Below are 72,089 nucleotides of genomic sequence, written 5' to 3'. Positions count from 1 at the left end.
TGAGGTTTGGAGTTGATGATGTTGGATGACCATAAACTTCAAGATCTCCATAGCCAACATCATCAGCAAAAAGAATGACTATGTTCGGAAGAGATGCCATGTCCTTCCCATGACAAACCGCAAGGACCGAGAAAATAATTGGTATTGCTAACAGTATTGAGAGCATCCTTTCAATCATGTTGTCCCAGTACAGATGTCCTCTTGGGGTAAAAAAAAGAAGAAAACAGTGATGTTAGAAATGGAGAATACAATATCCCAGTGTAAGGGAAGGGGGTATGATGATCCTCAGAGATCACATACCACTAGATCTAAATTTTGTTTCAATTAGACCTAGCAAACATAGCAAGAGATTGAAATTACCGACCGGCCTTGTTATTATAATACAGAATGCTGGCATTTAGCCCGTAAACAAAACAAGTGGAATGCCTCTGGCCGTCTCACCTGCATCACGCGATTCAACATAGCAGCAGTGCTGACTTTGAAAACTACTATAACTCGCACAAGATGTTCAGTGATACTTGGTTACTCTTATTCCACGTTTTATGAACTAGACCAACATACTTTCAAAGTTATGATGGTAATTCAACAAATACCCCCAATTTGGCCAAAGTTCATTGACCCTAAATGACCTTTGACCTTGATCATGTGACCTGAAACTTGCGCAGGATGTTCAGTGATACTTGATTACTATTATGTCCAAGTTTCATGAATCAGATCCATGAACTTTCAAAGTTATGATGGTAATTCAACAGATACCCCCAAATCGGCCAAAGTTCATTGACCCTAAATGACCTTTGACCTTGGTCATGTGACATGAAACTCATGCAGGATGTTTGGTGATACTTAATTCACCTTATGTTTAAGTTTCGTGAACTAGGTCCATATATTTTCTAAGTTATGATGACATTTCAAAAACTTAACCTCAGGTTAAGATTTTGATGTTGATTCCCCCAACATGGTCTAAGTTCATTGACCCTAAATGACCTTTGACCTTGGTCATGTGACATGAAACTCAGGTAGGATGTTTAGTAATACTTGAATGACCTTATAGCCAAGTTTCATGAACTAGGTCCATATACTTTCTAAGTTATGATGTCATTTCAAAAACTTTATCTCAGGTTAAGATTTGATGTTGACGCCGCCGCCGTCGGAAAAGCGGCGCCTATAGTCTCACTCTGCTATGCAGGTGAGACAGAAACTGATCTCAGCAAAATAATTTACATCTGGACTATATATTTTTTGTAGGAATGATGGAAGTTTGATGAATTTTATGAAAATATTGCAATAAATATAATTGACTTTATGAAGTGTTTAATGGCACGTCCATGGGATCTAGTCTTGACCTAATACGAGGAGTAGATAGCAAATTGTCACTCGAAGTTAAAAAAAAATTGAAATCGCCGTCGGCGCAGCTACAGCTCGGTGTACGAATGTGCCAGCCAATCCGCTTGCGCATCTGTACACTCAGCTTTAGCTGAGGGTGATTGAGCAATCGAAGAAGAACCTGGCTGATCCTGATCTCTTGGTCATCCAAATTCGCTATTTTTCAGCATATTTTTTTGAAAGGTGATTAGCTGATTGCATTTAATATAAATTTATCTTTATTATTTCTTCCTTTTTCCATCAAAAAGCAAAATTTAGGAGTAATCAAGGAGGGTGCGCCAGTGCACCCTTTTCTCCATAGACGCTGTAGTTAAGTGCCAGCAGCGGTCAAAGCTCCACCATTACGAGCCCAATGGCTGACATCCGTCTGTGTACTATGTGTAGGAGGGAGACAAAAAATCTGAGAATATTGAAAGCTCCTCCACAACAGCAGATTTCACTCTAGGCGCTGGTCAGAAAATTGGGATTGTCCCAGTTTACAGGGACTGTCTCAGTTTTCAAAGATTTCTCCACACAAGAAATCAAGGAAAGTTCATTCACCTGTCAAGTGGTGACATCCATTGAGTGCGCTAAACTTAGCGCTAGTCAATGGAAACATAATAAGGACAATCTCAATTTATCAAGACATGATTTGTCCTGGTTTGGAATTAGATATTCTTGTTTTCTCGGACAATCCCAATTTTGGGACCAGCGCCTCTACTGTAGGCTGATGGAGCCACCCTACTAAAAAAAAGACTTAGGATAGATGGTGGGATCCAAGACGGTTATTCCTTTCTAGCCTTTGCCTAGCAGAGAAAGGGCCGATACAGACCCGGGTACAGACCCAAGGCTCCTGCCCGGGCAGAGCTCCCATTGGCGCGTTGTTAGCCAGAAGACTCTAGGCTCGTATTCTGAACTCAGGTTTAAATTAAACCCTGGTTTAAAGTTGTGGGTTAAGTATGGAGAGCCGATTGGGGCACAAATCCTTAACAGTACACATCCAATTTATTAACTCATTTGACACTCAATTTGTTCATAATTGTCTGTAAATGATAACTAAAGGATTTTTCTTCATTATGGAAGAAAAGGGAAACAAAATAGTACACATAAGAAATATAAAATAAAAACAGAATTGTTTTGGCTCCCCATGATTTTACCAGTGTTAGACCGTGATTTAAGTTAAACCCGACTTCAGAATACAGGACCTAAAGGTTAAAGTCATTCCACTGACGAGCTTAATCTCCATGGAGCCAGGGACGGGCATGCCATTGTACTACATGCACCATCATTTTTCCCATGATTAAAGTTCCTCAAAATCACACATTTTCTTTAGGGTTTTGAGCCCAAACTTATGTAAATGGGCTACAATATCCTTTTAACCCTTTTGGCCCAAAATTGTCTTTTTTTTTAAATTACACGTTAAATAAATGAAAAAATTAAAAGTAGAGGAGCATTCACAGTTGTTATTGTCCCCATCTTGCCGTCTAACTTTGTTATCATAGCCTAGCTACAATACAGGTATAGAGGGCAACAACATCATGAGCTGTGCTAGATAAAAAAAATACTTGCATTGGCCGATAAATATGAATTTCACCTCGATGCTAAAATATCTCGCATGCTTTACCAGTTAAAGCAGGATTTAGCAATGAGGCAAGATTCATATTTATCAACCGATGCAAGTATTTTTTTATCGAGCACTGCTCATGCATGATGTTGTTGCCCTCTATACACTTTTTGTGGCTAGGCTACGATAACAAATGGCAAGATGGCGACAATAACAACTGTGAATGCTCCTCTATTTTATTATATTATTTTCTACGCATTATTTTATTTTTTTAAAGATGATGTTTGGCCTGAAGTAAACTATGAATGGGGATGTGTACTTTGTGTGTTAATGTGATGTGTGATGGTACGAGACAGACGATGGGTGAGTGGTTAATTATGACAAGACGAACGGAATAACAACTTTTAGATAGACAATCACAATAATAAAAGAAACAAATCACAATATCTTGCAGATGTTGAAATGGCCCAATTACTACAGGCCAACTTAGTAAGGGTTAATTGTAGTCCATTTACAATACTTTTGGCTCAAAACCGTGATTTTGAGGAACTTTAATCATGGGAAAATGCCAATGGCATGTCGTCCCTGGCTCTGTGGAGATAAACACGTCAGTGGAATGATCTTAAGGAGCCTCATAGAGCCGATTGCACGAAAGGGTCTTTGCAAGAACCGTCTTTCATGACGCCACTATATTATGATGCGCCATGAGAAACGCATCTTGAATAAATTACCTGCAAACATTCATCCATTATACTAAAATAGTAAACAAAATCTCCCGGGGGGGCCACTTCCATTCACGAGTGGATACCATGCGCGACCATGAGGTCTCGAAAAGCACCCTAAACACGTAATTTCCATATTCTGAAAATGCACCCCTTAACAAGTATTGGCGTGTGAAACCCTACCCTTAACAAGTATTGGAAACAAAACGATACTCTTGGCAAATATTCCCTGAAATGAACCCCTAAACAAGTACAGGAATGTTTTATTGTTACGGGTCCTTCTGTCGTAGGCTTTACCTTATTTGGTTTAGTACGACATTACCTTCTACACCTCGCGCAAATCGGACTCTAAACACGAAGTGTTGGGGCAAAAAAGACATCCTCTTTAAAACATTTTAATTTGTTTTATCATCCCCGCAAATTCGACCCTAAACACGTAATTTTCCTTGCGAAATAGATACCCTTTTTTCACTTTTTTTTGTGTTGTTGACACCCTTTTCACATTACGTACGTAACGTGCCCTATCGTGAAAAAGACATCCTTTTTACATGTTTTTTTTGGTCGCGCATGGTATCCACTCCTCAAATAAAGTGGCCCCCCCCCGGGCAAAATCTTTATCATGTTGTATGATGGGGTGTCCAAACTTCGCGCACTTTTCAAAAATATTCATCAGGCTTAATTTTGTCCACAAATTATTCATAATTTATACAAAACCAATTCAAGAAACAGTAACCACATTGACGGCAAGATCGTAAACTATAAAATCATGGACGAAAATGTAAAGTAGGTCACGGGGTTTCGCCGGTATCGCGATCTCAAAATTCTATTCCGATCGGCGAATGCGGGCTGTGCTGGAAAACCGTTCAGAAAAAATGTGACCTAACTTCGCGCACCAAAGCTTTTGTGGAGATTTAAACAAAGACTCAAGCTCAAAAAGTGAAATATTTATATCAGATTGATGGCAAAATGCTATGGAATCGGTTAGTACCACATTTAACTCACATTTTTTATGATTTCTGCTTGTAAAATGGTGATATCGTGATACTTGTTGGTTTCTTCAAAACGGGCGCTGACGGTGACAAATTTGCCGATCTTTTGCCAATATTTTCATGAATACTGGACTAATCCTAAAGAAACTTTCAGCGAAGGGTAATTTTAGGTCGCTTTTCACATTGATGATGTCAGATTTTAAGGACATTGGCAAGTTTTGGAGATAATGACCGTCCGCGAAGTTTGGACTCACTGCCATATCCCGGTATACATATCATAAAATTGTATACAAATTTATTCAAATGCTAGCTAACGAATTGTATATCATACATTTCAGAAATATATAGCACATCATAAAGATGGGCGACACGGAAGACGGTTCTTGGAAAGACCCATTCGAATTCGTGCAATCGGCCCCTGGCCCTACATACTAACCTCGTACAATGTGTGAGTGCCCCCCGGGGGGGGCACTCAGTATATAATGCATAGTGGGTATGTGCCGCGGAGGGGACCCCCATTTTCACACTCAAATTTCCGTTCCAAGGCATAGCATTTTTGTCTTATTGAGAAAAAGAACAGAGAAAGCCGCTCCAAGGCATAGCATTTTCTTCTTATCGTGAAAAGCGAAGAAAGAAATCCGCTCCAAAGCTTCGCATATTTTCCGTTACGCCGTTCCGGTCGCATTGATCTGCTACAATGAGCCGAAATTTTGGTGAAAGGCGGCCGCTGAGCGAGGTCCGACCATTCCCTCTGTGCTAGCGCACCCGGCGCCCGTGCCGCCGGGCTAGCTGTATGCACGTATGCCCGTTCCATGGGGATGCATATGCGCACTCACAAGCAGGCGACTCGTTCCAAGGACCCCCGTTTTCACAAACATTTGTAGTTCCGAAGCCCGTTCCGAGGACCCTCCTTTTTACAATTAGCCCGCTCCGAGGCCCCCGTTTTTTGTCTCGCCCGCGGCACACCCCCACCACTTTTTTGGTCGAGTGCCCCCCCCGGGGAGTCCCCCTGGCCTGGCTACCCGTGGTCGAGGCCGAACCGAAGCGGAGTAAGCTGGCATAGGCTACGGCTATGCACGGCGGCCACGCCACGACGAGTCGAGCGCGAGCCGAGTGCAAGTCGATTATTTTATACTTTTCTGTCAAAATGGCGAACGCTTAACCATCAATGAATTCTGATTTAAATCAGGGTTTCAATTAACATTTTATAAAAAAGTATCTTTTTAAAAGGGATTTTCAAACCATAGATGACTTACCAAGTCCAAGGCAAGGCAACTCTGTATTTCTTGGACTTTACTGTAGTTCGACAGCTAACAGGTCACATGACATAGAAAAGTCATGTGATTGTATAAGGTGGGCGTGGCTCATGAGAAGAAGGAAAAAAACACTAATACAGCTAGTGTACAACTTTTGTGTCTGCATAAATTTTACTGAAATAAAGGTAAGGCAGAGGAGTCGGGTGGTTTCAGTGCGTTTTAGGGCTCCTCAGTTTTCAGGTCCTATTAAAACAATCTTCGTGAAAACAGAATGGTTTTTTTTTTCTTTTGCTTATTTTTTTTACTGATACATCATTTGCTCCTCAAAATAATGATTTGACAACTTCAGATCAAAATCATACAATATTGTGTACATTATGACTTTTGTATATATATAATAATATTATTATATTATAAAACAAACAAGCAAAATAAAAAAAGTATAAACTGCGTCGATATCATTATCAGCATAAACTGTTAAAATCAGAATGTTCTCAAATCAATGTAATTCATTTTCTATACTAAAAAAAATAACAAGAAATAACTTATATAATCTCTCATGACTTTTTTTTGCTCTCCAATGAAACACTTTATCAATAATTATGATCATCAAAACAAGTGTAAAAGAGGAAGGTACTCTAGCACCCACGCAAACAAGAGGATACATCCTAAACTGACGGAGGAAACATAAATACGTAGAAATAGAAATATTTTTGTGACGGAAAGGGAAAGAATATGTATTAGGCCCTCTAAAAGGTTTGGATACGTTGTGGAGATTCGGAAAGCTTGGCTTAAAGTCAGCTTCCCCTTACGCCGGAGAAGCTGCCTAAAAATTGCATTAATTGGAAATTATGTAGATATGGCAACACATTTTATTCTAAAGTACACTGTAGAAACTTCGGAATCTATATGTCCACACCAGAGCAGTGTTAAACGACACCCGTTTGGTTTTGGTCTTACACCAGATATAGGTGTTTATATAACACCAGTACCAAAACACAAGGCATCGGTTTGATTCCAACTGAAACTGGTGTTTTTTCAATATTTCTCTGGTGTGGACATCATAGATTCCGGGCTGCATAGTGTTAAATCAACACAGGAGTTTGGGCAGAAGTAAAAACAAATACAGAACTAAATGCTGATTATGTTCATTAATCTCTTTGCTTCTCATCTATTAGATTTGTTTGCTTTCCCTGTATCTCCAATAAAAAAGTATGGGTTTAAGTGTTGTCACATTAGCATGAAAGCTTTGACTAAAAAATACATTTTTGATCGCCTATTCTACCGAATATAAATTGTTGCCTTTGTATGTGTCGCTCACTACAATTAAATACACTCTAAGTGTAACATTCATAATAATAATGAAAACAATAACAATAATACAAATGATGACAATATTATAATAATAATGATAATAATAATAATAATAACAATATTAATAATAATAATGATAATAATAATAACAAGAAGAAGAAGAAGATTTTTTTGGGAGGAGGGTGGGGCCCGGGGGCGCGTTTCCGTTTTACACCCTGGCGAAGGCATTTTCCGGAAAAGTAGCCAAAAAGCGACTAGTGAAGAGTCTACGTCTACGTTTGTTTACATTATCAGCTGGGCGCGCGATCCAAAGTCCGCACCGAAGTTATCCGCAGAACATACCGTACTTGCAAATGCAGCTGAGCTTATACTTTCCAGGTTCAATACGAATGTTTGCCTTGATCATTTGCCTTGCCGATTTGCTGATGTCTGTCTTTCTCTCTATCTGTCTATATATCTATCTCTCAAATTCTATCTCTATCTATCTATCTATGTAACTGCAGTATCTATCTATCTAATAATCTTCTCTGTCTCTCTCATTCTTTATCTAACATCTATCTATCTCAAATTCTCTATCTCTCTCTATCTATCCATCCATCTGTCTGTCTTTCTCTATTTCTCTCTCTCTACCTACCTATGTAACTACAGTATCTATCTGTTAATTTGTCGCTCTTCTCTCTCATTCTTGATCTATCTGACATCTATCTCTCAAATTCTCTATCTCTCTCCTTCTCTAGCATCTGTCTGTCTTTTTTCTCTCTTCCTCTTTGTCCGTCCATATTTCTCTCTCTCTATCTATATCTATCTATCCTTCTCTCTCTCTCTCTCTCCCCCTCTCCCTCTATATATCGACCTCTCCCTCTCTCCCCCTCTCTCTATTTATCTATCTATCCATCCATCTCTCCCTCTCTCTATTTCTATCTATCTATCTATATCTTGTCTCTAACTATTTATCAGTCTTCTATCTATCTTTCGGCAGCTTCTAAGTGTATCAATCCATCAAACTTCAATTTGTCTTTCCATTATAAGTATATGTTTATTTTGATTTTGTCTGTCATTCTATTCATTTAGTTAATAATTTATTTTTAGAAAAAAAAACTATCATAAACAAAGCGACTGCAAAAGCATGTTCGGATTTCACTCCTGACTGCCGCTCTCTCTGTACATGAAGTGCCGAGGAACTCTGTGCTCTGATCAGTAACTGTGCAAATTGCATGCGGTGGTGGACTCGCCTGTGTCGCACGCTGCATGCAACCAGCGACGTGTGTAGACTCTTCACTAGTCGCTTTTTGGCTACTTTTCCGGAAAATGCCTTCGCCAGGGTGTAAAACGGAAACGCGCGGCCCGGGGATGGGGTAGTAGGGTAGGAGTAGGCAAATTGATAGTGATTTTTTTTTTTCTTTTCTCTCCGTTTTCTTTCTTTTTTTCTACCTTTTCTTTTCCTTCTTCCTTCATTTTCCTCTTTTGTCTCTTCTTTTCTGTTCTCATTTTCCGCTCCCCATGACTCTCTTTTTACTTGGTCCCCATGGAAGGTCAGCTGCACATATTATTGGTGCAGCTGAATATGGGTTATCCAACCGTCTCTTGTCTTAAGTTTGATCTTTTAACTTTTTTTAACATGTTTCAATCAATTATTTTTTTTTAAATCTTTTTTAATCAATATTTAGAATTTACTTCATTATGTATGTATATGTTACTCCTTGTATCTCTTGTATATACGGTATATTGTTATGTATTTTTTATGACGGAAATAAAACAAACAAGAAGAAGAAGTAGAAGAAGATGAAGAAGAAACTACTTGATAATGTTGATAAAATTTACTTGCTGCACTTAACTTTGTGAATTTGTTTTCCTTTTTTCGAAAAAATCTTCAATTTGTAATAAGTGTTATCATTCTTTCTTTTTTGTGGGGGAGGGGAGGGGGGTACGTCCCCAGCCACGCCCCTTCCGCGACTATACGAGCACTATATACGATTAACGGGATACTATTATCATTTTGTCAGTAATGATCTGACATGACTTGTGGACAATATTATAGAGGTATTACACTTTTTCGCCAATGCGCCCCAAGGGAAAGACGTCACCGCGGCCAAACTACATAAAATCGGTAATAATAATTAGACGCGGACCGTGACCCGGAGGAGACAGCAATGGAGGGGCACTGTATTGTTTGTGAACAATGCTGTACCCCTCCAATGCTTTGTTTCCTCCGGGCCATGGCCCGCCACTGATTAGATGGTAATTTAATGAACGTGGATTATGAAAAAAAAATAATATAGGCCATATTAGTCCTTGGCATTATACCAGCAGAAGCGAAATCAATAATGCCTCAGGGAAATAATTAGTGACACCTCATTCTAGAATGAATTCATTAAGCAGACGTTAATGAGCGTGGCAAATAGATCTTTAAGACATTGAAGAAGCGACATTGCCTCTCCTGATGAGAGGAGTTTGGTCCTTGAGAATGTGTGATCATAATATCATTATTAACAATGCATGCATGAACACAATCATTGAACTACAAATTGCCGTACTTTGTCAAAAGGAAGCAAGTTACAAAAGTATAATTTGTTGTAAATGAGCAATGTGTGTTCGTCATTTACATACGCGTCAATTCAATTTAACAGCATAATAATTTCTTTTCATAGGCCTATAGAACGATAATTTCTTCCCGAAATTTTGCCTGAACGTGCAACATACAAAGGGTGTTTCAGAAACAACTATAACTCAAATTTTACTAATGTGTCACTTGCTTCCTTTGCCAAAGTTGGGCAGCAATATTTATAATGCAAGAGCTGAAAGAAAGCGAGAAGAGAAAGAAGAAGAAAGAGAAGAAGACTACTATTAACTTCAGAGATTATGCACCAGTGGAACGACCCAGGGCTGCAGAACCGGGGGCTGTGGGCCCACTTTCGGCTCACCCCCCCTTTAATACCGTTCCGCTTCAAGCCCATCTGCCTTAAATCACATTTTATCTGTATTTTTAAATACACAAAACCGTTTTCATTTTTACTACATGTATTATGTTGTGGAAGAGGTTCATCGTGGTGAAGGATTGAGTAGAAGAAATAACCAGTTGTCTCACGATGTAGCAAACGTAGTAGGAAAGCGACGTTTCGTCTGCAAGCTGCTAGACTTCGTCAGGCAATGAGCAAAGACGTTGTTGTTGTTGTTATTTTGAATAGGCAAACTAGTCAGTTTTGACTATTGTTGCCTTATAAATATGCTTTTCTTTTTTTCCAAAAATATGATAATTTCTTTGTTCAAATTATGTCAGTTTGAAAAGTAAAAGAAAGAAAGGAAAGAAAAGTTCCCAGGAAATTGTGCAAGACCACCTCTCCTGCCCTGTATTAGTACGTTATCCTGACAAGCCCGCTCGAGGTGCATTTCGAGGGCGTCTCAGGAGTACAAAAAAATTGTATTCCCTATGTCTCTCAAACGTGAGCAGGGGGCGCTCTATCCAATACCTCGTGGAACTTGATTTAAATTCCGCAGGTGCAAATTTATGTCAAATCGATCGCTGCTGCGCACGGGTTATATAGCGTCGGGAGCTATTGTGCGGCTCCACTCGGGCGTGAGCCGCGCTGTGATTGGCCGGAGCCGCTGGCCAATCAGGGTCCGCGCTGGTGCTTGGTGCCCGCTCGGGCGTGCACCGCGCGCTGTGATTGGCCGATGCAGCCGGCCAATCAGCATCCGCGCTGGTGTCAGGCACCCGCTGGTGCGGGCGCCGCGCGCTGTGAACCGTGGATGCAGTATGCCGTCGGATGGTAGGTAACCATTCTTTCTTCCTTAATACGCGGCGCATTAAGGAAGCGATCCAGATCCGTTTGCACCCGAGCAATATCAACAGGGACAGCGGCATTGAGATCCCTGATGAATGGTTACCTACCATCCGACGGCATACTGCATCCACGGTTCACAGCGCGCGGCGCCCGCACCAGCGGGTGCCTGACCAAAATCACAGCGCGCGGTGCACGCCCGAGCGGGCACCAAGCACCAGCGCGGACCGTGATTGGCCAGCGGCTCCGGCCAATCACAGCGCGGCTCACGCCCGAGTGGAGCCGCACAATAGCTCCCGACGCTATATAACCCGTGCGCAGCAGCATCTTTGCTCATTGCCTGACGAAGTCTAGCAGCTTGCAGACGAAACGTCGCTTTCCTACTACGTTTGCTACATCGTGAGACAACTGGTTATTTCTTCTACTCAATGTATTATGTTGTTTTGTTGTTTTTACCTCAATACTATGCATAATATTTGCCATCACTATGAACATTATGAACACTAATTGCGGTGAAGAATCATAATTAATTTATTGACCGTGCCAGAGTAATCACACACTTGCTTGGTATGAGCAACATATTTTCTAAAAGCATGAACGCAACACAACGTTTTCGCAATTAGTTGATTAGCCCATGTACATTTTCAGCCCATTTTAATAGCTTTCATGCCCCACTTACGTGAATCGGCAGTGTCATGATTACAAAGGTTCTGTGGCAATTGCTCCAACGGCACACACTATAACTATAACTAAAATCGTGCCCAAAACTTCCGCCTTTTCGGATTGAAATATAAAAATTTCATTTCTGTAGCAAAAACCCATACTTTTCATCATTGAATAGAATGTCCCGTTTTCGTTTCTAGAACTCAAAAGAACTCCCTCTTCAATTTGCAATAATCTTTTGTTAGACATAAATATATATTATGTTCTTTATCAAAAACGTCCATTAAACTGTCAATTTTTCATATCGAAATATCAAAACATTTTCAGCTCGCGCTTCGCGATTGCATCTATATTGTTGTTTTAGATACCCATCTTGATAATAATTGGTACCAAAAATGCTTAGAATATCAAGCTTTCAGGTCAGAATATAAAGAAATTTCAGCTCGCTCTCGGCACTTGCATTATCTGTCTAGTGAGATACGATCCTCCTCAGCTACTACAAACAGTCCTAAACATATAATTATATATATATATTTAAGCGCTAGCTGAAAATTTTTGATATTTCGATATAAAAAGTTGAGTTTAATGGACGTTTTTATAAAGAAACAGATATAACTATATCCAACAAAAGATTATATATATATATATATATATATATATATATATATATATATATATATATATATATATATATATACATATATATAAATATATATATATAAACCCCTCAAAAAAAGTTTGGAATTCTGAGTTTGGCCATTAATTTCTCCAAACTCCAAATTTTACACATGCATATTTGACATCATTCAAAAGATCATTTATTTCTCTTTAAAATAATACCATGCTAGTTATGACCATACCATCACGAAAAGAGCAGGATTCAAGTTTTGGATGAGGTCTGAATTGAAAAGCTGCGGCAAAACGAGCAGAAATAGTCATGAAGGGTCAATACAGAGCATGATTCTTTCGTCTGTGTCTACAGAGATGATATCCTTTCAAATAAAGCCCTCACTTCTTCATTTTTTTAATGTTTTGTTGTGGTTTATGTTGTGATGGTTTGTTTATTTGTTATGTGTTTGCTTGTGCAGAGGTGTGTTTGATTCCATGTTAATGTTGATGTTAAAGTGCATGAAAACAATTAAAAGAAACCGCTGAGAAACTCAGTCATCACCACGGAAAAAAGAACAGTGACTTTCAATATTTTGTCATTTTGCAACTTTTGAATTTTTACCTTGCCCCACATTTCAAGGCACTGCACCTCCATGTAAACCATAATAATATCATGTAAGGTAATATTTTAAAGGGAATTAAATGATCTATTCATTGATATTAAATACACATTGATAATTACTAAGACCGAGGAGGGATTATCGATCAAAGCCAAAAGAAGCTGCTGAGAAATTCACTCATCACCACGGAAAAATGAACAGTGACTTTCAATATTGTGTCACTTTGCAACTTTTGAATTTTGAACTTGCCCCACATTACAAGGCACCGCACCTCCATGTGAACCATAATCATAGCATGTATAGGGTATATCATTTTTAAAGAAAATTAAATGACATATTCATTGATATTAATTACACAGTGATATTAAACCGAGGAGGGATTATCGATCAAAGTCAGATTTCGAAATCTTTTTGAGGAGTTATATATATATATATATATATATATATATATATATATATATATATATGTATGTGTGTGTGTGTGTGTGTTTATATACATTCTACTGCAATAGGTCACAAAAATAATACTAGTACTAAAATGCTAAAAAAAAGATGTTTTATTTACAGTACTTAGCATCTTTCCTACCACAATGCGATATGCTATTTATAATTGCCCTTTGAAGTTGAGTACAACTCTACAGAAGTTCCCATTTAAACAAAGTTTTTGGTATACATGATGTAACTCGTAATCGAATTCTCTTATCGAATTCCTTACCTCACCCTCCTCTCTCTTAACCCTTGTTTTAATCTGTTTTTCCTTCACCCCCTCCCCTCTTTTTTGCCATTCTCTGTAAGGAATTAAGAGGACATCATTGTAAATAGAGCATTTACATAATAATGAATCCGAAGGACTATCTACTGAAGATGTGAACACAGCCGATTTTTTTTCATTTTAAGCAATAGGCCTGCGTAAAAGAAAATGAATGTGATGGATTAGACACTTATCAATAAAAATATAGTGAGTCAAATTCTACAATCTAATTTATTTGATCCAAAGATTAGACACTCATCAATAAGATACATGTATAGTGAATCGAATGCTAAAATCTAATTAATTTGATCCAAAGATTAGACACTCATCAATTAGATATAGTGAATCGAATGCTAGAATCTAATTTATTTGATCCAAAGAACATGCGCCGTCATCGAGGATATCTGTCGGCCGCATCAATAAAGAAAATTAGGCCTATTGCTAAATAAAATTGATGAGCATCAGAAGCGAACTGTACCAAATTTACATCACAAAATAGTGAATGACTGCGAATACTAAATAGGTTAAATATTGGGAAATAAAGATGGAATTGTAACAAGAATCAAACGTGCAATAATTTAATAAAACTGTAACGACACGAACGGAAGTATATGGCCATCTATAATAAATTTTCATGCAGAAATGTAGAATTTGTATTGGAGTTATATGGCAAATTTCAAACTGGAGCTTCTTATGGAAGAACTATATTCCGTGATTTCGATTAAACCATCATTGTATGATTTAAAGTTTAAGGGTGCTTTTATTGTATTTTTTAGCTTTTAAGCAAACTCCCATCATTTGTTGTTTTAGAGATAATCATACACACAATGATAAGTGTGTAAAATTGTGCCGTGTAACGTCAGTTACTGTGAAAATGCCCATGTGTATATGTAATATATATATATTATATATTCACACAAAACGAAACCGAGATTTATCGATGAATTATCATACCTTAATCGCAAATACAATTGACAAAGGACCTATTATTGTAAAGCTTAGAGTCTCCTCTTTCATTTGATACATTCATACAAGTTATGAGTGTGCAAAAACATTTTGAAGAAATGAAAACAAAAAGTCACTTGGTGGATGGTATCTGAGTTTTAAAAAGAAAATTATATTTTTAAAAAGAACAATATCTGCTCTTTGATTTGATGCCTCAATTACAGAAAGCGATCAAGAAATAACAAAGTTCTGTTTATTTGAATTCCAACATATTCATAAAATGAAGAGGTTTTACAGGATAACTTTCAGACTGACTCGACACTCCGTTTTGTTGACGATCAGCCATGCATAAAGTATTTTGTTAACTGTGTTTGTTTTATGAAATTATATGGAAACATATAAGAAACGTAACTGTTTTTTCTTGACCAGTGCTACGATTTAGCAATTAAATTACAGAGCAGATGTTGAACTTTTTAGGCGTGTGATTTTCTTTTTGATATTTTGATAACACCCGCCAAATCACTTTTTGTTATCCTTTTTTAAATTGTTTATATTCACTCATGCAACGATGAGAAATTTTGTGTGTTATACCAACTAAAAGAAAAGACTCTAAGCTTTACAATGGTAGGTCATTTGTCTATTGTATCTGTGATTAAGTTATGATAAATCAACCCTAAATATCGGTTTCGTTTTTAGTGGGACGAATGTGTCTGTATACAATGGATATTGCGAAAATAGAGTGAAGTAAAATTGAAATGCAAGAAAACATCTCCAAAGTGAGCCTTGATTTATCTCCGATGATAACAAATCGCATCCGTGTTAAACGACCATGAGCAAATCTGAGAAAAAATAAAATGATGGCAATCTAAAGCAAACCAATATCTCGGCAATAATATCGATTAGCTAAATGCAACAGGGAGTACTGGCTTGGAGTATATTGTTACACGTCGAGAACAGGGAAATGGTCTTAATGGTAGGAGCGTGCACTCATTATCGTCAAACGAATTATATACATGTTATATGCATCACAGCGTCAGAACTGGTGATCAAGCTTGTCGAGCCTTTGCCTCGAAGCGCACGGACTGTAAATTAGGAGATCTCTTTTGAATTTCGTCATAATGGACAACATTGTTTAGACAGGCAATGTAGCGATGAATGAACTGCGATTACCTTGCAGCGAAAAAGGAGAGCGAAATCTTTTATAGAAGGTAGGCGTCTGTATTTGACAAAAATAGCGGCAAACATATTGGCTTTCTCTTTCGAGAACTTGAGACGATATTGAGAAAGATTTCCATCTTGCGATCGATGAGTTTTACTTTTATAATCGTCAAACTACTGAACATATGACCATATAAACGGTTGCATGGTCGGAACTAGGCAGAATGATGCGCGACGACATACCTCATGAAATTGTACCTAGTAAGCAAACTTTAATAGCTGCTGAAACATAAACTTGGAAAGACTGTTTCTTAAAAAATATTTTAATAACGGAAATATACAGACTGCAATACAGTAACAGCAAACAGAATTTGTTTATCATGGTCAGTTTTCATATTCGATAAAAATAATAATAATTGCGAATGGCTTCGAATTCGTCGTTAGCTGATTGCTGCCGTACGCCAACGGCACCCTCGTCATCATGGACGGCGTCGTCCGATTCACCAAATCACCCCTACCAAATCAACGACTTCATCCAGCGGAGCATCGTTGCAGTCTTGCTATCACTTATATCTATCATAGGCCTTGGTGGAAATGCTCTTGTCCTTTTGTCCGTGCTTCTTTCTCGCAAGCTACAGACCCAGACGAACGTCTTCGTGGTCAATCTATGCGTCGCCGATTTCTTGACGTGTCTCTCTTTACCCTTCCAGGCAGCCGCGGCAGTAGTTGATGACAAAAGAAATATGTTCTTGTTTTCTAATGGCTTCTGTGCTCTGGTGACGATGCTTCAAATCAATAGTGTCGGTTGTAGTATTCTGACTTTGACTCTGATAGCTTTCAACCGTTTCTTGCTGATCACCAGATCAAAGGCCACTCGCAGACGAATCTTCTCGCCGAGTGTTCTAGTTATCGCGTTGTCAATGACGTGGTTGATCCCAGCTGCAGAGTTTGGTATACCTGTCATCGCGGGCTTCATTGACCTGAGCTACTATCCTCGATTTCGCGTTTGCGCTTGGAACGAGACATATCCCTTTTCAAAGTTTTTGATAGGTGCCACCTTGGTGATTGCACTCTCCGTCACCCTAGTTTGTTACGTCAAGACATATCTCTTCGTCAGACGACACGCTAGATCTGTGGAAAATTTCACACCGGCAGAATCGCGCCAAAATGTCAATCATAGTCATGCCAGTTTGGCAGAGATGTCCAGAAAAGAAAATCTCGAACACTGTCCCCAGTTTGATCTCGTACACCAAACACCAAAAGCGAGGAACTCCAAACAAAACGAAGTCAACGAGAGTATTGTTATTGAAAGCATTTCATACCAGGAAGATGGGATGCAAAGCACGAAGCGATCAACGCAATGTGGGTCAAGAAATCAACAGGAAAATGCTGACGATGTCGGGAATACCAGGCTCGACATCGAAAATACACGCATCGTCAATGATAAATCGAGGATGAAATCCAAATCGAGTTCTCGAAACATGGAAGCAGAGATCAGCAAGAACCTCTTCTTGGTCGTGTGCGCTGTCGTCGTCAGCATCGTTCCATTCGTCATTTGTTTGTCGCTGTCGTCCTGCCAGGAACCTTTCATCTACACCGTGGTCATCATCTGTATGGGAAGTTGTGTTAACCCAATCATCTACGGGTTCAGGCATCCTCATTTCAGACCGGTATTTGCCTCCGTCCTCTCTTGTCGGCTGGCAGACATCCCACAGCCTTCGGCGTTGGCGCGAAAAATCCTGAACAGACGTTGAAATGAAGTGTTTTGCAGTATTATATTCTGAGAAGAAATAGAACCACACGAGTTCTTCAACGTGTGTCTCCACATTGAAACATTAAACCTTGAAAGAATAATCCCTTAAGCAGCTCTTCCAAGCTAAACTGGAATTCATCTTTAAGTGATTAATGTGGGACACAAAAGGCTGACCCATGCATTGTACAAAAAAAAATTAAAATATAGCAAATAATATGATTATTTCAAATGGTATAATTTATATCTATTATAGTGTAATTAGATGATACCTGACGATACAGTGGACCCCTAAAAACAAAAAACCGGGATTACTTTGTTTAATCACTTGATTCTTAATCATTTTTTTAATAAATGAGATATATATATTTACTGATTTAAGATGTTGAAAGAGTGAGAATTAATGTTTCTAAAAATTTATGTGGTAATTTCTTTCATGAATAATAGCTATCAATCTCCAAACGATTTTGTTAGCTCCCGAGATGGCTCTTGCGTCATCGCGTGAATAATGGCTTCAATAATGCACCTCAAGAAAGAAACATGAAGACCCAAACTTTTTGAATAATGTAATAATACTGAATTATTTATCATAAAACAACGGTAGATCTCGATCGGAGTTAGAGTTTCTTTGTCTGGTGTTTGTTTTGTTTTATTTTTATTTATTCATGTTTTCTGGCACGCACATCCTATTACAACAAAGTTAAAAAAATATGCACATCTCTAAGCTAGTACAATAATTAAAAAAAAAAGTTGCACCGTCTTTTTAGCAATGTTTACCTATTATATACATGCCAGGATAATGGAAAGCATTGGGAATGGTATCGAATAGAATCACAACATTTTTAAGAAGGAAATATCACCGTAACAATATGAAAGAAATAATAAAAATAAAAAGATACAATTTAAAAAATGAAAATAAGAGGAATGAAAATTGGAACGGAAAGATGGAACTGAATTAATGAAGCAGTTGTCAGTTTAAAGGCATGGTCACACCGGCCGAGCGTTGTTGGAGCGGTCGTGAAGCGGTAGGTAAAGAGGGTCGAATTTCGCTCTCAAAATTGGGGGAAAAAATCGAAAACAAAAAAACAACAATCGAAATCGAAAATGGTAAACGGTAGCGAGCGGTGATGATTTTTTTTTTCTCTCCGCTCCACGACCGCTCCAACAACGCTCGGCCGGTGTGACCATGCCTTAAGATCCGGGAGAATTTCACTCTCCATGAAGACCGTAAAATCAAGAAATAAAAGTGATCCACTTTGAAACCGTCAGTCATTCATAAGATCATTTACAGAAAAGAAATGTATACTTTTCAAATGAACTCAAATCTACTCAACCCAGAGCAATTGTTTGGATGAAAAGTTGAAGGAGTTTCCGACACCTAATTACAATGCTTACTAGCATTTTTTTTTCCTATATAGAAGGGGCTTTAATTCTGTGTAAATGAATATAAAATTTTTCAATTAATTGTATATCAAATATTGCCATACATAACACGTCTTTTATTGGTTAATGAGAGCGTGGAACATGATAACACAAAGAACAGTTTCAATTTACAAAAAAGAATCCCCATTCCATTGTTATAGTGATGCATGTTTATATGTTTATAAATGCATATTTTTTATTAAAAGTTTAGCTTCCCTCTTAGCTGATCTCTCGATATACGCCTCCTGTCATGCAAAATTGAATTAAACATTTGGGAATTACTGTGTATTTTTGCAGATCATGTGTATGATTTTAACGTTGGTTTTATTGCTTGTTGCTTTTTTGTAGAAAGTACGGACGGTGACATCACTTCATATCAAGAAGTGTCTAAAAACGAATGAATTATATTTAATTTTGTTTTTAATTTCTCAAGCTCTGAGAGGGGGCAAGCCCCAATCTGTACCATATCCCTCAATTCCACTCCGCTTCCTAATTGCCAGTCTACCGCCTTTTTTTTAGCTAAAAAGGCAGCGTTTGTAAAAAACGAGATCATAAAAGTAATCTCAAGTAAGCGTTAGATTGAAACACAAAGTCTGGACACAAAAGGTGAAATGTACTCTCGGATATACACTTTCTATTTTACACTCTTTATTTCACATTTGTTATAATGGATCTGACAAAATGAAAACGTTCCAGAAAATTCAGCTAAGAGAGGAAAGAGAGAAAAACATAAAATTCTTCGGAATGAGCCCGTTCACTATGACAAATTATAATCAGCATGTTGAAGTTTTTAAACAAACGTCCCATTTTGGAGAGAAATAAAGTGCTTCTGTTTTACATGTAAGTATATAGGTCCAACAGTTTCATAATAAATTGTTAATAAATGTAACATTTAAGCCCTTGTCTTGAGTTATTTACATGCATGCCTGCATTTCATCTGTTATAATGCCGTATCGTGGATTCCATATGTACCGATTGGCGCTAGAGACTGAAAATAATATTAAGAGCAAAGTAATACATCAAGATAAGCCCTACTGAAAATTCCGTCAAAATCGGATGAATAATACCAAGGTTATCGAGTTTTAAGGTTTTGCATGATTTCCATGCAACAGTTCTGTGCAGATTTAGGAGTATATGCAATGAGAGGAGCTGATGTCACGTCCCCACTTTCCTTTTTAAACTATTATATGAAATATTGATAATTCCATCTTCTTATACATTAAGTACCTTCAAGTGCATAAGAAAATCTCCAATGCATGTCACAAATTTAGGCTGCATAATTGATCTTATATTTCAAATTAGAAGTAAAGCATACTTTCATATTCTGGAGCAGATATTTTGAAAACGTTAATGATGTCCGTTACAAATAACAACGTTAATGCATGACTTATTTTTCATAGAGTTTGATAAAATTTTTACTATTTTGCTCGATTAATTATGTTTGTCTTAGTTTATTTATTCGAATCACACACTTTCAAGCTGATGAATCCCTTTAATATCAACCACCATGTCGTTTCTTATCACAGAAAACAAAAAAATCACCTAGTTTTCATTTTACAAGATCATTTTGGTCTTTTGTTGATTGTGAAAAGCCAGAAGGTAAATGGGTCATACCACTTTTTTTTCAATGCCAAATTTTCTTTTTGTTCTTAATGGTTTCCAATTAGGTTTGATTTTGGAGGTCATTGTATACAAGCAAAGGAACAAGGGAAAGTGGGTCAAATTACCGGGAATGATTTTCAGGTAAAACCACAAAAAAATAAAAATATGAAGAGCTTGTAAATTCAATATGGCTAAGTTTTAATATTGCTCATTTGAAGGGTATCACTAAAATATGTACATGAGTTTGGATGCCATGATTTCCACTTCAAATTAAAAAACAAGGCAAAAGCGATTTTGTGTCTCGCCCACTGATGAAAATAACCAGAAATATCGTGATTTGCGAGGGCACGCAACAGAATTGTCATATGAGCCTTGCACATAAACTTTAACATTGACCTGAAAATGGCCTTTGACCTTACCATATGACCTCCGACTGCAGCATAAAATGCAGGTCCCCCAAGTCCATCTACCATCCAAGTTTGGTTGAAAAAGACTCACGGTTGCGAAGTTAGGTGTCATAAGAGAGTCTTGCATGTAAACTTTAACATTGACCTGAAAGTTGCCTTTGACCTTACCATGTGACCTCCGACTGCAGCATCACGAAAAGTGACTCACGGTTGCGAAGTTAGGTGTCATAAGAGAGTCTTACATGTAAACTTTAACGTTGACCTGAAAATGACCTTTGACCTTACCATGTGACCTCCGACTGCAGCATAACATGCTGTTCCCCCAAGTCCATCTACCATCCAAGTTTGGTTGAAAAGTGACTCACAGGTGCAGAGTTAGGTGTCATAAGAGAGTCTTACATGTAAACTTTAACGTTGACCTGAAAATGACCTTTGACCTTACCATGTGACATCTGACTGCAGCATAAGATGCAGGTCCCCCAAGTCCATCTACCATCCAAGTTTGGTTGAAAAGCCACTTACGATTGTGGAGTTATGTGTCATTAAATTTGTGACGGACGGATGATGGACGGACGACATTTGGATCCATAAGTCTCGCCTTCACCTCTGGTGGGTGAGACAAAAAATCAAAGTAATTGCCATGGACAGACACAGCGGAAACTCATAACTGATCAAGCTTAAGTATCATGAGCAAAAAAAAATCAATAATGCAACTTAATTTGTTATGAATCATACAACCCACATTCATTGACCCGTTATTTGAAATAAAAAGACCAATCTAAAGGATGAAAAAGCAAGTGCAAAAGAAGGAGACAAATTTACAATAGTCAATAATGAAATCCACACAATCCACATTGCTTGTTACCATTACTGGAAATCTTTTATTTGACCTCTTTTCATATGATTATTCCATACAACATATCATTAGCTTTTTTGTAATACAATTTCTACACGAGCACAATACTTGTATACCTAATTTTTTTATGAGCTACACACAGAGTTTATATTACAATTTACAATATAGTCTAGAGCATGCAGTCTGAGATATTAAATTTGCACTTATTAGTTTCTCCTTTATTAAATTCAGAGAGAAAGGAGGAAGAAATTAATATTTCTAATATAGGCTGCCGCTGATGCAGATTTTTTTAGCACATCGCCTACCTTTGACCAGGGAGATGAGCTTTAATTAACTCCCTTATTAAGATAACACAATGGCCAATATTCACAAGGGTGGTTTTGAATACGTGGTTTCAAATCTTGGTTTATGCATATTTCATCCATTGATTACACTGTATTCAACGGGTATAATGAAGAAGAATCCAATTTTCAATGCATGCATTGATCACAAGATGCTGAAGTGAAACTTGTCATTAAAGATTTCTCAGTTGATGAGCCAACTGTTTATGTAGAGTAATTATCATAAAAAGCAAACTCTTTCATGCTATAACCTTAACATGAATGTAGCATACCGATATAATTATGTGCAATTAATTATTGGACACCTCTTGATAGAAGCACTGAATTAGGCATGATCATGCATGAAATCTGCATAAATCATGGATTTAAACAACATATTAAAAAACCATCTCTGTGAATTCACGGCATTGTATTATTTTCCCCTAAAGACAGATTCGCATGATTGCTTGAGATGCATAAACCATCTGTAACCACAAAACTTGCACTGGCCAGGTTTAATATTGTTCATTTTTCAACTATGTGCCTGTTAAATATAATTCACAATTTATCATCCACAGTTTTAGATGTGGCATAAAAGAATAACAAAAAGCCTAGAATAGTTCGTCGCATTGTTCAGCCCATCACTATATTACAAATTTTACATTGGTCGAGCTGAAAATAAAAAGGAAAAGATAGATGTTCACAAGTACACATATATGTATTTACAAATCTAGTATTACAAGATGTACAGTCACATTACTCTCATAGTTTTAAATTATAATAAAATGCAATATATAATCAAAAATTTATAGTGAAAATTCTCTCTCTCTCTTTCACTCTGCGCATGATTTGTCATTTGTTTTCAGTGCTTTGCCATAATATGTAAAACACATCAATATTTTTGTATGGAAACATTTGCAAAGTCAAAGGTCTTCCTCATACATATATTTAGGCAAAAAAAAATGCTAAGGGTCTTCACTCAAAAAAAAAAGGGGGAGGACTATTACAATTCTCATCAATTATGGGTTTGTCCCCACCCACCCCTTGAATTTGAGCCTGCATGGAAACATATACAGATCCAGTGGACAAACAATTTTTTTTTCTGCATAAAAATCTAGGTTGCTTGTCCAGAGATTTATGTGCCCAACTTTAATGAAATCCTACAACGACATGCATGCCAATTCTATAATGGAATATAATATTGGTCATCTATCAATGGGACTTGGACGTAAACAAGTCTAAGGTAAGCTATAAAATTTAAAGTCATCAACAATAATTTGATGTCTTCCCTTTCAAAGTCTAACTTTGAGGACAAAATACAAAAACATAAATAAACATGTATACACATATCTTTTGTGAACAGAAATGAATAAAACTGTAAGCTTAGAGAAACATTATAATCATAATTAATACACAGCATTTTCCCTGTGACTGTTTTATATTATTTTTTTGTTTGTTTTCAAAATGAGGTCTCGAGTAGATCTAAAGGGCATGAGATGACATAATCAAATAATATAGTCAACTTCATGGTCAATGAGAATGTGCAAATGTCTGTTGGGGATGAGCATTTGTTCTCATCTTAATTTTAGTTTTTGTTGGTGTTAGTATTTTTTTATTATGTTTTTTTTTTGCATACACACAGATATCTATGTCCTGTATGCTAATTTCTAAGAGAATTCTAGGCTTTTGCTTGAAATCTCAAAACAGATATTCATAAAAACTGCACAAAGTTACACAATGCCTTAAGTGAAGGGAATATGAAGTGCCAGATGAGATGGTTCAGAAATTCTTGATGCATCATGAAAATTACACTGTATCTTTTATAATTACAATTAACTTATTTGAAAACACACCTTGCATAAAAATTAATGGATACTTAATCGACATGATCATGTCTTTTTTCAGTTCAGATTAATGCCATTAAAAAAACTAAATGAAATTCGGATTGCCATTGTTTTGTCATTCTAAGGCCAATTGTATAGTTTTACGTGACTTTCAGAACTGTTTTCAGAAACAATCCCAAGAATGCACTTCTTGCTCTATAGTATATCGCACAGTGAATATTTGATATGAGGGAACCATGAACCCTTTACACAGCCTTAACAATCTTTTCAGCTTACATTATTCACATGATTAACAAGAGAGGGCAGTCTACTAATGGATCAGTCAGTGCCATTATAATAAGTTAATTCATAAGTCAATTAGTCCATGATCAGCTATTTTCAAATGACCTTTCCCATTTTTCATTTATTACGAAGAGCACTAATAGTTAAAACAAATGGTGCTGTACAAGTTTTTCCAGTAAAGCATTCAAATTCTAATAAAGGCATGGCCTAGACAGGAGCATCGACAATCAAATTTGAAAATTGTATGTTGTATCGTCCACTTTTGGCAAATTGACTACACCAATGATTATGAACTCTTCACATGTCACTTTTCAGCTTGGATGTGATGAAAAGAATATTTTATAAAGGAAAACATGAATAGTCATCAGATCATAGATGCTTACATGCATATCAGTGAATTTGAAGACCGCCTTGATGGTTTATCTCAAAGGACCTTTTTTCCGCTCATGCACAGTTACTACTGCAAAAAAGGCTTTAATATATAGAATCTTGGCCTACCAATAGTAAACTCATTTTTCTGGCAGGGACACAACAGAATGAACTCCATAGGGGGAAATTAACCGTACTCTCTAACTACATGGCACTGAATCCAGCTACCTGGCTATACAAGGAAAGTTTTCCCTCTCTTCGAGTTCACCCAAAAGTGCTCTTTTAACATTTTCATGTAGGGATGTTGACACTCGATGGATAAGGTAAACCAAATCATGGTAAAGTATATTGCTTGACCAGGGGCTTGTAACACAAAACTTAGATATGATCGTAGAACATTTTTCTACGATTGATTCCATTGACTACAATGTAAAATCAATCATGAAAACCAATCATACGATCAATCGCTAACCTTTGTGTTACGGGACCCAGTTCATTCCCATACAAACTGTATTTGGAAGGCTCACATGTGTGATAAACAAAAATGAAATGAAAAAAAAAAAAGAATTACAGTGAAGTAAACAAATATATCTAAAAAGATTTAGAATTATATATGAATTGATTCTACATCATGTACAAAATAAATAAGTATATTACAGTTTACACATCGAATTGCAAAACCATTAGGAAAAGACACCCAACTAAAAGAAATTCTTCCAATCCATTTTCCTCAAAAAGAATGTAATCAAATATGACTTCAAATACACACTCTCAAAAAAATATTTGCCCATTTTTTGGAAATAAATAAATACACATAGTCTTTAATATTACAGATTAAAAATACTTTATATAATATTGACTGGCCTTGAGGAGAACGTCAAGTATATTGCCCTCAATAGAATCATATTGGCCAATGTCAATGATATGGTTCTTTGATGTTCCCAGAAAAAAGAGTAAGTCAATATTTTCATAATCCAAATCAGATATCTAGAGCAAAATCATGAAAATTGAGATATTTGTATTACTCTTTGAAAATGGGATTCTATTTGTCATGTTGAGCAGAGCCTATAAGCTTTAACATTGTGACATTACTGACGTAATCAAAAGTCGCACCCCTGGCCTGGGGACGCAGTATCCAGTGTTGTTCATCTTGCTGCGCGAATCAATGATGCGTATCTCTTTCTACGCATCCTCAGATGCCTGGAAGTGAAACCGTGGTGTGGAAAATACAAAGGTATATTTTGCGTCGTCTCTGCATGCAGAGTCAGTATGCGCAGAGAGACAGAGAAAAATACAAATAATGTACTTATCCCTTCCTGATATTCATGAACTCGAGATACAGTTTTGTAAATGACCAGCTCAGATATCTGATACAGGTAATAATGTTGAATATCTAGCTCTCATGAGTATCAACTATGAGCAATCGCAGATTCACAAGCTGACACATTACTTTGAATGAAGACGATTGACAAAGAAAATGGCAGGGCTGGCTTGTTAGGCAATGTTGTTACCAAAATAATACTCTAAAAATCATAAACTTTTTACTTGATTCAACTTCCTATTTCATATAAACCAAAATAAACATTTCCCTTACTAGCTTTGCTAGGTAAGATATCATCAAAAGCCACTGATCTCAAATACTTTTTTCATTAGTTCAAGGGAGTGTATCATGAGGCATCTCGTCAGTAATTTACACCGACAGATTCAATCTTAGCCAATCAGATGCAAGCATTTCAGTAGCCTTTAACAGTTGACCACAATATTTTTGGTTCCATGAAATGCTCCTCCTGGGCAATTGGTCAAGCCCTGATTTATCATGGGGCGACAGATAATGAATTCTACATTCCATGAGGCTTTACTGCTGAAAAGTGAATTTATGAAGCGAACATTATTCCTGTAATCAATAATACTACATGCATATATTTTATTTAAGTGTTGAATAAAAAAGCCTAATACATCATCATTTTATGAAAAATATGGCAATGGTCTACTCTACAATTGCACTCATTGCAGAAATAGATAAAGCAAAATGTATACATCATGACTAGGTTTGCAGATTATACATTGGAATCAAACACAATGGCACTATCTACTGTAGCGGGTAATTTGAAATGGAAACATACAAAAAAATTGACAAGTAATTCAAGAACAAAGTTGTTGTTTTCTGTGAAACAATACAAAACTAATATTAATGTAATTACACAATATTTCAATTCATGTCGTTCAAATGAAGAGTTCAATTTCTTTCTTACATGTAATTAATGGAATAGAGCTCAAATTGAGAAAGAAAAAATTTACAAACATCATACATAATCAAAGAAACCTAAGCAATAGTTCTTAAGATTTACTGTTCAAGATACCCGATTTCCACCACTCATAAAGCTAACAATATAAATTCTAAACTCATTTTTAAGCTAACATCAGCAAAACAACACACTTTGTGAGAAAGAAATCACATGGGTCCTTCTTTGACATCCATTATTCACAAAAGAAACATATTACTCTCCCTTACGAAAATTTAAATTCATACTTGCACAGAATTTATAACGGGGGTGTTTCACAAAGATTGTTTGTGATTATATAACGCACTACTGTATTGGTCAGATCATGCACAGAGGAAGCGCACTCCCACATAATCCTCAATGATATTGAACAAATATATGTGTTGCTACTTAGTCTACTGCAGGCATGACCGTCAGTCAGAATTGAATCTTTGCGACACACCCAAAAGTCTTTTCAATTTTGTGAAAGGAATCAAATCATAAATATTCATATAAACATGGAAAACAATGCCAACAAAAAAATCCAGTCTACTCTTGGAGAACCAATTCATTTATCTTTAAAGGATCTCTACTGATCCTATATTTTCACATTTCTATCTTTCAATTCGTTTTCAAAACATGTTTTTATCTAAATTTTTCAAAATGGCAAGAATAACAGTCACAAAGACGAAGAGTAACATCTTCTCATTTTTGTTTGAAAGACTTTTTGTCTTGAAGTATTAAAGAAAAAATGTCAAAAATCTGGCTGCTTATCATTTTCTCATAACCAATAAACTGATAAGCTATTGGAATAATTTGTGAATATTTGACATCTCATGAAAATGTAGTCTTTCGAAAGTAGGACATTCATAATAACATTAAGTACTAATAAGTTTTCTTATAATTATATCATACCCTTTGAGACCTGAATATCTTTTATGTCAAAATTATACACATTAATCAATGGCTCATTCAAATACAGTGCATCAACTATCAGTAACATTTTTTTGTGCAGTCAATGGGATATGAGCCATCAACCAAATATTGCAGAGAGAAAAGATTTTTTTTCTTATTGCAGGGCTCCAGAAAATGGGACAATTTTTAAAATAGCAAAGTGCCAAATAATTTTTCATGCGTTGTTGCAGAAAAACTCATTCCATCATGCAATATGACATGTCATATTACAACAGGGGGGTGTTTCCCATTTGATAGCAACTTTTTATCAAATCTTGTTGAAGTGTCAACTACCACAACAGTGAAAATTCAACTTTTTGTATTGGTTCTTCCAGTGAAAGGTGATATTCAAACAAGGGTTGCTATCATATCAACTTTTTGTGAAATGGGAGCATGACATTTTAGTGCACTTTTCTCAGATACATGTAGGGCATAATTATCACCATTTCTTCACATAGCTGTGTTGCACAAAATCTGAATGAGGCCCGCAGAAAATAAACCCTCTCTTAAAACAAATGTACTTGATATAATCCTCCTCCGGAATCTTTGATGAGGTCTTTGCAATTTGATCATATAAAGATGAGGGACTGCTCCATATTTTGCTTGAAAGCAAACATCAATATATTTGAATCTGTTAGCTACTGAAAAATAGTGTTCTTATGAAATACCTAGCCCACCCTTGATGGATGAGTTACCAAAATAACTATGGGAGGCCCTGAAAAACAAAACCTTTCTTGTTAAGTTTTGGTACATGGACCGTTTAAGATTCTTGTTCATCAATTTCTTTTACCTTAAAATACAATACTCTTTCATTTGCAAGACTTTAAAATTCTACGCTTAGAGTGGACTTACACATGCACTACCCGACAAGAACAAAATTACTCCAAGAATTTTCAATCTGTTCTTACAGCAAGACGGAAAATCCCGTCGCTCTGCAATACTTGCATTTCAGACACATCAGTAAGTTACATTCGAAAGAACTGTTGCAGTTTACACCATATATCTTGGAAAGAGATGATGCTCTTGTGATTTGGAAGTTGGCTGAAGTAATTTAGTGCAAGTAATAGATGAGAGACATTCAAAATGCATGGTGGGTAAGCCTTAGCGTGAGGTCACACATTGCTGACATTACAAGAGAACGATCATACCGTTTTTCTGACAAGATTCTAGGAAGGTACATGTACACCTGTGCATCTAGCTAGAGATGAAAAGAGAGAGAGAGAGCGAGCATGCCGTAAGTCCCCAACCCCTCCCCCATCTCACTCTCTATCTCTCTCCCTTTCTAAATGTTTTTCACTGACCAATAGAATGTAGAGCATACCTAAAATATTATCCTCAAATGTGTACAACAGCAGTTTGACATCGTTTTAGCTTCACCTATTAGGGAATAATGCCCTGCAAGCATGCATTGGCTTGGCAATGCTGCAGATGACTTGCTGCAGACCACAAGCCCTCAGACACACCTACAGCAGCCATACACTATGACAATAAACGCTTACCATCCAGCTTACAGAAACATGTCAAGGATGAAGAGATGCAGTTATACAGCAAGACGTTCTCTGGATTCTTAGCAGAGCTTGCTACCTCTTTACCGAAGACACACCCAATATGAAGCAAAGTCTACACGCCGTCGAGCTGCTTTGCAAATCCTTGTCATTCGCTAAAGGACAGAATCGAGCCATTGCTGCGAAGAACATCACCTTCTGTGCCAAGTGTAGACTTCATAATATATTTACTATGATAAGAATAGCCCTCAATGGACGCATGAGAGAAGATATAATGTCTTTTTTTTCATAGACGAGTTGACGGTAATATGATACTTTTTTTAAGCCTTATGAAACATCTGAGCTTGGTGCTGTCCCTGCTACTGGCTTGTTACCTTTTGTCATTCGGTGAAGCTCTGCAGCTGCATCATTCCGGACTGCCTTCTCACCACCTGCAATTAAAAGAAAATTTATCACTTGTTTTTCCTTTTCACCGTAACTATCAATACCATAACTGATCCAATTGCTGGACTACCTATATAATTATCCATGACCAAAAGAATGTTAATTGCATGACACATAAAATCATTGATATTAAACTATTTCACTCAAACTCAACCCAACACCAATCTCATCACAACAGTATGTTCTACTTTCATTACTCTTTCGTAAGGAAATTCAAAAAAAAAAATTAGCACCATTTGCAAAAAAAAAAGTCTTGTAAAATAAACTGTGTGTGCATTCCAATTAAATTGGATTGAATCGAAATCGTTATATTGATAAAAAACATTATGGCATGCAGCCAAGGCTGATATATTGTCAGTTAATAATAGAGTAAAAATAAACATGATTAAAGAGTATATATTAAATCAAATATGAAGACAATTGCAATGTGAAGATATATAATACAAAGTTTTTAAAATATATAGTAAATTCAAGTTTATATCTTCTAACACATTATGAGGGCCATATCTAGTAAGCTGATATCACTATTTTCTGAGCTTCTTATATCTTGGGTTATCCATGACAATAGATGGGCTTTCTTGTTTTTACTAAAAATATCAGAAATAACAAGATGATTGTATTCATAAGAAGATTTGGTCAAAAGCATCTTCCTTACCTGTTCTTGGGCCACCGGGCGATGGGGAGTTGACGCTCTTCTTGCTAAGTAGACTGTTGAAGAAGTTTGCTAGCACACCTTCATTGGCAGAACCTGGTTTGCCAGGATCGATCTATTAAACAAAATGAACCCAAGAAAGGCATGATAGCATGTAAAATGGGTGAGAGATTCAAAGGACATATGTCAACTATGAGGAGAGGGAAGGTGGTCACCCTTCTCTTCATGAATTAAGTTGTTGTTCATTTTGAATGTTCATTTTGTTGTTGTTCATGAATTAAGTTGTTGTTCATTTTAGTAGACGTTTGCATGATTCAACCAATCTAGATGCAAATTTTTTGTTTTGCTCGAATAAAGTTTTTCATAAGCGATTAAAGCTTGTGTATAGTTTTGGTAAATCCACCAAAATGCACCTATCACTATTCCAATTCATTGCTAGCTAATATGAATGGATATGCCCTATAATAGTTATGATGTGGAGGATATGAAATGAAAATGTGTTTTACAGGATAAATTTTGCGATTTAACATGGAAATTTAACTTGATCGGGTCACCCGATCAAATTAAAATATCTGTGTGTTTTTGTCTTTCAATTAAATTCTATTCCAAGTCATTAAATGGGCTGAAACTTTCAAGATATGTTCTTTGTCTGTAACTTTTGGATATCTAATCACTAAATTTATAAGATAAGTGCTTGAATGCCCATTTTTTAAATTTAAAACAAGCATTGCCGAGAGAGGGTACTATATATCCAAGATTTGAATATTTGAAATTTTCTCAGAGAAGTGCAGTTGGAAAAATATCTAACGGTAACTACGCTTCAGTAAGACTGTCATATTAGATGATATTTGATTATCAATCACATTATTGACCCTTTACCAAAGCTATACACAGGCTTTAAGAATATCTATAAAGACCACCTGCATGTATAGGCCACTTTTCTTACATATTTTTGGTAATCTTTAGAATAATATTTCACAGTATATCATGGCACTTACATGAAAACAAAATCCCAATTTTTCAAAGCTCTGGGCACTGTTTCATAGAGGTGTTTGTAAAGTTATGTAGAACCTTACAAACAATTGGAGTATCATGCAAAACAAGTGTGTTTCAATCATATCAGCAGATACTGAAATGTGCAATTGTTGATGAATGTTAAAAGACTTCTCTAATTTCAGGACAAATATATTTTTTGCCCTTATTAAGATGATATCATTTGAAATGCAAATACACTTTGTTCACATGAAAAATACTAAGCTCACACTTTGCAAAATATAATTCCAGTTGTTAATATCGGAATAGATTTGGGTTGACAACTTCATAATATCTCCATTGTCATTCTAGTCTTACAATAATGCAATAGATTTGTTGAATCTTTAGTGTTATTGCATCACCTTTCAAGTCTTTCAAAAATCAACTTGAGTTAGCATTACATAATACTGCACATACTTCTCTCTCTTCCCAAATCTAAGTTCCAGTATTTGAAAAGATATGAATAGTGTATGATGCCCGGAGAATTACATTATGATTGAGGACACTAAATGACAGATAAGTTGCACCACATCAACTGATAAATATTTTTACTCACTTTTGGTTTTCCTTGTGCTGTGATTGGCGATGCAGCAGGGACGTTTGATGGATTTCTCTTTTCTGGTGTTCTCATTGGTCTTGTGTCTTGCGCCCTTGGGGAAGCTTCCTGCTGAAAAATAAAAGAAAAGCAAAATGCTCCGACAATTATTTCATTGAGCATCTCTCGATGTTTTTTGTACAATGCCTATACTTAGCTTGTTGTATGCAGAGGATGAATGTCAAACATTTGTACCGTTGCACATGTAACGTCCATTATGTACCGTTGCACGGTCAGGAACAAGGGGAAATCACTATAAACATTAGAATTCTATGCATTGTGCTTGGTAAATGCAGATGCAATGTGCGTAGGGCTTACTGGCTAAATGTGCATTGCTTCTGCAGATCAGACATGCGTTTGAGAGAGTGGGATTTTGCTTTCATATTTTCATAGATTTTCGTAAGAAAAAATTTACAATTTTTTTGTATTTTCGCTAACTTACGAGGCATTGTACAACACAAATAGCGAACACTCTTATTCGTGCAATGGTGCGACATTTCACATTTGGTGAAAGAAACAGACACTTTATTCAACTCGGCTATGCCTCTTTGAATAGAGCATCTAAGTTTTTGCGAAATCTCGAACCATAACACTCCGGTATTTTGTATACTAATCAATGCACACTTTAATCTTTTAAAATGCATGGGGTGACAATCCAGCACCCATCCCCCTCCTGCCATTATACATGCTTTAATTTTCTCTGCAATGCACAAATGCATCCCCAACATTTTTTTTCTTCAGGATTTAACATAGCTACAGAGACTAAATTTGCAACGTACAAGTTCATGATTCCGAGGATGGGAAATTGTGTACTGGCACATCAAACAAATGCTCAGAAGCATGATTTCAATCCCAAGTGTTCAGCCAAAATTCAGAATTATATGATAAACCTTCCATATTTTATGCTGTTTTGTTATGGAACAATGTTTTTTTTTAAACTCAGTACATACAAAATATGATCAATATGTAGTAATGAACATCTAGCCCAATTCGCAATCATGGCATACAAATGAATGCAATTAGCTACATGTGTCAATGGTGTATTTTTACCCATTTGAAAAAGTGCATGAAAGCTTCTTGCGCTAATTGCCCAAACGTGCCTCAAATCATCTTAACCCACAGAGAAAGAGTCTGTCTCTTCCAATTTGAAACACTACCCACATAGCAAAGGCCATATGACAATTAAATGACCCTTTAACCCCTTGTTTTCCTATCAATCAACCCCTCACAATACCATGCATACAGTCAGCCCAACTGAACATAACTGAACATAAAGATTTTGCCAAAGGGGAGTGCATCTAATAGACTTGGAGTCATAAGAATCAAAAGTTGAACTGAACCCAAACTTACACTGACAGCCTACAAAATGGATGTTTTCAAATCAGAGGTTTCAACTTGAGATAAACCAGAAATATTGTTGAATATTTCACACGAATGGGGCAACCTGATCATGAATAAATTTGATTTAACTCATCATTTTGAAAAATGCTAATTAGACCAACTACTATAAAAGTGATTCATAATACTGACAATTCGATATAGGTTAGCCCAAAGCCAACCATATTTGGAGGAAGGATATTTTTTTAATGACCAGCACTTCAAGTCACTCCTGTCTTCAATCATAATTTATCTTTTGTTGTGTAATTCATATATATTCTCTATGTTAGAAGCATTAAAACAGACCATATACATTAAAAAAAAGTAAAATACAAAAAGAAAGAACACAAAGACAAAACAAATACAAAAGAGAAATTCATCAACTAAAATTAATTGATGAAGTGTTTTCTTCAGGTTATTCACTTGTTGAAATGTTTTTACTTCAGTGTAACACACCCAAAATCATACACTGATTAATATTGGGCATAATGCCTAATAAAGTTCAGTCAAATTACACCCCTCCCCCCCAAAAAAAGAGAAAAGTTCTGAAATTAAGCTGTGGTCTTGTAACTTCTTAATACTCACCCCTGGTTTGCCTTGTGCTGCATTCCTAATGGTCGCTTGTTGCTTCATTAAGAACACCTGCTCATCCTCTGCGACAACCTCTTTGTTATCTTGTAACAACTGAAAAGAAGAGGAATACAGCGAATCGGTGAAATCACAAGATTCCCCAGGTACAACCCCAACATCCCCAATCACCTTCACCTACCTACGCGAAGATATTTGAGTTGCAAGTTCAGCTAACAGGAAGCCAATCAGCTATCAGTATAATAAATTATCTGTACATACATATTGAACATGCAAATTATCAAGTCTAGGTCACTAGCCCTTGTAAGCAAAAATAATTCAAATAAAATAAAAGTTGAAAAAACATGCCAATGGAACTTGCCCTTAAATACACCTTTTCAATTTTAATGGCATTAAGACACAATGTTTTCACTAAGCAAAGAGTTGATTCAGGTGAGCTTCTCATGAAACAAATAGCAAAGAACTTTACTCTCAGCAAATCAGATGCAAGGATTTCCAGTAGATTATGACAATAGACAGAACCAAAATCACTGACTATTTTTCACTAGTATTAGTTTCATGAAAGACTCCCCAGAGTTGCCAATTTGAGAGAGGAAATGCTGATTCATCCTTGCCCTTGAAAAGATAATCTACATACCCTCCGGACAACTGGCTTGATGATGACTTCATCAAACTGCTTCTCTGGATCTATGTTGGCCATGTTCTCGTATAATATACTGATTTTCTGTAGATTATCCCACCCTGAAGGCCTGTAAAAGCGAAATGATATCAATGAGATGAAATCAGTGCTTACCATATTTTCTATATCTTTTACTGTTTTACATCGCATTCAGTTGTTGCACTGGTTATTGACTTGATTTTCAATATATTAAAAGTCAAGTCCAACACAGAAAAATGATGATTTGAATGAATAGAGAAAAATCAAACTAGCTAAATGCAAAAAAAATTATCAAAATAGGATGTAAAATATAAGAAAGTTATGACATTTTAAAGTTTTGTTTATTTTTCACGAAACAGTTATATGCACATCTCAGTGACATGCAAATGAGACAGTCGATGATGTCCATCACTCACTATTTCTTTTGTTTTTTTATTGTTTGAATTATACAATATTTCATTTTTACAAATTTGACAATAAGGACCAATTTGACTGAACCATATAGTATTAGCACAATGCTATTTCTACGTGTTCAGGGAGGAATTAATCTTTGTTTCACTTGACAATGAGGAAAAAATTAGAATATTTCATATAATAAAATACAAAAGAAATAGTGAGTGGAGGACGTCATCTGTCTTCTCATTTGCATACCGACCAGGATGTGCATATAACTGTTCCGTGAAATTAAGCGAAACTTTAAAATGACATAACTTTCTTATTTTACATCAGATTTTGATTAAATTTTCAATGTTATGCTTGTTGGAATTTTCTCTTTTTATTCAAATCAAGCAATGGTTGGGGTGGACTTGTCCTTTAACACAATATGGCCTATTAGGCTTAAGATCAAATATAGTAGCTATTTTTACCGCAATGAAAAGGTCATGCAATTGAATATTTCTTTGATAATGCAAATGTCAAATGTTGATGAATCAATGGAAATGCAAGACTACATGTAAACTGAACCCATAATGGGCCTGGACCTTTCAAGGAGAAAACCATCTACATGTACGACCACTTGTATCATATTCACATGCCAACTGATAGCCATTAAAGGCCTGGTCCCACTGGCTGACGGACACAAAACATATTCATAACGGATACAGCAGACAAGCAAAATTTCAGTTTTTATCCGCTCCAGACAACGGACAAAATGGGTGAGCAATGAAATCACAATGGACTATGAAACACGTATGCAAAGAGTACACAACGGATACATAGGGGAAGGCGGGGTAAGTTGTGACAGTTTTTGCTTTTTGCATGTTAGAATTGATATGATTAATAATCTTGTCGAAATAAGTACCCTGCCTTGAAATTTAATTCTTCTGAAATATTTTCCAGCTATATATAACTTTCTATCCCCACACTGAAAGTCATCGTGACCTTTGAAAAAAACGATGTCAAATGGCTCAACTTGCCCCATATATGGGGTAAGTTTGAGCCACCTTCTGGGGTAAGTTGAGCCACAAAAACTATGTACAAAATGTATGAGGGGAGACCCAGCACGTCAGTTCATTGTTTAAAGTCTTTTCATTTGCTAATTCTCTATAAATACTAACATCCTTTAAAAGGAAAAGAGCAGTCATGTAAATTTGCTCCTTTCAGCCAGCATTTCACTCAATTTTTATGGTTTGTTTGTTTTTTAAGATACATTACCATAGGAATTACCATGGCTCAACTTGCCCCATGCTGTTTGGCTCAACTTACCCCAGTCCGAACTTAGTGCGATAATTTGTATCCACACATTTATTATGCATCCATCATATTAAAGACTATGACAATAATGAAGATCCATACCTGGACTGATAAAGTTGTTATCATGTCTTTATTATATTTAAAGACGTGTGTGTTTATAAAGCACTTATCTATTTCACACTCCTTTTTACTTTTTTGGCTGAAATTCATATTTTTCCCTCTAAAAAAATACTTTTTGTTTTCAAAGTTGAAAACAATGTGGTGGGGTTAGGGGTTATGCTATGGGTCACCAATAAATGACACCACCATGATGTCTGACTCATTCATTATTGGCCTGGGGCTAGTGGCTCAACTTGCCCCTATGCTCAACTTACCCCGCCTTCCCCTAACGTTTTTCAATGAATGACAAGATTCTTTTCTGTTTTACATCCTCTCTGCATCCTGAAGTGCAGTGGGACCGGGCCTTTAATCCCATCTATTTTGCTAAGAGGACAATGGATTGCATGGACTAAGCTGATCATTCTGAGGCGTTGCATTATTGTTTTGTGGCCCAAACACGGAATAGAGTGTGTGCAGCGCTTTGCAACCAAAATGAAAAGGCGCTTTATCAAAATGTATATTGAATCGGATTGGATACTGTCAAGTATTGAGTGCATGTCATACTACCACACATGAAAGACATGGTACAAAATGGTAAATAATGGTATCTTCTGCAAATAATAAAAAACAACTTTGATAAAAGCATCATTCCACAAAACACCCTGAGCAATCACCCCCCCCCCCCCTTATTTTGCTGTTAGGCAACACTTCAAATGTGTACACAATTTCATTACAGGTCTCTATTTGTCTTAACTACATGACAAGTTGTGGGTTGAGGGTGGCAAATCTATTAAAAGTGATAACCTCAAGTGCTTTATGCATTAGGACAACATCTGTAAGTGGTACAAATAGAGATGTAATATCACTCCAGTCATATGATTCTAGCTTCCCTGCACAATGAAAACACTTCATCCACTCCTTGGGAAGCATTCTAGCAAGAACAATAATATAGCCCCCCCCCCCCCCTCTATGCAATTATCACATTATTTCTTTTTGCTTTAAGGTCAAGTCCACCCTAGAATTTGTTGATTTGAATAAATAAAGAAAAATCAAACTAACATAACGCTGAAAGTTTCATCAAAATCGGATGTAAAATACAAAGAAAGTTATGGCATTTTTTTTCACAAAACAGTGATACACATACTCAGTGACATGCAAATGAGAGAGTCGATGATGTCCCTCACTCACTATTTCTTTTTTTTTATTGTTTGAATTCTACAATATTTCATTTTTTTTAATTTGACAATAAAGACCAACTTACTGGGAAACCATGAAGTATTACACAATGCTAATTTCACATGTTCACAGAGGAATTAATCCCTGTTTCACTTGACAATGTGGAGAAAATTATATTTCACATTACAAAATACAAAAAAAATACTATAGTGAGTAAATGACATCATCAGTCTTCTCATTAGCATATCGACCAGGATATAAATGTTTTGTGCAATTAAGCGAACTTATGTCATAACTTTCTTATTTCACATCCAATTTTGATGAAATTTTCAGTGTTATGCTTGTTGGATTTTTGTCTTTTTATTCAAATCAACTTTTTGTTGGGATGGACTTGTCCTTTAACAATACACCAAATTTGATACTCACACAAACAGGGCATCCTTTTCCACTACCAGTGCCGTCGAGTTGAATGGGAAGTCATATAACCTATGTAGAAGATATCTGTTCAACAGATCACAGTTCTTGTTCTCTTTCACAGATACATAAAATAAAGCTGCACCATCTGAAGTAATATGTGAGTTCAGGAATTTTTACATCAACATCTGTTTTTTTTTCTTCATTGTAATTTTGTTACATTTTTAATAAAGTAGAGTTAATCTAAAAGTGTGCATAATAAACCAGAAGAAAACTGTAAAATTATATGTGTATCCAAGGACTATTTCAGTTTAGCCTGTATATTTTGTGTTTTTTTTTAATTATTATTCATGATTCATGATTTATTCATACAATTAAGAATTGAGAAGAATCAAGATTAAGAAATATACATGTACGTATTCAGATTATTTTTCAGAGCAAGGCTTCAGGTACAAGGCTTAATTGAAATGAAATGTAATTTTCACACATCTTGAAAGTCTGAACTGTATGGGTCTGCACCCTCCCCTCTCAAAAAAAAAATCCCAGGAAACTGAGGTCTTTACTCCCCAAAATGTTTAGAACAGCCCCATGAATTACTGATAGGTTCAATTAATCATTTAAAAATGTTAATGGGAATAAACAGCGGGAGCAATAGTCCACATGTAGAAAATACCCTGCTTCTAAATAAGTCCTACTGCACAAAGGCCAATAAAATTCAAGAATTCCATAAAAGTAACCAGTAGATAGCAAATAAATCTATGGCTCCAAGTCTGCAATCAGGATCCTGGTTAACATATATTGCCTTTCTGAAATGATGGTACGTACACCTGTTACAAATAAACCCCTTTTTATTAATTAAGAGCAGACATACAAATCACATTGAAAAGGATACAATTTAGACATAATTTCCGGACATTCTGTTGTAAGAAATCTAAATGCTCATCGCTGTAGTCTTGGTCTTTCTCCAATGTGCTGACGTAGTCAGACTGCATACACAAGAAAAAAAAAAGGGGGAAAGGAGAAAATTATTTACAGGTCAAGTCCACCTCAGAAAAAAAGTTGATTTGAATCAATAGAGAAAAATCAGACAAGCACAATGCTGAAAATTTCATCACAAGTGGAATGCCTCTGGCCGTCTCACCTGCATCACGCGGTTCAATATAGCAGCAGTGCTGACTTTGCATACTACTCTAACTCGCACAAGATGTTCAGTGATACATGGTTACTCTTATGTCCTCTTTTTATGAACTAGACCAATAAACTTACAGAGATATGATGGTTATTCAACAAAAAACCCCAACATGGCCAAAGTTCATTGACCTTACATGACCTTTGACCTTGATCATGTGACCTGAAACTGGAACAGGATGTTCAGTGATACTTGATTACTCTTATGTACAAGTTTCATGAATCAGATCCATAAACTTTCAAAGTTATGATGGTAATTCAACAGATACACCCAATTCGGCTAAAGTTCATTGACCTTTGACCTTGGACATGTGACCTGAAACACGCACAGGATGTTCAGTGATACTTGGTTACTCTAATGTCCAAGTTTAACGAACTAGACCAATAAACTTTCAAAGTTATAATGGTAATTCAACAGATACCCCCGATTCGGCCAAAGTTCATTGACCCTAAATGACCTTTGACCTTAATCATGAGACCTGAAACTTGCACAAAATGTTCAGTGATGCTTGATTACTATTATGTCCAAGTTTCATGAATCAGATCCATAAACTTTCAAAGTTATGATGGGAATTCAACAGATATCCCCAATTCGGCCAAAGTTCATTGACCCTAAATGACCTTTGACCTTGATCATGTGACCTGAAACTTGCACAAAATGTTCAGTGATGCTTGATTACTATTATGTCCAAGTTTCATGAATCAGATCCATAAACTTTCAAAGTTATGATGGTAATTCAACAGATACCCCCGATTCGGCCAAAGTTCATTGACCCTAAATGACCTTTGACCTTAATCATGAGACCTGAAACTTGCACAAAATGTTCAGTGATGCTTGATTACTATTATGTCCAAGTTTCATGAATAAGATCCATAAACTTTCAAAGTTATGATGGGAATTCAACAGATATCCCCAATTCGGCCAAAGTTCATTGACCCTAAATGACCTTTGACCTTGATCATGTGACCTGAAACTTGCACAAAATGTTCAGTGATGCTTGATTACTATTATGTCCAAGTTTCATGAATCAGATCCATAAACTTTCAAAGTTATGATGGGAATTCAACAGATATCCCCAATTCGTCCAAAGTTCATTGACCCTAAATGACCTTTGACCTTGGTCATGTGACGTGAAACTCATGCAGGATGTTCATTGATACTTGATTAACCTTATGTCCAAGTTTCATGAACTAGGTCCATATATTTTCTAAGTTATGATGACATTTCAAAAACTTAACCTCAGGTTAAGATTTCGATGTTGATTCCTTCAACATGGTCTAAGTTCATTGACCCTAAATGACCTTTGACCTTGGTCATGTGACATGAAACTCTAATAGGATGTTCAGTAATACTTGATTAACCTTATGGCCAAGTTTTATTAACTAGGTCCATATACTTTCTAAGTTATGATGTCATTTCAAAAACTTAACCTCAGGTTAAGATTTGATGTTGACGCCGCCGCCGTCGCCGCCACCGTCGGAAAAGCGGCGCCTATAGTCTCACTTTGCTTCGCAGGTGAGACAAAAATCGGATGTAAAATAAGAAAGTTATGACATTTCAAAGTTTCGCTTCATTTCACAAAAAAGTTATATGAACGAGCCAGCTACATCCAAATGAGAGAGTCGATGATGTCACTCACTATTTCTTGTTTTTTATTGTTTGAATTAACAATTTTTCAATTTTTACGCCTTTGACGATTAGGACCTCTTTGCCTGAAGCACAAAATGTTAAAATAATGGAATTCCACGTGTTCAGGAAGGAATAAACTTCATTTCACATGCCAATGACGAGAAAATAAAAATATTTCATATATCATATGATAAAGTCCAAAAGAAATAGTGAGTGAGTGATGTCATCAGTTCCTCATTTGCATACCGACCGAGATGTGCATATAACTGTTTTGTGAAATGAAGCGAAACTTTAAAATGCCATAACTTTCTTACTTTACATCGGATTTTGATGAAATTTTCAGTGTTATGCTTGTTGAATTTTTCTCTTTTTATTCAAATCAAGTTTTTGTTGGGGTGGACTTGTCCTTTAATAGCGCGAATTATCATTCTTGGTTTAAATCAACCTAATTCATGGTCAACAAATCAACATGTAGTTAGAATATTTTCAATTCAAGATATGATCCAAATTCTTTCACCTCACAAAACACTGCCCTCTATTGACACAAACATTATATGAGCGACAAGCATCATGTTTTTTTTCAGCCATAGGAAAATTCATCTTACCTTGGTCACGACGACTACAATTGGAACGCCTAAATTATGTGTGAGTGTGGTTTCTCCTAGAGGAAGCACGACAACCTCTTCGTCCTCCGTCCCCGTGGGTTTGGTGACGCCAGACGTTCTCCTCGAAACGGAGGGATCGTTCCCCGTCTCGGGCTCTGTGTATGCTTGGAATTGTTGTACCACTGCAGGGAAGATAAACATATGCAGTTCATGAAAGAGAGATTATATGTATAAATCATTTATTCTTTGATTTTACTGGTAGATTGATAGTTTTGAGGTTATTTGTCAGTTTGTGATTATATACATGTAACTATTTGATTGTCATTTATTGTAAATATTGATATCACTGGAAGAAATAAATAAAGAAATTTTTAAAAACAAAATTCCAAGGCATCTGCTGGTGAATGTGAAGTCAAATCTAAAATGAAGGTTATGATGATTATGTCATCCGATGATCGTTAAGTGCATCTCGTGTCAATCCCGAGTGATTCAGCTGTCAACAATACAGAAACAGCGGAATGGTTAAATTTTATTACGTAGTATTTTTTCCTCTCTTCAGACTTGGACAGTGCCTTGCAATCTGAAGAGAATTTGGATAGTCCTATCATGGCAGTAATGTAATTTCATTATTGGCTCTAGATATTTGGGACAATGAACCATGATTCATATTTTTTCACAAATGAAAAATCCCAGCTGTGTATTGTACTGTGCAACATTACAAATCAAATTTCTAAAAGTAGTACTGAACACTACTGAAAAAGGAGGCAAATGATGTGAAATTTTGAGAAGTCAATTCCTTCTGTAGAGATTTTTTCTTAATTCTTTTTATTCAAGATGATTCCAGAATACATACAAATAGATGAGAATAATAACAAAAGAAAACAAAATACAGTAGGTTAAAACATGTTGAATGAAAAGGGGCAAACAGTGAGATTAAATCATTTTGGGGCGCTTTATTAGTGAGTGCATTAAATTCAGGAACTGATTATTATCATAATACCACAGGGCGCGACAAACCCACTTGCCCTGGGCAAGTGAATTTACGTGCTCTTGCACTTTATGATGGAGTATATATTTAAGCTTTAAAATTACACCAATTTCATGACAATAATACATGTATCTCCATTCAACAGAGATGGTATGTTAAACTGAATGAAAATTGAAAAAGCGTAACACCACCTTTTGTGGGGCGAGTTCAAGATGCATGGCCCTATAGTAACACTTACACTGCAGTCCGGGGGGGGGGGGGCACTCAGTATATAATGCATAGTGGGTATGTGTCGCGGAGGGGACCCCCATTTTTACACTCAAATTTCCGTTCCAAGGCATAGCATTTTTGTCTTATTAGAAAAAGAACAAAGAAAGCCGCTCCAAAGCATAGCATTTTCTTCTTATCGAGAGAAAAAAAAAAAAGAAATCCGCTCCACAGCTTCGCATATTTTTCGTTACGCCGTTCCGGTCGCATTGATATGCTACAATGAGCTGCAATTTCGGTGAAAAGCGGCCTCAGAGCACTGTCCGACCATCGCCTCTGCGCGAGCGCACTGCAGGGATGCGTACGCACTCACACGCTGGCGATATGTTCCAAGGACCCCCGTTTTCACAAACATTTGTAGTTCCGATGCCCTCCTTTTTACAATAAGCCCGCTCCAAGGCCCCCGTTTTTTGTCTCGCCCTCGGCACACCCCCACCATTTTTTGGTCGAGTGCCCCCCCCCCCGGACTGCAGTATACAATTTACAACAATTATTACCCCGGCTCTAGCTTGAACTTTCACTTTATCAGTAGTGCTCAGAGTATTCAAGAATGTACTTTGCAGGATTATGCATGTACGGAAGAACGCCAACTAAAAGAGAGTGCAGTTTCATTTTCTTCTCTATTAATGATATGCATGTATACAGGTAATTTGATTCATGGAGTGACCAGCTTCCATCGCTCCCAAATCCCAATGCGTGGGCCATCTTCTCCCATTCTGGGGAGGTGGTCTAAAAATACTGTTCAGTGTACAACAACTCTGAACTGCTGTATGGCAAGTATCCCATCTGGTGCATACAGGTGTGTGAAGGCAAGGAGGCAGCGGATTTATATTGAGACACCACAGTACTGTCTGCTACATAATGACAATGAATGGCACACAGGAGTAGTTTAGTCATCGCTATGTGACTAGGATCTGTGTAGGCAATCATGCAATTGACCTTAACACGTCACATTCTATTGAGATATTATTGATTCAAAGTGGGGGTGGTGAGGTATAGAGTTTGGTATCCAAACCGGAAGAGTAATTTGGAAGAAAGACATCAATCATTAGGTTGAAGTTCGATTCAGTTAATGAAAGTTCTACCAAATAATAATATCTCCCAGTTTGAAATCTACCTGAACTATTCAGTATAGTGCAAATATCCTACACAAGTAGACCTACATCATGATCACATGCATCAAATCATTGAATTCAAACTTCTTTTGTTTTGCAGAGATAATTGATTGCAGGCAGCACCTACCTCCATGATTGCAGAAATGTAGGCCTATATGTACATGTATAAATGGAGGTAGAAAGAAATGTATACCATGCCCACAAAAATGTAAACATCAGCATTCTAAAAACACAGACTAGAATTGGAAGATTTATAAAACAGTAAATTTCCCAACAAGATTCAATTGAGAATTATGCAAAATTTAAATAGCATTTTTCACTAACTAACAGCCTACCATGCACAAATGCAGATGTTATGTCCATGTAACTTTTTAACACTTGTCTGGAAAATCAATATTTTGTTACACTGATTAAACTGCAATGCCAATCCTTCATTTATGAAGGGTTGCACTTTAATAAAAAGAAATGCCAGTTATGGTAATGATCTCAAATGAGTTCGAACAGAATCCAATAAAATGACCACCCAGGCACCCAAGTGTATTTGTGGAAAATGACGGCAAAACTCAAATCAAAGGTTGGGTATTTTCCAATTAATAAAATATTAATACACTGCCCCACATTTGCTTTTCTGTGTTAGTGATACTTCTGCTTTTCAGCTAAGAGTTCATGAAGATAAGTTTTGTTCAATGTACCAGATCTGAAACTATTACCCCTTTCATAAACCCAATTACTATGAATTAGGCGGCTAATAGCAGCATAATTTGGTCGTAAAAATTGGAGGAAGACAAGAGTTATCCGCATTTCTCTGATGCTGCTATTATCCGCATAATAGCGGCATCGGGATAAGATTTTGAGTTTATGAACGCATTTCCAAATAATGCGGATAATTGCCATGGTGCGGTCACAAGGTCACCCTTTTCCAACACAACCGCATCGGAGGGGGCGTGTCCAGTTGTCATGGTAATTATCCGCCTTTTTCAGGACGGGCGCTCGTAAAAATAATGCGGCTTATTTTCGGAGTTTATGAACGCAATTTTTATTGAATTATCCGCATTACTCTTAGGCGGCTAATTGGAGGATAGGTTTATGAAAAGGGTATTAGATAATAGGGTGACGACAAACCTTGATTTTAAAGGAAACCAAAACCCAAGAAGAGAAGTAATACTATTGGAAAGAATAAAATGAAAGGAACAATTTTAAAAAGTTTCATCAAAATCGGTTATGAAATAAGCAAGTTATGGGAGTTGTACTTTCTGTACTTGTACTTTCTATGGGCATCCTCAAATTGGCAAACATGCTTCAAAATGGCTGATTTTGTGGACAACTCTCCATTTGTTTTGTACACAAACTTTCAGATTTTCCTCATTGTCTTTCAAATTTCATCTTACCGCCTTCTGAGCACAGCATATGTCATGGGAAAATATAATCCACACCATATATGTCAAGGTCAGGAGGAGATAATGTGAAATATGTAAAATAAAGGGGAAAATCTGAAAATATGTGTACGAAACAAATGGAGAGTTGTCCACAAAATCAGCCATTTTGAAGCATGTTTGCCAATTTGAGGATCCACACAGTAAGTACAACAAGACTTTTCAATCGTCCATAACTTGCTTATTTCATAACCGATTTTGATGAAACTTTTTTTAAATTGTTCCTTTCATTTTAATCTTTCCAATAAGATTGCTTCTCTTCTTGGGTTTTGGTTTCCTTTAAAGACTTTCTCATGAAATAATTGTTTACCAATGTAAACACACTGTATGGTATTAAATTGTAACCTGACATTTTAATAGCAAGCATGTATTTCAGTTTAGTTTCAGTTTACAGTTAAGGGGGGGGGGGCACATAAAATTGATTAGAGGTCCTGTTGTATGGGAGAAAGAAAATGTTTTTGCAAATATAATTCTTTCCACAAATGAGTGGAACAATCCTTTTCATTTGTATCATTCATTCTGACAGAAAATTCATGCATGCCTTCATCACAATTTGCAACTAGGTGCAAAACCAAGGTTACTTTCCTCTTTCTTATGACATAATTCATTACATTTTATAGCCAAGTTGGGACTTTTTTTTTTGTTCCAGCATAGTTTGTTTCCTTTTGCATTGTTACACAAATAATTACTTGGGACACTGCACATGCTCAGTTGCGGACTCTACATGTACATCGATGAAAAGAGCGCAAATTTGTCTGCCTCGGTCCGTATTGAATCAAGACACGGTTACAAGTGTGAGTTTACTCCCCATCCAATGCCAGGTTCACCGGGGTCAGATGCACTGAGACCTGTGATAAACAAGCCATCTGTTCCGATTTCACCGAGACAATTCAATTGTCAAATGGGCGTGTAATCCATAGTACATAAGTCTATTCAGCTTGATGTAGCCTACTCACTTTAATTTCCCCCAATATTTCTACATTTCTTTTGTGTCATCTCCGAAGCTCTCTTTATTCATTACCATAATTGCACTGCAATGTAAACAATGTAAAATCCCATCTCTTGCATGAATGTAGCAAAGTGCATTGACATGACATTGACATTCTTGACAACATTTTTCTCTGCACATAAACAGCACATTTTTTCTTCACCAAGTGTTAATTATATAAGAAAGATTAGGAATGTGATGTCACTGATACTCGAGGCAAAGAGAAGTTCATAAACAAAAATTAATAATCAAATTTTGATTTCATCTCTTTGCATGTACATTGCAACTAAAGAGTTACTAGTTTTCTGTTTAAGATATATTGATATTTCAGAGAGCAATAGCCTACATTGTACGCTTCTTAAAATTGTAAGTGACTTTGTCCACACAAATGTAGGTCTACACTCTAGAGTAGTTTGCACATACATGTATCAATATTTTATCATCATTTAGGATCATTTCTGCTATTTCTATTTATCAGAAAAAGATCATTTGAATCATGAGCTCAATGGCAATTTATTATGACTTCCTGAAACTTTGAATATATCAATTATAGAGTATTACATTGTAAATAAATAGCTTCATTGTTTTTATTTTTGTTACATGTAGGCTCACATGTACATTTCATCAATTTCAAACTACATACATGTCCACACGGTTTTAAAGGTATTGTTTAACTTTGTGAGCAGCCAATTTAAAAAAAAAATTCAAACCAAGATGAAACATGTGTACAAGTGCATGTATTAGAACTAATAAACCCTGAAAACAACCATTATTGAGAATGAAAAGCTAAAATTACAAGGCAAACCCTGATTTTGTAAATAGGTGTCTTATAGACGCCTAAATACTACACATAAGTGTATGGGATGAAATTAAGATGGTGTTTCCGGTCACTTTATAATTCGATTTTTGAAGCACTAAATAATTATTTTCTATCGCAATTTTTTCTGGGCTTTATATTTGTAACATATCACAGACACAGGTGACAAGTGTGACCTTCTAGCTCACTTTTTTTTATAAGTCAAACCAATGTTAACCAATCACTTTAAGGTTATTACAATTTTACACATAATCACGCTAAAAATGTTATTAAAGCTAAAATTTTTAGCTTTGCAAATGAACAATTTGGTTTCCAAAACTGTATACAGCACATGCACTGTGTGTAATTCAAGTTTGCAAATCATATACATGTAGTTTGTGGAAACACTGTATTCCACATTGATGACTCATAAGAATTGTTATTTGATGATCACACACAAAATCCCCAGTACCTTAGACCAGTAGTCTACATGTATTATGTGTATGCACACTTTACAGCTGGATATGTATATACTTGCTCTACTGACTTTCAATTAAAGATTCAGTAGCAGCTCCTGGTGATAAAGTATTAAACACATACTGTACAGTAAAGAAATATTATCATTGTACTACTATACATGTATGCATCATACAGTGTAGATTTATGATTGTAGTTTTTCATGGGGTTGTGAAACAGCGATAATTCATTCGTGAAGGGGCCTACATGTACAATGTACAGACTTAACCTGTGCTGGGGCCCGTTGCAGAAAGATTTGCAATCAATCGCAACTCTAAAAATCACGCGCAACTCTAAAAAACACGCGCAACTTGATTTTCAACCAATCAACAGCGCGCATTTGGGACTTGCGATTGATTTTTTTACTTGCGTTTAAACGCAACTCTTTCTGCAACGGGCCCCTGTACATGTACTGACAAGTACTGTATATTAATACTGTTTTACATCATGCAAACTAAAATTAAGAACCTTTTTTTTACAGGTATGATGCATCATACCTATACATGTAGGAAATATTTATCCAGATATTTGTATGTATCTCAAAATTCATACTCATGAAGATCTTCAGGTTTCTTAAATTCCAATTCTTTGATTTTTTCTGTTAAATGTGCAATTCAAATGGTGTCCAGGGTTTCGTTCTCCATTAACCTTATTTTAACTGGGCTATTCCGGACCAGGATAACCGGGAGAGGGGGTCAATTTGACCCCTCCCCCTCAGATCTTGGCCGCAAAATTTTGCATGCGAGTAGAGCCAGATGTTAATTGCAAGACTGTACAGTAAAATTTTCAAAAAATTAAATGTTTATATATTTTAATACTTACATGTATTTATGAAAATAAATTTGTTTTTTGTGGATGTTTTTGCCTTTAACTCACTTTAGGCAAAGTAAAAAAAGAAAGTAGTTGATCGTCCTCGCGCGCATCTATTTTGGCCGCCGCATGGAAATTTTTTATATTTACTATTTTCAAAAATTGGCTAAAAAAAAAAAAAAAAATCGGGATGTTCCTTTTTTGATGTTCCCTTTTTCATTGCAGCTTCAATTTTCTTGATATTTACTATTTTTATGGCTGTTGAATAGCGAAAAAAAATCACAAAATTGGCGAGCGATTTGCTCTCATGTGGTTTGGGATCTCTCTCACAACTTCAAAAACAATTGCAAAGTCCGATATCGCCGTAAATGCAAGAAAGAAAAAAATTATGATTTGTTTTTCTATTGGAATTTTGAAGATACCATCATAAATTAGCGTGAAAATAAAGTTTGCAAACTCGGGGAAGATCCCGGATTTCATCATTTTTAGTGCATTTTCGGGGACCCCGCTTCCTGAATCTGAACTAATCCGTTGCATGCTTTGGAAATATGGCGCAGAAAAATCAATTTTAATGACATAAATTTGTATTTCGGCGGGTTTTTGGTGAGTGATAGCACCTGTACTTCGATGTGTGTTACGGTGATTTACTGCTTGTTGTGACTCTGTTGGGTAATGCATGACTTGTGTGCTGGGATGATGTTATTGACTGTGCTGGCGCAACATGTGAATTTGTGCAATGAATTGAATTTTCTAACGTCAGCAGGCAGTGCATTGAATATTCAAAAAAATAATTTCAAGTGGGTTATTCTTTATGAAGATTGAAAATAATTAATGGGATTCCAAGAAGTGCCAATTCTGTTCAAATTTGATAAACTTTATTCTTCCTTGAGCTATTCAATTTGATGGAAAATTGTAAAAATTAGTATCTAACACTTACAGTTACAAACATGAAAATAATAAACATTAGGCCTATGTGAACAATTAACTCAATCATCATTTAACATTTGATATCAATTAAAAATGAATAAAAATTGAACAGTATTAAACAAACATGTAAATGAATATACAAGCAGCTGGAAAACTGCGATGCGAAACCATGCCCAGAGCTAAAAAAAAAAAAAAGAGATTGGCTCTGGAAAACTAAACATGGCTCCATGGTAATCAAATGACCCCATCCCCATGCATTTTTTACCTTTTCAAGAATGTTAAAATCATTCACTTGACATGAACGTTTTGTATTACAATACAGTAGCGGTATACATCAGTATAAATACATCAATAGATTTTTATCACATAATACATTTTCCATAGATTTCCAATCAATTGTATATTTATATATATATATTTCTACTCATTTATTAAATATTGAGCATGCATCGATCACATATTTCGAGCTTGACATGGCCTGACAACGATTTTAATAAAAAAATTGCAAAAAAAATAGTAAATAGTAAGGACCTCCCTCATCACTGATGTCAAAAAAAGGGCTGAGAAAATGCCTCCTTGTTTTTAAAAAAAATAGTAAGATAGCAAATAGTAAGGACCTCCCTCATCACCGCTCTCAAAAAACCCGGACGATCAACTACTTTCTTTTTTTACTTGGCCTTATATAGCTAGAAGAAGGCTAATTTTTTGTGAAAGTATCAATTTTTACATTTCTAACAAATACAGACCAAAAAATTGCCAAAATATAATTATTTTCTTATAAATTTTTATATTTTTCGAATTCTTATGTATTTCTTTGGGTTTTTTAAACCTTTGTTTTTATTTTTTTTCTAATGAACTTTGGCGGGGACCCTTTTGCAATCATAAATAGCATAAAATAAATCCATTTAAATCAACAAAAGTGATAATAATTATACATTTATGATTTGCATTGACTTTGTTATTATTTGTACATGGAATCACGTTTTTTAGCAATTTTGGATCTGACATGCACTTTAAAATGTTAAAGTTTAAATCAATCTCAGACAAATGTTAATTTGAATAAATAGAGAAAAATCAGACAATCATAATGCTGGAAGTTTCACCAAAATCGGATGTAAAAGAAGAAAGATATGACATTTCATAGTTTTGCTTATTTTTCACAATAATTATGCACAATTTAGTCACATGCAAATGAGAGAATCGATCATGTCCCTTAAGTTATACAATATTTCAATTTTTACAGATTTGACTAAACGGCCCATTTGACTGAACCATAAAATGTTAAAAAATGGTAATTCCATGTAATAAGGGAGGATTAAAACTTTGCTTCACAGGACAATGAGTAGAAAATTAGAATATTTCATATGATAAAATACAAAAGAAATAGTGAGTGAGTGATTTCATCAATTCCCTCATTTGCATACCCACCAGGATGTGCATATAACTGTTAAATCAACACTTAAAAATGAAATTTTCAGCTTTATGCTTGTTGGATACTCTCTTCTTATTCAAATCATCTTTTTGTTGGGGTAATTTCGGAACCGAGTGCCCGAGGGTCACAAATTTGGTCTCAAAAAGAGTTACAAAACTTCTACATGTACATGTAAGTAAAAAGTCAGTGAGCGGCGCAAAAAAAAATTTGCATGGCGGCATAATGACAAAATTTGTTGAGGGGGGTCAAACTGACCCCCCCCCCTTCCCAGTCAGATAAGGGTAATTATTAGACCTGCATACTCTAGATTAGCAATTTGATTAGACTACTGTATTTAAAAATGCAAATTGACAACTTTTTACCATTATTTTGCTACATATCGTCCATTAAAGTTTATTTTGATTTAATATATATATATATATAAATATTTCATTTTTTCTTCATAGATTGAAATGAAAAGAAAATTTATAATGATCATTGTCAATATAAGGGGCAAAAAGCAAAAGTACCGGGTAATGGCAAAGCTGTGTATCTTTGTGTTGGGCCTAAAAACTCATATAATAAATAGATGATACATGTGTAAGGCTCCTTCCCCCCCCCCCCCCCCTCTCTCTCTCTATTTTGGTTTACATGTATGTCATATCAGTATTTTCATCTAAAACATAGGCCTACATGTAAGAAAGAACTGCAGGGAAACTTAACCTTAAGTTCAGCTCTTGATTATAAAGCAAGAATAGACATGAAGTCTGATTATGGCATGAATGTGTACATTACATGTACATACGTAACTGTATACCCCTAGAAAACTTCAAAAACAAAGTAATTCAATCTCTCCTCCTAAATCAATTAGGCACAAATCAATCCCACAGATTAGGCAGTATTGGCAGCTACTGCCAGCATATGACCTATAGATGTGTATTTTGCCATGAGTATTTACTTGGTTCCATTGTATATAGAGCTCCTACTCTTTAGACAACCAAATTTTCAATATATAGTTTGAATGTGCATGTACTGTACATGAAAATATGCTGCTTACTGCTTGAAAGATGAGTATCATATATCATGTATAAACTGAAACAAATAATATGGTTAATTTCTAAATTTGAATTTGGAAATCATTGTCCATGTATGAACAAAAATCTGAATCTGAAATGTTGTTGGTAGTCATTACAAATAAAATACATAAAAAAAAGAATAAGCATAAGAGTACTACATGTAACAACCCTGTACATTTATCAACTTTAGTGTGTATTACACATTAACTTTTCATGTATTGACTACATTTTGTGGTTTGACTCGATAATTCATGATGAAGAGCCCTAAAAATTATCCAAAGTACATCATAAAAGATATCTTTAACACTAACTGTGTCAACTTCAATGCATCCCATCGATATCTTACATGTTTTGGTTCAGTGAAAAACTGTTTATACCCCCATTACACCAACGCTACGTCCATGTAGTTCTCGCTACGTCAAAGAAAAATAGCCATGACGCAGTGGGAACTGCTGCAGCATACTGGGAGTGTAGCGAGAACTGTTATTGACATGATATAGTCTGCATGATCTCCGGAGACAAATTTTCTGCTACGTGGACTTTGAACATGTCCAAAGTCCATGTAGCGAGATCGCCGTCTGAGCAGTGCGTAGTACTGACGCACTAATGACCTTCTTATCGCGTACTAAAAGCTCTAACGACGTAACATAGACGTAGTGGACACAGAAAGAACGTAACAACATTTCTAGCACTTTTCCCCATAGCCTCTGCCTTTTCATTCCAGGAGTATTCTTTTGGCTGTCTTTGTATGCAGCCAGCTTCCTGTTGTATATGACCGGGTTTGCCTCCAACCACTCCACCATGTCTTCCTCCTGTTCAGGGCTGAGGTCAGTGAAGATCTTAGGCTTGGAGGACTCTCTCTTCCTCGCGCCAGAGGTCACGGAGGACACAGAGGCCACAGATGCTTCGTTGCTGCTTGAAACGTCATCACGACGTGGAGGAGGAAGAAGAGGAGGCACAGAGCCCTGGGGTTCACTGCCACTGGGTTTGTGTGACTTTTCTACAACTTCATTCAGTTCCATCTCTCTTTCCTTGGGTGCCTGGCCTGCTGTTGTTTATTCTTCTTTCTTGGCGGCATGATGCTGGTCGTTACCTATCTGAACTCTGGAGTATGAATGTTGACCTGCTAGATCATTATGCTCACGTGTCGGAGACGTAGGTACAACGTGTCGCAATCTGCGAGGACGTAGAGAGAACGTAGCGGGAACCGTTTTGATGCTGCACAGACAGCGCCTGCGCGCACAATGAACTCAGTGGGAACACCACTAACGCACCATGAACGTATCAAGGATGTAGCGCAGACATAGCATGCACGGGACGATTTTCATATTTTTCGAAAACGGAAGTTATCGCTACGTCCCTGCCATTTTTTTCGGAATTTCAAAGACGTAGCGGGAACTTCCTCCGGTGTAATGGGGGCATAAGAATGGAAAAAAAACACTGAAAGCCAAATTTTATTTACTCAAATAATAAGACTTTGTAATTCATGAAGCAAAACCCTAACAAGTAGAACACCTCTGGTAATATCGCCTGCATTATGCTATTCAATATACATGTACCGGTTTGTAGCAGCAGTGCTGGCTTTGTTAATAATCATCATTCATCGAAGGTGAATAATTTTTCACAGAAAGCGCCATCCATATGATAATTTGTTGTTCTCAAATGACCTCTGAATTTATACATGTGACCTGAAATTTGTGCAAGATTATCAGTGATAATTCCAAGTTTTATGAAATAAATCCATTTACGTAAATATTTTCAAATTATGACATTTCAATAATAAACTTAACCTTGGTTAAGATTTCAATGTTGATACTACATGGTCAAATTTCAAAGAACTTGATCATGTGACCTGCAATTAATGCCACATGATCAGTGATATTTTATCATCCTTAAGTCCAAGTTTCATGAAATACAAGTAAGTACATGTAGGTCCATATCAGCCGCCATAAAGTCGCTCGTAACTTACAAACACCTTTATGAAACAATCACCTTAACACATTACAATTGTGTGGGGGGGACATCTTTGACCTCTTCACATCTTCCCTAATCAAAACAAAGAGTTGGAATAATTCAAGATGGCATTCATAAAGAGCTTGGGATGTTCAACACAAGGCAAAAGCAATTTTGTGTCTCGCCCACTTATGAAAATAACCAGAAATATTGTGATTTGCGAGGGCACGCAAGAGAATTATATTGAAACTTCATTGTAAAATGACTGGGATGGAATAACACTTGTCATAAGAGCCTTGCACGTAAACTTTAATGTTGACCTGAAAATGACCTTTGACCTTACCATGTGACCTCCGACTGCAGCATAACATGCAGTTCGCCTAAGTACATCTACCATCCAAGTTTTGTTGAAAAGTAACTTAAGGTTGCGGAGTTAGGTGTCATAAGAGAGTCTTGCATGTAAACTTTAATGTTGACCTGAAATGACCTTTGACCTTACCATGTGACGTCTGACTGCAGCATAACATGCACGTCCCCCAAGTCTATCTAACATCCAAGTTTGGTTGAAAAGTGACTTATAGTTGTGGAGTTAGGTGTCATAAAAGAGTCTTGCATGTAAACTTAACGTTGACCTGAAAATGACCTTTGACCTTACCATGTGACCTCCAACTGCAGCATAACATGCAGATCCCCCAAGTTCATCTACCATCCAAGTTTGGTTGAAAAGCAACCTACGGTTGCGGAGTTATGTGTCATTAGAGGTTTGTGACGCACGGACAACGGACGACATTTGGATCCCTAAGTTTCGCCTTCACCTCTGGTGGGCGAGACAAAAAAGGCTTTTAAAAACCATCTACCATCCAAGTTTGGTTGAAAAGCGACTTACGGTTGTGGAGTTATGTGTCATTAGAGGTTTGTAACGGACGGACGACGGACGACATTTGGATCCCTAAGTTTCGCCTTCACCTCTGGTGGGCGAGACAAAAAAGGCTTTTAAAGGTCAAGTCCACCTCAGAAAAATGTTGATTTTAATCAATAGAGAAAAATCAGACAAGCACAATGCTGAAAATTTCATCAAAATCAGATGTAAAATAAGAAAGTTATGACATTTCAAAGTTTCGATTATTTTCAAAAAAATAGTTATATGACACGCCAGTTACATACATCCAAATGAGAGAGTCAACGATGTCATTCACTCACTATTTCTTTTGTTCTTTGTTTGAATTATACAATATTTTAATTTTTACGAATTTGACGATTAGGACCTCCTTGCTTGAAGCACAAAATGTTAAAATAATGGAATTCCATGTGTTCAGTGAGGAATGAAACTTTATTTCACATGACAATGACGAGAAAATAAAAATATTTCATGTTTCATATAATAAATTACAAAATAAATAGTGAGTGATGTCATCAACTCTCTCATTTGGATGTAACTGGCTCGTTCATATAACTATTTTGTTGAAAATAAGCGAAACTTTAAAATGCCATAACTTTCTTATTTTACATCCGATTTTGATGAAATTTTCAGTGTTATGCTTGTTGAATTTTTCTCTCTTTATTCAAATCAAGTTTTTGTTGGGGTGGACTTGTCCTTTAAAAACAAGAAAATAATGATCAAGTAAGCATTAAAGTGAAAGACAAAAACAAATTTCTACATGAAACTGGACATAATACTTACATCTTTGTTCAAGTTCTCTTAATTTTTCTGGTGGGATTCTGAGTGAGTCAACATGCCTTCTGATAACCTGTGTCCACTTCTGAAGTGAGTCCATGATATTCCACGGTCTACTCATGTCTACTGCAATAATAACAAGTGTATGCTCTAGGTTCTCTGCAGTTAGGGCATACCGTAGTAAGTCTTCATGTTCATTTTCTCCTGCTAATATCCATACACCACATCTTGTTGTGTCTGTAAATAAATGGGGAAAAAAATTTTAAAAAGTGATTTCTTTATATATACACTGTAAGAGAACTAGAGATGAACAGCTCAGAATAACCAATCCATTTCAAAAGAGCAATAGAAGTGGTAGTTATTTCTTAACCCTAAAAGACATTGGGCTTTGTTATGTATAAAAACATGCACTATTGATTACAGAAACTTTCATAATATTCATGTTTATCATATTTCAAAATTCATTCAGGGTTGGCATATTTCCTGCTTCGGAGGCTTATTTACCGGACAGTAAGCGGTATTTACCGCTTTTTTCCGGTATTTACCACTTCTCACCGGGAAATACTGGGAAATATAATTTTCCACTCACTTTTCTATAGGGATTGTCAAATTTTGAACATAAAAACAAAGGTGGTGAGTACTGGTGTGTACCATTTGTGTGAGTGAGTGTGTGTGTGACTGTGTGTTTGTTTGTTTGTGTGTGTGTTTATGTTTGTGTTTGGGTGTTATCTATGTCTGTTATCATGAAATGCTGGAAAAAATACAATAAGATAATAGCTTTCAATCAATATGAATATGACAAACTGTACAAGTTATTTATTTTACATTTCCCATGAAACATTCAGTAGCTAAAGTATGTCAATTATGCTGTTATAATTGTATTCATTTTATATTTCTTAAAGGAAACAACTTTTGACACCTCTTTCCACTTTTGTGTACATTTGTATGTTATGCTTTTTAATTTTTGTTTTTGTTTTGTTTGTTAAACTTCTTTTTAAAGTTATATTAAAAGAATTGCAACATTAAAAATGGCATAATCCAAGTTGTGTAATTTTTTAGGCTACAAAAAGATCTTTTTCTGTAAGCAATATCCAGATTCAAAACCAGCAACCACTTGTACACACTGATACATGTACACACTAAAACTCCTTACATACAGTAGAATACTGAGCTTTATTCACACTTACGAACAAAAATCATATTGTAATGAGATACAATGGCAGTTATCGGTATTTACCACCAGTGATTACCGCTAATGGTATTTACCGCCCTTACCCTGCAGAAAATCATTTTTTATTTTTCAAATAGATATTATCTAAAATATGAATTATCAAATTATTTCAAAACTTATCATTTACATAAAAAAATGAATTACATAAATGTGTCTAAATTTACATTCACATAAATTTTATTTGGTTATATTTCTTGATTTTGTATTTTTGTTCTAAAGTATTTTATAATGTATATGATGTTAAAACAGTGTTAAACATACATTCCAGCTATAGTAAATCTCAAAATGAGTTTGAACAGAATCAAATTCAATGACAAAGTACAAGTCAGATTCACATGCATGAGATGTCATAATCTCAAAGCGCCCTCTCTCAGAAGCTATAATGATAATATTCCGCATTTATATAGCGCTCAATACATAGGAACGACGTCTCTAAGCGCTTTACAGACATATCATTACCAGATCCTTGCATGCCCGCATACAATGTATGCACCTTTTCCACTCCCTGGGGAGTAGGCCTGGGACTTTCGGGGTTTTTTCTTTTCGGGTACCCATGGTAATTTTCGGGCGGGTACCCGGGTACCCGAAAATCATATCGCTCGAATTATGACTGGTGGAAAAACCCCATAGGTGACGTCATCAAGCCAATGCGATGCAAGCCAATTTATGAATGAAAATAAAGTAAGCAAGCGCATTGCAAGCCTCAGCCCCACGCAGTATTCCAGCAAAACGAGTCTGCAATACTCTGTCACCTCGTACCAAAATCGACCTAGAAATCCACTTTTCTATATTTTATATGAATTATAAAAGGTATTCTCAGAGGATCTGTTTTCCCACCGATACCGCACTGGTAAGCAAATTTTTATTACTTCTTGCTTTTCCGTCAAAATTTTACGAAGTAGCGTCGATATTAAATCATGTTTGTGAGTTTGTAGAATCTATCGCTACGTGAACAAAGTAAATTGATTTCCGGGTTTCGGAGCGTCAAATGCGCCAGCCAATCACGACCGTGTCACCATTTTCGGTTTATGATGAACTGAAAATGGAAGAACGTGATTGGCTGGCACCTCGTATGCTCCGAAACCCGGAAATCAATCGACTTTGTTCACGTAGATCACAAAACACACAAAAAAAGGCCGGGGACCAAAGCAGAATTCTTCCCAAAATATCTTCAACAATGATATTTGCAGATGACAACATATAAGTTTAAAATGAAACAATAATAAAGACATGAATCACGCAGAGTCAATCCGAATGATTTTCGGTCAACTAGCATTCGCAGTCCATTCACCAGCCCCGTCCGCAGCTCCGTACACTCACTCTCCCGAAACGACAGGCGTGCTTGACGTCAGCGCCAGCAAACAAGTGCAATCAACGGAGAGCGCTGTAACTTGCCTGAGATTGTGTAGTTGGATCCAAAATGAGCTCCAAATAAATTTATGGGAATAAATACGTAATTTTCTCTGGATGGTCATTTGAATTGCTATTCAATGCTGATATAACGATTGTGAGGAAAGATTGTGGAATATGAGTTATGACGATGTTCGAGAATTAATCCTGATGACAATCCAGTTTTTTAGTCTTAGACGCAATTGAGCATGCGATCAAAATAAATACGAATGTTTCGAATCGAGCCCTAAATTCATCTAAATTATTACGATTTAACAAGATTTTATGGTCATACTAAGAATATTGACGATGTCAGCAAAGTATGTTATGTTCATATGGAAGAATTAATACTGGCCTGATTATTTCTTTTGTTATTCCATCTCTGGACGTCTCCTCCAAGCTCCGAGAAAATAAGCACAATGCGCATGCGTTTTGATGACGTACGACATATTTTCCCATTCATGAAATCAGAGCCCAAAGTTGGGCACAAACTAGCTTCAAATTGATGGGGAAAAAATCAAACGCAATTTTCTCTGTTTTGTCATGTAAAATGTTATTATATGGTGATATTACGAACTTGAACAGAGTTTTTGCATGTAGACAATGTTCGAGAATCAATCCTGATGTGATGATTATTTTTTTTAGACAAGTGCACTAGCTCAAAGTCAAGTCGATCGTCATGAGATGTCCGCCATTGAAAATTGAAACGAAATACAAACGTTTCACATCAAGCTCTAAATTCATATTAATGATTACCATATGCAAATTATTGTTAAAAATTACGATTAAATAATGTTCTATGGTCATGATATTAATATCGTTCATGAAAGCAAGATTTATTTTACGTTGATCGCGTCAATTTCCGGCCATTTTCTGGTTTGATTAAAGAACAGTACTGCGCATGCACGATCGATGGCCATGACTTCCATTCATGAATTCATCGTGCATAAGTTATCTCGGCACGAGCAGACGAGTAAGACTCGAACTATGATCGAAATAAATTTCAAATTAATGGTGAATAGCATCATAATTACTCAATCGGTTTCATGTTGGGGGCAATGGAAATCAAGTAAGTAGTAATAAAGTTGGACATTACTGATATTTTGATGATTGATTGTGTAAACCAAACGAATCGGCCGGCCGACATATTTTTTTTTTTTTTTGATGCACCGATTTTGCAAAATCTGCACCGGTGTTCGATGATATCGATCGCACACCGATTTTAAAATCGATTCGCTCAGGCTTAATCATGACCTGATGACCTTGAAAAGCTTATTCTGACGTGTCCATGAGAGATCCTATAAATGACATAAAATTCAAAGTAATTGACCAAGTTCATTTTGAGATATCTTGGCGACAAAAAAATCGTTAAAAATAAATAAATAAAAATAAGAAAATTCTGACAAAATTAAGAGGTGATCTGTCAAAGACAGACCACCTAATTAAGAACAAATAATTTTCTAGTCAAAATTTCTTAACTCTGTGTAGAACCTTGGTGAACATCAAGTAGCTCTCAGATGGAACAAAAATAATCAAAATCAATCAACAAATAAATAAGTAATTTTCATGAGTTTTTAAAATATATGAATAAATTAGCATATTTAATGAGCTTGAAAATTCTGTGTTAAATATGCTAATTTATGCACATTTTTCAAAATTCACAAAAAATCTTTATTTGTTGACTGATTTTGAATTTTTTGCTTCCATTTGGTAGAGCTTCATGAAATTCACCAAATTTCTACACAGACTTGTGAAATTTTGACTAGAACACTTTTTATGCTAATTCATGCGGAATTAATTTATTCATATTTTTCAAATTCACATAAAATGCTTTTCTTCTTTTTAATTGTTGACCATTTTTTTTCTATCTGGTAGAACTTCATGAGGTTCACCAAAGAATTTTGTAATTTTCAGTAAAAAATTATTTAAGCTAATTTATGTGAAATTTATTCATAAATCACAGAAAATGCCTCTTCTTTATTTGTTGACAGATTTTTTTTTTCCATCTGGTACATGTAGAGCTGCATGAGGTTCACAAAACTTGTACACACAATTTTGAAATTTTGTCTGGAAAATTATTTATGCTAATTTATGCAAAATTTATTCATAAATCACAAAAAAAATTCTTCTTCATTTGTTGATCAATTTCAATTTTGTTTGCTTTATACAATAACTCGAGGTGGTGATACAAAAATTTTAATGAATTTCAAAATTCTGTGAAGAGGTTTAGAATCCCCACCTAGTGCTATCATATAAAGCAAACAGAATTGAAATCGGATTTGAAATGGCGAAGGAGATGCATTTTGAAATTGTGGATGGACGACAGACGAAAGACGCCAGAAGACAGACGCTACGCCACAGCGTAAGCTCATTTGGCCCTTCGGGCCAGATGAGCTAAAAATTATAATAACTAGGTCTAAGGGTAAATCATTATTCAAAATTTCAAAAGATTTGTAGATAGATCCGGTTCATGAGTGTATTGATGGATAAATGAATGAGCTTACCATCTCTGTCTTCATCCCTGACATCAAGATAAAGATATTCTAACCCATAGCCTTTCTTGGGGTCCTCAACTCCTTGTAATCTTGATAACAAGGTTGTTTTTCCCGTCTCATCTTCACCTGTTTGGCAAAATGATATACAGAAAATGCGTTTTACAATACAATGATCACATGTTCAATACAAATTTACAGATTTCTGTACTGTACATGACGAAGTAAGAGGGGAAATATCAATCACTTATTTAATGAGAAATAACTGTCCATTTTTGAATGGTCATCATATTCCTGATTACAAATGATGTTTGCCCATAAGAAACATCCACTAAATGTCACTTTACTGGTGCCTGATAGGCTCAGCTGGTATGTCATATTCTGGGGGATTGTTTTACAAAAAGTGACTTACAGTTGTGCTCAAATGCCATAAGGGCCGTTTGGACCATCCTGAGTTTTCAAATTAGCGCACTATTTCTGATCTGACAAATTATCCTGATCTGAACAATCACGAGATTATTTGCAATGGAGACGCAATTATCGCGGTAGTTCGTAGGATTAATCTCGAGATTGCAATCCCAAGACAACTTGGGATTATCTGCAAAATAGCGCGCTATTTCACGAATTATCACGCTAATTCGTAGGTGCAGACACAGTCAGGATTATTTATTCACAACGTCAAACCATAATGCATCGATGCCTCGCTCGAGCAGGAATTGCTCTTCTTGCGATGGTGGAGAAGGGGTTTCTTGAATCTCGAGACTAATCGCGAAGAGGGTCGATCGGGCTAAAATCTTGAGATTGAGCAAACTCGAGAAGGTGCAGCACCGCCTAATGTGCACGTTATTTAACATGTAATCTGCTTGATGGATCTTCGTCAGGTATTAGATGTTCAGCATTACAGTTTCTCTTTTTATATCAATCAAAATGAAGACCTGATGAAGACCATGTGGTCCACCAACCATGATTCTCGCCTGATATCGCCATTGATAAATTGTATGCAATATGATAATACCTTATCATCCTCATGAACATTTCTGTAGATGTGGTATTACCCAATTGACGCAGAAATAAAGAATTGAGAGCAATTTAGACCTTTTGACCCCTAGATGACTTTGGCCCACCATCTTCAACACATGTGTGGTGTTACCCAAGGTCAAGGATCATATGCAGAAATTAAGACATGAGAGCAATTTGTTCAAAAAATTCAACATTTTTTAATCAAACTAACAGACAAAATGCCGTTTGGAAGAACAATTTATACAAGGCTCGACATTAGCGGCGGCCCGGGGCCACCAAAAATTCATCTCGGGCAACCATTATTGAAAAAATGTTAAGTTTTGGTGGCCCGAATCGGGCAACCAATAATTTTCAAAGTAGCGCAATTTTTCTCCCGATTTTGCATGTATTTATCAACTTTCTACAGTTCAAATTGCAAGCCAATTCGTCATGTGCCTTTTTTGTTAATCTACACACAAATACACACACACAAAGATTGCATAGTCATGACGGTACATAGGCCTACTACCGCTAGCATACAGTAACTATTATTCAGCCGGCCGCGCCGGCTGTCTGGCTGAGCTTTGCGTGCATGAAACCACTGCAGCTAGCTATGCGCGAGCAGACTATTCAGACTCAGGGAGCTGTGATAAGAAATGTTTCTGCTAAGAAATCTTCCCCAAAACTCTGAAAATCTACGTCAAAGTCACATTTTACACCAATGAAATGCCCTTCTACAGTCCGTATTACTGAAACCTGATTATCTGCAAGCATTAAAAGGAGGAATTAAGACCTCTCTTTTGACTCAAAAAGACCGATTTCCAAATGCATTAATACACATAAAACACCTAGGTGAGTACATCACAGTCCCGTATGTGCATTTGTATGTATGTTGATATTTGGTTTATTTCGAAGCTGTGTCTCTTCTAGCCAAAAATAAATAGGCAGCTTCTTTCTTTCTTGTTTACAAATGACTTCTTAAACCATTCTTAAGGAAGTAAATACTTTGGGAAGGCATTTCATTGATATGAAATGTGAATTTTTCAATCATTTTGTCAAATAAAGGGAAGGAATTTTCTCACCGTTTTTTCCAGATAATTTTTGCCATTTTCTCATTTTTTTTCTTTCATTTTTTTTTTTACAGTGATTAAACCAGTTATACCCCTTCCCATTGAATATGCCTGATTAAAGAACATGTTTCTACTGAATAATAATAATTTTCCCCATTTTTTGATAGTTTTGTCTTTTTCTTACAAAGTTACATTTTCTTTTGCTTTTTCTCAAATGTTTTTTTTTCCTGTTCTTTGTTTTTTCTTTCTTCATTTTTTCTTTTTATTTCACTTATTCATTTTTACATTTTTTTAATTTCTTTTTTCAGTATACTATTCTAAAAATGATTTTTGTTATTTCCCCCTTTTACACATTGTTCTATAAATTCTGCAGCATATTTTTCTGTGATTTTCTCCTGCTATAATATGCTGGAAAAGAGAAAATAAACTGGATTTGGGGCCTGCATAATCTAGGTTTTATGATCAAACAGGAAGAAAGGAAAAATAATTGTTTTGTAAATCTATCTGAGTTTGCTATATACAATTTATTTACTTTACGAGTGTGTGTCGACACGGAGATTAAAAATGCACAACCTGGGAACAATACAATTCTTTTATTCTCTTTCAATCATTTCATATTTACAGTGATAGAACAATTTATATATTACCACAAAATACGCAAAGTAAAATAACAGCAAGAACGATTTACATACAAGATGTACAAAGAATAGTGGTACGTGTTAGTGAATGCAGAATATTTCACTTTGTTTTATTTATTTTAAATTAATGTTTTTCTTTATATTTTTCGGGCCACCAAACTTTACTAATGGGCCACCAAAAAAAATTATTTAAAGGTTTTGGTGGCTCGAACGGGCCACCACCAATAAAAGTTAATGTGGAGCCTTGATTTATAGATAAAAATTATTTAACAAATTAAAATTTAATACGTGATTATAAATAATTATGATCACGAATAAAATTTCATTATTAAATAATTTTAATCTATAAATTGTTCTTCCAAACGGCATTTTGTAACATCACTAATCGTAGATACGTCATAACGAAGTGGTTCCAGGGTCAGATCTATAGTATTTGCTTTGTTGACAAACAGATCGAGGGATCTACTCGAGATCAGTCTGGTAAGAAACCTTCAGTTTTTTGCCTTTTCATTAACCAATTTTGGGAACCTTCATTGCTTCATACCCATTAGGTGTATGAAGGTGATTTTATCTTAAAAGATGGATTTCCTAGGGAAATCCATCTTTGTTTTGGTGAGTCTCTTACACATATACATGTAGATCTATGGCAGGCAGTTCAAGGCTCCATGTCAAGATATTAAAAAAAAATTCATGGATTCCTCAAGTTGCTCAAATATCAACAAGGCATGCAAGTCTAGAATTTAACTAACCCAGGGAGCTCCACCATGCATTTAGACATAGCCACAGGACTAGGGAAGTTCATGGTCTCAAGAGCAAGAAAATTGTGAAAACAGAAATTATGCACTTAACCACGATTATATGGATGAAGGTTTATCGTGTGGCAGTATCCTGACATCGATATGATATGAATTTTGAAAGAATTAGGAGAAGTATCGCGACACAACTTTTCGTTTTTTGAGGTTCCAGTCTGTGCCTTGATGTCAGGATACTGCCACACGATTCATCCATATAATCATGGAAAGTGCATAATTTCTGTTTTCACAAGTTTCTTTCCAAGTTATTGAGACCACAATCTACCCTAGTCTCGTGTCTATGTCTAAATGCACGGTGGACTCCTGGGCTGCGGCCCGCAAAGCAGGCCGGAGCCCCGGGGGGGGGGGGGGGGCACTCAGTATATAATGCATAGTGGGTATGTGCCACGGAGGGGACCCCCATTTTTACACTCAAAATTCCGTTCCAAGGCGTAGCATTTTTGTCTTATTGAGAAAAAGAACAAAGAAAGCCGCTCCAACTCCAAGGCATAGCATTTTATTCTTATCGAGAAACAAGAAGAAAGAAATCTGCTCCAAAGCTTCGCATATTTTTCGTTACGCCGGTCCAATCACATTGACCTGCTACAATGATCCGCGATTTTGGTGAAAAGCGGCCGCAGAGCTCACCCGGCGGAGGCCGCGCTAGCTGCATCATGCACGCATGACCGTTCCATATGGATGCATACACGCTCACACGCTCGCTGGCGATCCGTTCCAAGGACCCCCGTTTTCGCAAACATTTGTACTAACTATTAGTATTTGTAGTTCCGAAGCCCGTTTATTTTTACAATAAGCCCGCTCCAAGGCCCCCGTTTTTTATCTTGCCCGCGGCACAACCCCACCATTTTTTTGGTCGAGTGCCCCCCCCCCCCCCCCCTGGGTAAAGTGGTTAGAATTTAACATAACAAACAGGCATGTTTTATCATTATGGAAAGTAACCTCGAGTGCAGTCGCAATTTCATGATAGGTAGGCCTACCGTCAGTAGGCCTATATGATTTAAATTGTCAAAATTTCCCTAGGCTAAGCCCTAAGTTATACTGAGACTGAGCTCTATAATATCAGCTAGGCCTAACATATTTACAATTGAATGGGCATGGTGGGTTTTGACGTCTGCGTCTACGTCTGGATGTGGACCCCGGTACGGTCTGGACAATTAACAAGAAAAAAAAACACTCACCCAACACCAATATGGACTTGCATGACGGCAACTTCGAGCTGGAGTGGGAAGAAACTTCGCTCAATATGGATGTCCTGAAAAAAGAAACATGAAAATAATAAGCACACTGAACTGTGTCCAATCTACCTAATCCCAAAGAAGAACAGAACTAACCATAAATTTTGAGATTCATCCTCGTCATTCTCCCTTTCCGCTGACGATGCCTTCGCAGACTTCTCTCCAATAGGCGCCATGTTGGAAGAGTGGAGACGCATGCTCAATGGCGATAGCTAATCTCCTGTGATCGTGACGTCATATGACCAAGCCTATTCTCTCTCAGTCTCATTCATATGATACAGACAGAACTTCATAAATTTCATTTAGGAATAAAACATTTACACATCTCGACCCTGATAATTTTTTTAATATCATAATTCCTGTATACATGTGTTTCCCCGATTCAGGTTAAACAGCTAATAACCCCACAAAGGATCCGGGAACTATATAGCCCCCCCGGGCTCGGATAGGCCCTATACAGTGCGTATCAAAAAAAACGGGACAGTTTTGAAAAGTCTATAAAAATTTTGTTTTAAAATATTATATCTATATTTTGATGTTAATAGATGCTCTTAGATCTTATCTTTCAAATGCCGTTCAAAAAAATATATTTTGTTCATGCTTGAGCGAACACGAGACGTTTTTGTCGGGGGTCCAAAAAAAGGCTTGCGCCAAAATGGCAAAAATAAGAAATTTGATGATTAGACTTTTGGCTAATCGGCAGACTTTCTCTTAATCTTTTCATTATCTTTGCCATAATTTTTAAATTATGCTGTCAAATTTCATTTACAAATTTATTCATATACCAGAATTATTTTGTTTTTTTCATTTAAACTTCTTTTACCTTTGAATTTTCCTTCATAAGTAAGATAAAACTTTTTGTCAACCCAAGTAGATTTAAATTATTAATTGGGAGAATTTGTAATTATTCAAATCCTTTTATTATTTGAAACAAATTATGTCATGGTACCTTTAAAAGACATGAATCCATTTTCAAGGGGTTATTGAATCCTTCACCAATTAAGTTTATGTTCTTGACAGGACAAACAGGAAAGAACTCATGTCTTTCAGTGGCAATGGTGTATTGAGTCAATTTTGAAGGAGCAAGATATGGAAGATCGGGTAAAATGTATTAAAACGTAAGGGTTGTGAAGCGAGCAAGCAAAAATTTCCACTTTTTTATTAAAATATCCAATTTGTGATTTTGACATAATATTCAGAAAATGATATCATATTTCGTTTTCTATGTTTTTTGTGTTTTTCTTTCCACCTTTTTTCTTGGTCATGATTTTTTTTATGGGGGGGGGCACCTCGAGCCCCCACCCATCAGTATGCCACTGTTCAAAGGCACCATAACCTTTGTAGCACACAATGAAAGGATTTGAAGAAAAAAACACACTCTCCCATACTTTGGTTTAAAAAAAATGTTCTTACCTAAAGAAGGAATATTCAAAGCATAAGAGAGCATATTAAAAAGGAACAACGACAGAAATATTCAAGCAAATAAGTAGATTTGGAAATGAATTTTGACTGGATAATTCGAAAATTATGGCAAAGATAATGAAAAGGTTAAGAGGAAGTCTTTTGATTAGCAAAAAAGTCCGACCATCATAATTTTATCACTGTATGCCATTTTGGCGCAAGCCTCCTTTTTAGCCCCAGACAACAAAAACATTCCATGTTCGCTCAAGCATGAACAAAACTAAAAAATTTTAATGGCATTTGAAAGATAAGACTTCAGAGCACCTATTGACACCAAAATATAGAGATTATAATTTTTAATAGAAATTATATAGACTTTTCAAATCTGTCCCGTTTTTTATACGCACTGTAGTATGAATCTATTGAAGTTTATTAGGTACTAAATCAATTATTTTTGCCCTAATCTGTCAAATTCTTGGTAAATGTAGTCAAAATTATTTTCTACAATATTGAAAACATCAATTAAATGAAATGAAATGAAGTGAAAAGATAAAGATCAAACAAACAAAAACACTAAATAAAGATTTACATTTATTTCGGTGAAAAAGTTCTGTACTGTAGGGCCTACATATCCTCATGAAAATGCAATGAACAAACAATGTCACATTCCCCACTTATTATTTTATGAAAATTATACATTTATCAAATGTTTTCCTCCAAGAATAAAAAAAAAGTGGACTGACTCTCAGTGGTTTAATAATTATGTAAGATAATCACTCCAGCAACTAATTATTCACGGTAACTGTTACAAAGGGGGAAATTATCATCAGGTTGGATCCAGGGGGCACTTAATTTTGGGCCATAACCTTTTTTTTTCCTTGCCTGATTGCCAAACTTTCCTCAAATGTGTCCGCCCCCTTTAAAAATCCTGGATCCGCCCCTGATTATCATGCACACATAATGAAAACTGAAACATTTGGTTTTATTTTAATTTAATAGCATAAGGAAAGATAAAAGAAAATGGGGAATGTGACATGGCCTTTTAATTGTTTTGATAAAATATTGCTTAATTTTAAAATTCAATAATCATTTTTATTAGTTATCAGATTTTGCATCAGCGTTTTCCTTTGTGAATTGTACTCTATTAATCACTTAGTTATTTGGATATAATTATTTTCTGCCTGGATTAGCTGAGCTAGATTAATAATGAATTTCAAAATCATAACTTTGGGCCTATATAGGCTTATTGTGTTAATTTGTAAAAAAAAATCACCAATTATATCGAACCACAGACTTTTCTGAAACTTTTCATGGAAATATTGAACAAACATAAATAAGTTAATTATCATAGCTATTTTTCTTTTATCCTTAATCGAGTTGTTTTAATCAGAATAACATACAATATTATATACAATTAAAACTGAAATTCAATTTAACAATGCAATTATTTTTTTTTTGTTGAAACCAATTAAAAATCCAACTGGTTTCAACTGTTTTTTTTTTACCTGGGCATTATATAGAACTTGCCTATATAGAATTGCACTCTTTACTCATGTTCATTAATCAGTTATCAAGAAATAATCACGTCATAAACAGTAGCCGACCATGCACAGGCCTAAAGATAGAATATCGTATGATTTGTCAATAAATGACATCATCGGCTACTCAGATGATTTTTATTTGTTTCTTCGTATTAGTCACTTCTTTGCTTTATTCTTATAAAACAATAATTTAATAAGCCTTTATATAGTGCGAGCGCGAGCTAATTTTTTGAAAATTTCATGTTGTCCTGAAAATCGAACATTCTGGGCAGTGTTTGTGATCCTGAACGAAATGCGTTTTATAACTGATCGAAAGGGACCTGTTGAGGACTGTTTGTAGTTAGCCATAAAACGATACATATTCAATGATCAAATAAAGCACGAGCTGAACATTTTTTACATTCCATTAACCTAAAAAAATGATATTCTAAGCATATTTTGTAATAATCGGCAGGAATGGCATATAACTATACAATGCGAGCGCGAAGCGTGAGCGGGAAAAATACTACGGGTAACTCTATATTCATGTTTTGTAAATCATGAAAATAATGGGTAATTGGGTATCCTAAATCAATACTATGAGCTCGAAGCGCGAGCAGAAAATTTTAGTCTGAAACTGGATAATTCATATGTTTTAAATAAAGAACAAGCTGTGTATCTCAATAAATATGCGTGCGTGTGTGCCCAGATACCTATATTATCTGGGCATTCTCAATAATCATATTTTTTATAATAAAAATCAACAATGTGATCGCGAAGCGCGAGCTGAAAATATTTGATATTCCTATCTGAAAAGGGTCAATTTAAGCACTAATTCAAGCACTCGTTCTGAATGAAAATCGTGAAGTGGGTATTATGGATCGCTCTTCATAAATATTAGCGCGAAGCGCAAGCTGATGTTTTTATTATTCTTATTCTGACCTAGGACCTGGACATTCTAAGGATATTTTGTCCTCATATGAAAGTGATGACTTTCTTCTATCCTCTTTCTAAATGCGATATATATTTCATTCTGAAAAAAAAAAGAAAATTTAATCAACAGGAATTCATGAAAATGTTATTTTTGTGTTCATTAATCTAATAATACTATGACAGCTCAAAATTTGTTTATATTGATTCCTGAAAACTGGACACTACAAAATGAAGGTTGTTTTGGTGCCAATAAATTTGAAAAGCAAAAAAAAGGGGTTTTCAACGCAAGATGTTGGTCGTTTTCTTTACGGTTCTCTTATGTGACACACCAACCAGAATTCAGGGTGCTGCCTGTTAATAATACACGCAGCACCCCCTGGGAAAATCTTAGGGGTGCTTTTAAAATACTTGTAAAAAAATCCCTAATAGAAAACAATATTTGTGTCATGGAGCCCCCCCCCCCCCCATCAAGAACACCTAACAACACCCATGAGCAAGTGCCCCGGGCTGCACGTTTCGGAGACATAAAATATGCAAAAGGGAAAAGGAAATTCGGAGTGAAATAAATAAAGATTATATATTGAAAGTAATTTGCGCCCCTACCCCCATCCCATATCAAGGTGAATAAATCAGAGCTCGTCTATTTTTTACACTTCAAAAACGCCATTGTTTATTTAATCTTAATATCTATACACAAAAATAGCAGAAATGCTTTATAAAGGAAATACAAGTAACATTCGAGGGAGGCAGTTTAAGGGGCGCAGTAAATGCAAAAGTGAAAAGGAAGAGGATGAAGATATATCAGAATCGGTATAGCAGCAGACCCGAGATGTTCAATTTTTTTAAGGGGGTGCATTTTGTTTCAACTCCATAATGAAAAAAAAATTGTTCGTCGATCGTTTTTGAGGACGTGGAGGTTTCAATTGTACGGGGTGTGCCAGCACCTCCCCCCCCCCTCCCCCGATCCCCGCCTGCATGGTTATCCGATAGCTCTATGCGTCAAAAGTCAAGCTATAGTTTAGAGGGCTTGAAATTTTATAAAGTTCCCAAATATCTAATTCGAAAAGGTTAATCATTAAAGGGATGGTCCGGGTTGAAAATATTTATATCTAAATAAATAGAGTAAAATTCACAAAGCAAAATGCCGAAAATTTCATCAAAATCAGATAACAAATAATAAAGTTATTGAATTTAAAGTTTATAAAAAAAAAATTGGTGAAAACAGTTATATGCACATCATCATGAATAAGACATGCCTAGAATTATATTTCACCAGAATAATGCAAATCTTTAAATTTCAATAACTTTGTTACTTGTTATCCGATTTTGATCAAATTTTCAGCATTTTGCTTTGTGAATTTTTTCTTTATTAAGATAGAAATATCTCTAGCCTTGACCATCCCTTTAATCAATGCCGGTTCGAGTATCTTGTAAAAAAAAAATAGTTTATTTCGTGAACTGGGACAGGAAGGGGAGAACCAAAAATTTGTTATATATACATACATAAAATATCCAGAAATAAAAAAGACATTGCGACAATGCTTGATGTAATTTTCACTCTTTTTTTGGCGGGGAGGGTCATCAGAGTGCCACTCGACCATTCTTATCGGATATTCAATCAAAGAGCCTCAGATTCCCATTTTGTATTGCGCCATCTACAGTTTGAATCATTTGCAGCTTCAAAACTATCCTTTGGTATAAGTTTTATTCCAAAAAGAGCTAAATCCACATTTATCATTATTTTTATGAATCATTTTTTTAAACAATTACAACCTTTCTTAATCCACTGCCATTTCACTTTGGTACATATGAAATGGGTATCGTATATAAATCAAATCATATTTTTCAATATTTAGTATTCAATTTCAATTTTAAAGATATCTTTGCCGAATTTCCATTTGTGTACTTGTGAAATAACATGTTTAATAACTTGTATAATAAAATGTTACTGATATTGCGAAAAAGATACATTTTGCACCTTTTCTGATATTTAATTTCTAAAAAAAATTGGGGGGAGGTGGGACAAATTTCCTATAAACAGATAAAGAAAGTGATTTAAAATACATGAAAAGAAAAATAAATCCAAAAAAATATTCATACAAAATAATAATAAAAATCCATATCGAAATTTGCACTGATCAATGCCTGATGATGTAGAATGGAAGTAGCAACGTATGCTTAAAAATCTGAATTGATGACTTTATAGTCACTGTGGTTAAAATATGATCATAGTGAAACCGGCTTCAGCTTCCGTTCTACTGAATCTTTTTTTTTAAACTCCTTTTGGAATAAAACTTAAATCTGTGATCACCCTTTGTCAATCTCATAATATTTGAATGTGATTCGGCGCATTTGATTCTAATGTTGACTTTAATTAAAGGTCAAGTCCACCCAGGAAATGTTTTCTTTGAATCAGTCGGAATGAAAAAAAATCAAACAAGCATAAGAGGTAAAATAAGAAAGTTATGAAAGTTTCTAAAGAAGCACAAAAGAAAGAACGGTAATAAGGACCTTTTGATGTCTGCTTCGAAGCCGCCAGTTTCAGTGAAGAAAGCAGAGGGGTGAAATTTTACGAATATCCATTTATATCAATTTTCCATCTTTCATATTAATAAACAAACTGAAATTTGAATGAATGACAAAACATCAATAACCAAGCACTATTACGACGAGATATTTGCCCAGATTTTATCAATCAACCTGTAATTAGTGAAAAAAAAAAGAATTTGACCTTTACTGAAACCAGATTTTAACACTTGTGTTTGCTGCGAATGAAAATTTCAAATGTGGTCTGTAGGATAATTTTGTTCATTACTGTATATGCCAGAGGAGTGCCCGCACATGCCCAGTCGAGCAAATTTGAGTCATATTCCAGGACATATTGCATGCGGTAGTTTATTTTCGTATGCCTCCGAATTATGTACTACACATATAACCAGACCAAGATGCGGCGAAAAAGT

At 35.9% G+C, this 72,089-nt stretch overlaps 3 protein-coding genes across 4 annotated transcripts in view; 1 reads left to right on the top strand and 2 right to left on the bottom strand.

The window, feature by feature from the left end:
• LOC121407699 (arylsulfatase A-like) overlaps window positions 1–195 on the bottom strand; it is a 4,547-nt gene extending 4,352 nt beyond the window's left edge. Inside the window, exon 1 of the mRNA XM_041598886.1 lies at window positions 1–195. This exon is cut by the window's left edge and continues 70 nt beyond it. Within this exon, the coding sequence (XP_041454820.1) occupies window positions 1–178 (178 nt within the window). The 5' untranslated portion in view covers window positions 179–195.
• Window positions 196–16,154: 15,959 nt separating this feature from the next.
• On the top strand, window positions 16,155–17,486 carry LOC121409708 (G-protein coupled receptor moody-like). Its single transcript, XM_041601617.1, has one exon. It carries the CDS (start codon window positions 16,155–16,157, stop codon window positions 17,484–17,486), a length of 1,332 nt encoding a protein of 443 aa, XP_041457551.1.
• Window positions 17,487–29,362: 11,876 nt separating this feature from the next.
• On the bottom strand, window positions 29,363–65,477 carry LOC121407698 (cytoplasmic dynein 1 light intermediate chain 1-like). 2 transcript variants are annotated; one of them, XM_041598884.1, is made up of 12 exons: window positions 65,372–65,477; window positions 65,219–65,292; window positions 60,534–60,650; window positions 55,416–55,646; window positions 41,455–41,636; window positions 38,924–39,017; window positions 38,044–38,179; window positions 34,630–34,741; window positions 33,990–34,088; window positions 31,989–32,099; window positions 30,404–30,515; window positions 29,363–29,735 (listed from the first exon to the last, which is right to left on the bottom strand). In XM_041598884.1, exons 1-12 carry the CDS (start codon window positions 65,470–65,472, stop codon window positions 29,632–29,634), a joined length of 1,473 nt encoding a protein of 490 aa, XP_041454818.1. In that variant the 5' UTR covers window positions 65,473–65,477; the 3' UTR covers window positions 29,363–29,631. The 2 variants fall into 2 exon arrangements, with proteins under 2 accessions (XP_041454818.1, XP_041454819.1); XM_041598885.1 differs by having other exon boundaries at window positions 31,989–32,096.
• Between the last annotated feature and the right edge of the window lie 6,612 nt (window positions 65,478–72,089).

Source organism: Lytechinus variegatus, chromosome 2 (genome assembly GCF_018143015.1).
Source record: "Lytechinus variegatus isolate NC3 chromosome 2, Lvar_3.0, whole genome shotgun sequence".
NCBI lineage: Eukaryota > Metazoa > Echinodermata > Echinoidea > Temnopleuroida > Toxopneustidae > Lytechinus > Lytechinus variegatus.
The sequence above is the reverse complement of the archived record's forward strand: the minus strand, read 5'-3'. Positions and strand labels throughout refer to the sequence as shown.

Excerpts from the sequence above, each read along its gene's own strand:
- LOC121409708 (XM_041601617.1), top strand. The coding sequence starts at position 16,155 with ATGGCTTCGAATTCGTCGTTAGCTGATTGCTGCCGTACGCCAACGGCA.
- LOC121407698 (XM_041598884.1), bottom strand. The coding sequence starts at position 65,472 with ATGCGTCTCCACTCTTCCAACATGGCGCCTATTGGAGAGAAGTCTGCG. Across the intron at positions 32,100-33,989 it reads CAGCACAAGGCAAACCAGGG|CAGGAAGCTTCCCCAAGGGC; the intron begins GTGAGTATTAAG and ends TTTATTTTTCAG. Across the intron at positions 29,736-30,403 it reads GCCCGGTGGCCCAAGAACAG|GTGGTGAGAAGGCAGTCCGG; the intron begins GTAAGGAAGATG and ends TTTTAATTGCAG.